The following is a 72,089-nucleotide window of genomic DNA, read 5'->3' on the forward strand; positions in this document are numbered from 1 at the left end:
CTCACCTATCCTCTGCCACATACACTACCTAAAAAATTATCTTTTTTGTCGTCCAATAATGGTCGCAAAAAAAGCCTTTAGTGACAACCATGCATCAATACAAAGAGAAAAAGCAAATATGGGCGGGATAAAGGGTTTTTTGAAAAGTTAGTTAAAAGTTAATTTTTTAATTTTTTTTTAAAAAAAATATATAAAAAAATAGAGAAGTGATATGACTCAAAATAAATTAAAAATCAATTTGACTTTTAACTATGTTCCTTATTGGTCCAAAAAGTACTTCATCAAGAGATAGCCTTCATTAAATATTTGTGACCACTACATATACCTTTAAAATAGACTTAAATGCCATCGAAAAGAATTTAAAAAGTTGTTAAAAGAGCTTTTTTGACATTGTGTTAATTCAGTCGCAAAACTTTATCACATTTTTTTTTTTGGCAACAGTGAGACTTTTTTTTTTTTTTTGAACTGAAATTGTATTACGAACTGGAGAACAAAACCCTTTTCAAGGCTAGAGGGGGACTATGCAACAGTGAAACTGCATCACAAATAATTTTATAAAACATTTGGCCATTTCTTGTCGTCAAAAAATAACTTTTGCAACAGTTGTACGCACATCCAAAATACCTCAATTAGTGACTGATGTTCACTGTAACAAATAATTGTATCATTTTTTGGCATAATGGGCACAGGTGGGTTGGGACTAAAATAATCACAAAATGACAAAATATGTTTTTAAGTTTAATAAAACAAAATGCCGTATTCAAATTATAATTATTTTATTTATTTTCTCATAAAAGTCAAAAAAATCAAAAAATCAACTCACATCTCAAAAAAATCCAAAATTTTATAAATAATAATATAAAATTAATAAAACATTGCTTATCCAAATGTTTTTTTATACAAGACATGAATTATGTGCGGCTCATTCGATCGCTAATTCACACCCAACTAGTCTAAGGATATTAGTTAATATATTTAATGATACGTACTTTTATATAGAAGAAAAAAAAAAATATATATATATATATACTTTTAATTCAAACAAATAAAAATGCCTTCAAAATACTCAATTAACAAATTATGACGTAGTATAAAAAATTATGATCAAAAGTGCATTAAAGTAGACATTTATACCATTTGATTCATGTCGCCTTCAATCCATCACAAGTCCTAATCACCGGAGATGGTGGCCTCGTGGGAAAGACAATTCTTTCTAAAGGGTGTGTTAAGTTCGACTCTATCACAAATCCTAATGAGGCTTGATAGTATGTCACTCTGCATTCTATAATGATATACTTCCTAATTACTATAAAATAATTGTTCCCAATCTTGACTGATTCAACTAGCTTATCATATTTGATTTCACACCTTGATAGATGTATGATAATTAAGTTACATCAAAGTCTATCTCATCATTCCACTGCTGAAAATTCCGCATTTAGTGGCATTTTAAAAAACGTCGCTATAGGTGTAAAAAAACGCCTCTAATTATTATTGTGACGATTAGTACCAAACACCGAAGATTCGGCCGTCACTGTAGCGTTATGGCGCTTCAAAAACGTCGTTAAATTAATATAGGCAGCATTTTTAAAAACGCCGCTAAATGTGATAAATAACAATACAATGACGTCATGCCAGTATTTAGCGATGTTTTAAAAATGTCGTGATAGCGTTTTCCTATTTTAAAAATATGATTGTTGGCAATAGTGGCATTTGAAAAAACGCCATTATAGCTTCTTCTTTTTTTTGAAATTGTGCTAATTCTGTTAGATTTAACTAAAAAATACCTGTAATAAAGCTGAAAAATAACAATAATATGGATAAAGCTTTGCTGCTATTTCAATATATTGACTAAATTTAGGCCAACATTGTAAGATTATTCTAAACCAAAATCCAGCAACAAGCACAACCAAAAAATAAAAAGAAGAAATATTTTATCATACACATGTATTACAAACCTGTCAAATAACAAATTCAACAAGACAAGTAGAAAAATATGATTTCAACAGAACTTCCACATCAATTTTCTACAATCTTGGTTAGCACAGTAATAAGCAAACAAAATTTGTAGACTACGCACCATTAACTTAGTTATGGATAGAGACTTCAAGCATCTTTTACTTTGAACATTTATAAAATCAAGTGAAGAGCTCCAGAAACAACAGCCACAACCAAAAAAAAAAAAAAAACCCTAATTTGTCCATAAAGACCGAATTTTAGAGCTCCACAAAACATCCATACAAATAACGCCCATACGCACCTATTAGGAATGATAAATCAATCATTGTTGTAAGTTAACATACTGCAACCGCCAATGCAGTTGTTAATTTCACTCTCACCTATTAATTGTCCATACGGCAATGGAACCTCGCAATAACACAATTTAACAGTCTTATGTAACAACATAAGCCAATCTTTCTGAACCAGGGTATGCATTAGTAACATAACATAGAAAAAAAATACAATCTTAAGCAAGCTCAAAACATAACAGCTTAAGTAATTATGGTAAATCTGGCCATAAATGACAATGCTACACAATAAATAATAGATGAGAAATAAAAAAGGAATGAAATCTTACTTCAAGTAATTTCTTCCATCATATCCACCAACAACATAGAGTATGCCATTAATTTCTGCTTAATTTCTTAGCTACAACAAAGAGCATATTTAGGGGAGGGGGAGGGGGGAATTGAAAACAAACAAAAAAGTATGGTTCTTTTTAGGCCTTAGTCATCATCAAAAATATGGTTCTAATTACTAAAGGGTGCAGCTCATAAGAAACAAAAAAGTATAACAAAGTTCACCATGAAAATATTATTGTCACATTCCTGTTTCCAGAAGAAAAAGCATCTTTTGGAAGTGAAATTGACGTACCTTGACATTTTTCTTCTTCAAAATCCTTTATCTTCCAACTTGCTGCAAAAAAACATAAGCATAAGCTTAATCAGGTACAAAATAAAAACAGCATAAGCACACACATAACGAACCTCGAAGGGCACATGAACAACAAATTTTTAGCACCCAATATCAATTTTAAAAGGATGAAATTGTACTGCATGATTTTTTAGATAGCAAAATATGCCCTATAAACATATCAAAGCTTCGTTTGGCAATAGTTACGGTAGCTGTAGACGTCCCCGAACACCCCGGGAGGGTGAGTCCCGTTCTGTTCATTTTGGGGTCACTACAGTTCGGACTCTCAAATTGTCACGGTTCTAAATCTGAACCAAAGAGTCCAAATCCGGCAAATCGTTTTGAGAAAACAGATTTTGAAAGAAGTGCCAAACATGAACTACTTTGCCAGATACAGAGTCGCCACCTAAATATTTTATTTTGGAGAAATTTAGGAAACCTTGACTCGTTGCCTAAGGCCACGTGTCTGTCATCACCAAAGTTGTCTCGGCTCGGGAACTTGGGTACGATTGGGGAAGGTCACTTCGTGAGCACCCCCGCTCGTCCGATCAAAGATCGACCTCTACTAACCATGATATCTATCTTTGAAAACATTATGTGTTCTTATTCCGGTTATTAGCCTAGATTTACTATGTGATGCGCACAACATACAAGTATAGACTGGATCGCCTGAATTGGAACAAAACATTTCATGTTTGTTTGTTTGAAAATGGTTTGATGGTGCTACCCGCAAGTAGGCTAAGACGTGGATTTGCCACCCTCGGGTGGGCTTAGAAAACATGATTTTGCCACTATCTAGTGGGCTTAAAACACATATTTGATGAATTGTTCCAATTCAAATAACCCAACCTTCACCCACAAGCATTCAGGCAGTTATATCACATAAGCACATAGCCTCATGGTAAGCATGCTATCATGGCAGCCACTCACACACATGCAAGGATGCTAAAGCATAAAAACTTACCGAGTACTCCAAGCCAAAACAGAAGCTAATTAGAAATCCATGCATGATCTTAACTATGCAGAAATGCCTAATGCAACACATGCAAAAATGCAACTATAGCAGGCTCGGCTATTCTAAACATGGCATATGAAATGCTACAGCTAACATGTATTCAACTTGGAATTGAAAATACAATGCAGTTAGTATGATGCGCCGAGCCCGGTGCATGCAAGACAGGTGAATGAATGCAAACATGCTATCATACTGTATGCTAAATGAAACATGCCCTAATCTAACCATCATAAGCGGGTAAATAAAAGGGAGAAAGACGTGGGGTTGGAAGACATACATCACATGCACACACACTTATTACAGTTGTGCCCTCGCGCAGAGGGTCCGAATAAATAATATACAGTCCCAAATAATTACAGTCTAAATATGTACAAAACCCTAATTAATTAATGAATTGAAGGAAAGCAATAAATTGGCATGCAAGCCAGGGACTGCCTCAAATCTGCTCCGGATGATGAATGATGCATGCTCGGGTTGCCTTGTGCGGAGAATCCCTTGCGATGCCCAGGTTTGCCTCTGTTTGCAATTGTTCTTGGGATGCGTGCCAAGCTCCGGAAGGTTGCTGATTTCTGATTTGCTGTAACAGAGAGCAACAAACGGGCATGGCAAAGTATTTTCACATATGTATGCATGACTATCTTCGGGGAGTGTAGTCCTCGATCCTCATGCCACCAATCACGCATATCGATGCATGATGGCCGAGGAGTCGAATTGCACGACTCAATATGAAATGAATGCACATATAAACACAACAATACCTAAACTCCCTCATGGATAATCCGGAGTCTCGGTGATCGGGAATTGAGACACGTTCCGTCACTCGAAGTACGAAACGTCCCTCGTTTCCCGTGCTCGGGCTAACTCCTATCCCAAACACGATGCAATATGCATGACATGCATGAATGCAACTAATATACAACCTAGCATGCACAATGCTATGAGATGGCATACACGATGCACAATGTAACGAGGCATACACAATGCGCTAACATACAACCTAGCATACACAATGCTATGAAATGAAATGGCATACACAATGCATGATGGACTTACACCAACATGAGTGGACCTTAGCCACACTCACATCAGTAGCCGTGAGATGAAAATGAGACACTCGAAATGCGTGCACACATGCACGCAAACCGAGGACCGATCCTAAGGCACAAATGCCACTCTAACAAGGCATGGCAAGGCACGAAATATGGCATACAAACATGCAAGTTTCAGCACTGAAATGTGATGCAAAATGATCCCAAAACATGGAAACATGGCACCCGATGCATGGAATGGCCCCGAAACACAAAACTAGGCATACGCATTGGCCTATAGCTATACAAAACATGCATTATTTTATCATGAAGCATGAATAAAGATGCAAGACAGTCCCAAAAGGTGCATATTTCCAGTTTATGACAAGCCTCAAAAATGAACACAAACAGGGCTAATCTATCATGCAAAAATGGCCCTAAAAGAGAGATTAAACACAAAGAGACAGAATATGGCCCCAAATGGAAAAGATCCCTTCAACAAAGTTGAATAGGGGCTCAAAAAAGGTCACTTTACAGTTTACATCAAGCCACGAAAATAATCACAAATAAGGCCAAACTATCATGCAAGAAAAGGCCTAAAAGAGGGGTAAAGAGACAAGTGGCAGCTTCTGTTCTCAAACAGAGTAAAGCCCTTCAACAATGTTTAAGAGGGGCTCAAAAAAAGATTTTTCACAGTTTATGGAAAGGTCCAAAACAGCTCACAAATAGGCCTAAAATACTATGCAAAAATTGGCCTAAAAGAGAGATAAAGAAGCAAGTGATAGCAAGAGGCCTCAAACAGAGGAGAGCCCTTCAACAATGTTGAAGAGGGGCTCAAAACAAGTTATTTTACAGTTTATAGAAAAGTCCAAAACAGCTCACAAATAGGCCTAAAATACTATGCAAAAATGAGGCCTAAAAGAGAGATAAAGAAGCAAGTGATAGAAGAAGGCCTCAAACAGAGAAAGACCCTTAATAAAACATTAAAAGGGAATCAAAATATGACTATTTACAGTTTGGGTTGGAGCCCAAAAATGCAAGCAAGTACGGCTTAGATACAAAGCAAAATAAGGCACAAAAGAGGGAAAATGGGACTCACCCTTGTAGACCAATGGACCAACAGCTCTTGGACCAAGTTTGGGAGCTCTTCACCTCTGGAAAGCAGCCTGAAGTTTCTGGAATGGAGGATGGAGGCCTTATGCTATGGGTTGATGTAGAAATGGTGTAGGAGCAAGGTGGTTTTGAGGGTTGGAATAGAGAGAGAGAGAGATTTAATGCAAAGTCTCCAAAGGATTTTTCTAACCCCTCCAAAATGCAGCTGAGGGTGCTGGTTTTATAGGAAAAGGAGTGGAGGAAAGGGGGGAAAAATGGGGGGGAAAACCAATTCAAATTCCCCCCCAAAAGGAAAGACCCTCGGGTATAGGGTCTGGAGGAAAACAAATTGCACACCTGGAACACACTAGGGGAGGGGATCATGGCCGGCCAGCTCAAAAGGGCCAAAATGGTCATCCAACCAGGTAGGTGGCCGGCCTGCTACCTTTTCTGGTTGGCCTGCTACTTTTCAGGACAAAAAATGGGTCTGCCGGAAAGAAAGGTGGTCGGTCAGTGATAGAGAAGTCCAATGGTGGCCGGCCAGGTGTCCAAATTGAATCCCCGGAAGTTATCTTTCCAATGGAGCAAACCTTGCATTAAAATTCCTCTTGTGAAAAGAGTTATGCCTGTTTTGGTGAAGCCGCGCAGATTCGGTCCAACCGGAGTGATGCCCTACTTCAATCAACCATATCTCCCTCGTCCGGAATTGGCTTTAGGAGATTCTTGAGTGAAAAATGAAGCCCCGAAAGTCTTCTTTCCAATGGTGGTGGTCTAATAGCTTGATTCCAAGTATGCAAATGAATAGGCCTAATTCGGCGAGGGTTGCTCGACTCTTTCTTAACAGTTCATGCCCATTTTCTCCCCTAACTGGGTTTCTTCCCTCTTCTCTTCTTTTCTTCAACTTCAGACCCCTAAGTAAGGTGTTTTGAAAGATTTTTCAAAGATTTCATCTCTCTTTCATTCATTTCTGCTTTGTCCTTGCTTGGTTTACCGAAAAGCACAACATTTAACAAAATGCGAGCGTTGGAACATCGTAGAAACTTTATTTCAAAAACGTTTTGAAAGAGAGGGTTTTAAGGTCTAAAATCTTTTGATCAAGATTGTTTTGGTCAAAAAAGGGGTATGAAGTTGAGTTTTGAATCTCTCCTTGCCGAAGAAACTGAACCTTTCCCCTGCACACCTTTTTCCACCATGTAAACCATCAGTCGCGTCCAAGTCTTAAGGGCGGTCAAAAATGGGGTGTCTACAGTTGCCCCTCTTTGACAGAACTCGGAAGTCAAGAAGTGACGGGAGTGAATGTCAAAGCCCAGAGACGACTCATTTTTGACAAGGCCGAAGACTTGGACAAACAGACAAAGTACAGACAAATAAATGGTTGCGCCTGCAGGTTGCCTACGTATCCCTTTGCAAGGAATCAAACCAGCGTAGTTCAGGGGCAGGATGAAAAATGATATGCAGAAAGATTTTGATAATTGGACTTATACGCTACGCGAAGTCGGTTTGAAAATTGGACTTATACGCTACGCGAAGCTGGTTTGAAAATTCAGGATTTATGCAATGCACTGTAATGACTAAAATGCAATGTGATAGCTAGGAGAAGGGAGGTACCTTACAGGGGCAATTGGCAATTACTTACCTCGGCAATGTCCTACCTCATGCTGATGTGGGAATCTTCCTCTTCTTCTTAGTTGAACTACAGGTACTACTTTTCTCCCTGACTGTGGTCGCAGCTTTCCCTATTCTCCAACAGGGTGACAGACTAGGTTGGTTCAGTATCCAGAATTGAGGCGCATACACATGCTATCTCAACCTATGGGGCTGCCATACAGATTTCAAGCCGAGGATATACCCCTGGGTATTTAAATCAGACTTTAGTCTCGGAAATCCCGAACCTTTGCGTTCTAGGCATAAGCCATTCGAACTCTAGTTTCCACCGTCTCAGTTGATCTCCTAAGAACTCACCGCTAACACAGGCAGGTGGCTATACTAGACCACCAGAAGTCGTTCGGGCACGACAAACACCAAAGGAATTGCACCTTTAGAGGATTTAAGGTCTCCTAGACCGGAAAGTGCACAAGATAGTGCGAATAAAGATGCAGGATTTAGGGTCTCCTAGACCAGACGATAAAACATATATGATACAATGGATGTAATAGATGTGATGTAATAGATAATAGATACGATGCAACAGAGAGTACAATAGATGCAAAATGGTGACATACGCCAACCACGCTGGACTCGTGAGTGGAGGAAGGACAAAGAAAACAAATCAGGAGCGCGTTCCACGCAACCTAAGATAAATTCCAAACACGCTGAAATCATGTGAGGAAGGGGAGGCTCCAACCATGCTGAAATCGTGAGAGGGGGTCCAACAACAACCCACCCAGCGCGTCTACAACACAACCTGGGATAAATTCCAAGCACGCTGAAATCGTGTGAGGAAAAGAACACTCTAACCACGTTGAAATCGTGAGAAGAGGTGCGAAAACAACCGCTCGGGCTCGCGCTTCACACGTGCCGAGATAAATTCCAAACACGCTGAAATCGTGTGAGGAAAAGAACACTCTAACCATGCTGAAATCGTGAGAAGGGGTCCAACAACAACCCACCCAGCGCGTCTACAACGCAACCTGGGATAAATTCCAAGCACGCTGAAATCGTGTGAGGAAAAGAACACTCTAACCACGCTGAAATCGTGAGAAGAGGTGCGAAAACAACCGCTCGGGCTCGCATTTCACGCGTCCCGAGATAAATTCCAAACACGTTGAAATCGTGTGAGGAAAAGAACACTTTAACCACGCTGAAATCGTGAGAAGAGGTCCAACAACAACCCGCCCAGCGCGTCTACAACGCAACCTGGGATAAATTCCAAACACGCTGAAATCGTGTGAGGAAAAGAACACTCTAACCAAGTTGAAATCGTGAGAAGAGGTCCAACAACAACCCGTCCAGCGCGTCTACAACGCAACCTGGGATAAATTCCAAACACGTTGAAATCGTGTGAGGAAAAGAACACTCTAACCACGCTGAAATCGTGAGAAAAGGTAAACAAATTCCAAACACTCTGAAATCGTGTGAGGAATGAACAAACTCTAACCATGCTGAAATCGTAAGAAGAGGTCAGGTAACTCAGGAGCACGTTCCACGTATCCTAAGTTAAGTCCTGGGGGACCACGATCCTAAACGCTGCCCAGCGTAAAAGGATACACAATAAGAGATAATACAAGATGCAAATGAATGCAATAAGTGCGATCATACAGTACATGTTACAAGCGATGTAGAGCATGACGTTTAGGGAATGCAATAAACAAACAAAGTGACACTTTAGAAAGCACCTCAAGGAGTGAGTGGCGGTAAATCGCTTTACTCTGACGGGGAATGGTATTCAAGGAGAGTACTTCTGATCGGCGTTCTGGCTTGAAACAGTGAAACAGTCAACACAGTATTCTGTTCACTTTGAACACACAACTCATATCAGCACACTACTCATTCTGAACACGCAGCTCATAACACAATGTTCGGTTTACTCGGCACACTGCTCAGTCTGAATAGACAATCTGATCTGAAAAGATGGGATGCAAAAACGGAACCTGTAGAAGTTGAAACAGACTTGAATGCTCCAAATTTTCCCTCTTTTCTTTTGCTTTGCAGTCTGGAACCCATATAGCTTCAGATAGGTCCTGGTTTTACTGTTCTCACATGACCCGGGGTAGAACCCTGTGGTTTTTTGTTTTGAAAGAACAAAATCTTGTTTTGCATAAATGTGGAGAACGACACAGCACTCCTAAGCACAAAACGATTCATTTTGAAATTGAGAAATGAATTCTTAACTGGGTATTGAGCCTACAACTGACCATAGCCAAAACGACTCAACAACGGAAAACAAAGGTAGAACAACCTAAACACAACTCAACAAAGGAAAAACAAGGTAAAACAACCTAAACACATTTATTGACACTCAAATGACTCAAAACAAGAATCGAGACAAACAAAACACACAAACACAACACTCAACTGTGTTATAAAGACAAGAGACCTCTTGGTGCACGAGGAGCCAGTTTCTCCGGGTATTATTTCCCACCCTTTTCTTATTTGTGATTCTTACATCACTCGGCCCTCAGGCTCTGTTTTTCTGAAAAAGCCCTTTCCTCACTTTTTCTCTCAGCGCACATCTCTCTATTCTTCAATCTCTCATTTTTTATCCCTCCCCTGGGTGGTTGATGGATAAACAGAAAGTTGCGGGTTCTTGCCCAACATAATCAGCTCGCGGCTATTTCCTCCGGTGACATCTGTCGATGCGCCAGATGAGGGAATGGAGTATCTTGATCCGTTCCAATTTTGTGCTTCGCACTTGGCTTGATATCTCGCTGCTTGGAGGATGAGAGAGCTTTCAGCCCTTTCACTGTCGCCTTCAGTTGTGCCTTTTCTGGCAGGTAGAGTGCCCTTCTTGGCAAGTATGGCGCCTTTTCTGGCATGTATGTTGACAATGGGGAAAAGACAGAACACCTAACTCAACTGTGCCCCTAGTTCATCATTTTGACCATTGTTTGTTTTTGGCTTTCTACTAAACTAATTTTAACCAAAATGAGAGTTAGATTAACACGCTTGTTCGATTTTCTGATTCAAAATCATGCATGTTAGGTTATGAGCACTGAAAATTTTCCTTTTTTGGGTCCAAGAAAAAGGTCCAGTTTTGGAAAAATGGAATAGTTTTCGAGAGAAGATCAGTCAACCTTAGTAAAAATTCTCAAAAACTGTTTTTTCAAACGACCACTGCTCAACAAGCATAGAACCCACTCTCGAGATGCACAACCTCAGATTCGAAGGAAAATTGCTCCTTGCTTGAGGGGAGCTGCATGGCAACGGACAGTCGCCCCTTGTGTGAACGGCACTGCAGCGCATTGAATGGCAACGGAAAGTTGCCCCTTGTTTGAACGGCACCACAGCGCATTGAATGGCAACGGAAAGTTGCCCCTTGTCTGAATGGCCCCGCAGCGCATTGTAGTCAGTCCTTAGAGTGACAAACACAACCAAATTCTCGGATACAGAGAAAGCGAAGATAATCAAAACCATTACATGGGCACAATCGATTTGGAGTGTTTTACGGCTGGACTTCAGAATGAAGTTGCCTACGTATCCCAAAGATGGGAATCAAGCCTTACGTAGTTCGGGGTTAAGGTACACTTGGGTATTAACCTCTCCTTTTGCGCTCTAACTTTTGCCAAGGCTGCCCTTCCGGGTTTTCAACCTTGCGAGCTTTGTTTTTCTTTTCATCTTTTTTCTTTTTTCTTCTTTTTCTTCTTTTCTTTTTTTGTTCTTTGCATTTTTCTTCTTCTTTTTTTTTTGTTCTTTTTCTTACTCTAACTTTTGCCTAGGTCGCCCTTTCAGGTTTTCGGCCCAGCGAGCCTCTCAAAGGTAAAAGTGTAGCTTGGTCCATGTCAAATGGTTCTGAGATCCCGAATCCGTCTGAATCCAAGAGAGTGGCTGCTGTTTGCTGATGATGTAGGAGTCCATCCAATGTGGGGGCTGAATTTGCCCCTAGTGTTGTGGATTGGGACTCAGTTGTCCTTTAGTAATACTTTCTTCTCTCTTCCCCTCTGGGATTTGGCATTCTTGCCGATCTTTGTTAGCTTGAGAAACATCCCAATTTTTTTGACTCTTCGAGCACATCTGACAGTTTTGCCCCTAGTTTGAAGGCTTTTGATCTAGCTTCGCAAGCTTCCTTTGAAAACACTTGATCTTCTTGATCTGACTTTTCTTGCCCCTAGTTCGAGGGCTGCTTCGAATCTGGCCACGCAGGCCTCACATTATGGTTGACCTTTGAACTTTTTGAGTCCGAGTTCGAGGTTTGAAAGCAAGGGGTCGAGTCTCGAGGCTGAGAGCGATCCTAGGCTGCACAATCTCAAGAGCGATTCCATACAAGTCTTCGCAGGACCGTGCAAAACATTTTTTGAATTCTTTTAAGAAAGCGAAGAGCGATTCCACATAGGTCTTCGCAGGACCATGCAAAACATTTTTTGAATTCTTTTAAGAAAGCGACTAGTCGCTTGCGCTGAAGACAATGTAGAACCAATCTGGATCAAGCCAGGATCCTTCCCAGTACTTACACTAACAAGCATGATTTCATTCATTAAGGGCTTAGCATGCCTCTCTTTCTCTCAATTGATCAAATTTTTGCAAAATCCGAGGAATTCTTTCATCTTCGTTTTCACCGCAGTGTTCAAAAAAAGTTTTGAAAAACTCAGGTCAATGCAATAATTTCAAGGCACAAGAGAGCAGGTGGAATGCACTGCCGTTTCATTCAAATCCCGGCACAACTAGCACACGGCAGAAGCAAACACAAGAGTGCGAAAATCACTGCTATTTCAATCAGAATCTGTTGGCACAACTAGCTCCAAGGCAGAAACAGACTCAAAAGAAAACGAAAAGACAAACACAAAACAAGCAAGTGATGTCTGAGGTAACACCCCCGAAATCACTTGACTCCAACAAAACAGGACTGACTCGATACACCAAGACAGACCCAAAACAAAAAGATTGACTCTATACAAAACAACAAGACTGACTCAATACCCAAGTTAGAAAGCACAAAAACTGGTGTTTGCATATTGCTCAGAACAGTGCGTGCCATTCCCACGTCTGGAGTTTAATCGAGCGCCACCCGCAGCTGGTTCATCACCTGATCACATCACATTATCCCCCAAGTTCACCGATCCAGTGCCGATAGACTTTGCTGAGCTCGGCGGGAGGATGACCCCGTTGTCAAACAGATCCTGTACTTCGTGGCGAAGACGAAAGCAGTTGTCGGTAGTATGGCCAGTTTGCTGATGGTACGCGCATTACTGGGTAGCATCATGTGTAGCCGGAAGAGGGTTCGGGAGAGGCCGAGGCTCAAGGGGTTTGAGATGGCCTTGTCCAATAAGGATTTGGAGAGCTTTGGACAAAGGCATATAGAGGGCATGGAAGACCCTCCGACCTCGGGGTTGGTACTTCAAGGTTTGTGGATTTTTGCTGGACGCACCAGCAAAGGGATTAGCAGGTGCTGGCCTGGTTTGCTGATCTCTTCCGAGTGCAGGATTATAGCTAAAAGGAACGTTTCTGATACAACGACCCTTCTCCCGGCTTGCCCCTTGATTCAAACTGCCCCCAACTTGAGTGGCGAAAATGTCGTCCACAGTTTTGCAACAACTGCGAGCACTTGCTCTTTGTTCAGTCCCTCGGCTTTCAAAGCCTCAACAGCCAACAGAAGATGTTCATGGGGATCCATGTCCGCCCCTATCTTGTTCTTTCCACTCGCCTCCACTTTGCCAAGGGATTGGCATTCCTCAAATACAGCCCGTTCCAAGACTGGGGAGCCTTTTGACATGAACTCCCTGGTATGTGATGTGGTTGATGATGGAGCCGATGTCCCGGAGGCCAAATCTATCACAGTTCTCTGAAGATCTTCGATCATTCTCTTCAGCTCAGAAGTAGTGGGCTCACGGGTTTAAGATGATTGGGGTCCAGGTGCATCCATCATGCATAAGTCCATGCTTTCTGGAATGAACACCTCAGGCTTGGGTAGATGGGCGGGGGTGATGTATATGCTGGGGTCGAAGGTGGATGGTAGTGTATGAATGAGGTTGAGATGGGGAGGTGACGAATCAGTACTAACCTGAGGTCCTTTTGGTGGAGCTAGGGTCTTTTCGTCAATAAGATCCTGAATCTTATGACGGAGGCGGATGCAACGGTTCGTATTATGACTGTGTTATTGATGATAGGCACAGTATTTAGCTGGATCATATCTTGGTGGACGAGGATTTGGAAGGGGTTGGGGTTCTAGGAGTTCTAGATGCCCTTCTTCTTGCATATTTTTCAAAGCTTGGGAGAGACTCATGTAAAGAGGATGGAATTTTCGGGCTTGGGGCCGAGTTGAAGTGGTTGGTTTTGGGTCATTGAGGGAAGTGGTGATAGAGTCTACTTCTGAGCATTTCACAGCTGCACTACCATCAGTAGTAGCATTGGAACTGCGAGCAACATTTCTCTTCAACAACTCATTATCTTCTGCAAAGATCCCTTGTCGGATGACATCCTCGATTTGAACCCCCATTCCATGAAGGTCTGGAAAGGTAAATAATGGTAGTACGATCATTTTCTGCAATATCTTGCTATGTAGATTCCGAACAATCATCCTGATCTGATCTTTGTCGGAAGGCCTTGTAGTCATCATTAAGGCCTTTGCTCTCCATCTTGCTACGAACTCTGAGAAACTCTCCTTTGGCTCTTGGCGGGTGACTTCGAGATCACGAGTTGTGACCTCGACCTGTGTGTTATAGGAGTATTGAGCAAAAAGGCCTCAGCCAGCTCTTCCCAGTTCCATTTCACAGAGTCCTCTAACTTCGCATACCAGATTGCAGCCATCCCAGACATGGTTCGGCCGAAGAGAGACAACTTCTGGGCTGTGGTCAGACCCATTGGCCTCAGGATATCGAAAAATAGGTGGAGATACACCATTGGGTCTCCAGAGCCATCGAAGCGGTCGATATGCGGCATTTTGAATCGGTCCGGTAGAGTCACGGCCGAATTGGTATACCCATCCTCAATGTCCGGAATGGACTTCACACCCTGAGATTTCTTGAATAACTTTTCAAGCTTGCTTACTTTTAGTGCCGTGGGGTCCACCTCGAACTCAAAGGGAGAATCCAGTGGGTTGATCTGTGCCTTGGATAGCTGAGGTGGGATCGGGAGCGGAGTTGGCCCTGTTGGAATGTCAGTATCTTCCTGGACATTTGCTGTCTCCTCGGGTGCTGGAACTTCTGGTGGGGGAGGGGCTTGGTGCGAAGCAGATGCTCCGTTTTGCTGTTGCAGCCTGGTGATTAGCTCAACCTGCTAGGCCATGATTGCAGCCTGCTGTTTGGCAAATTTCGTCTGGCGGGCATCGTCTTGCTGCATGAGTTTCATACTTTCTTGGAGTTGACGCATCATTTCCTCCATCCCTGCCATGTTCTGCTGTTCCGGCTGACTGACTGGTGAGGTGACTAAAAACTGATAAAAACTGAGGCCTCAGCCTGACTATTCACTGGTAGGGTGGATAAGGGCCACCGATCTGGTAACTGCTGGACTGGTGATCTGTGCCTGACTAGCCCCTTTTACCCTGCCTCTGGCGGAGGAACACTGATTTGCCCTTGAACTGAATCTCTAACCTGACAAAGTCTATCAGCACAAGTCCGATGAACCTCGGGAGATATCGGAGCCTTCTGAAGCTATGGTTCCAAGACTACCCCTAGCAAAAGAGAAAACATGCAGCATCTCAGCCTGATTTCACCAAAACAGATATGAGCAGCCGAATAACTGTGCTCTCTACTGAATTCTGCCCAAAAGTCCGCCTGTAAACTGATACCCTCAGGTAAAACTGATTCCCAGATACTGATGCCCGCAGGCCTGATGCCCAAACTACTAAACTGGTGCCCGCAGGCCTGATGCCCAAACTTGTAGACTGATACATGCATTCCTATAGAGACGCACTCTAAAAGCACATAGCAGACAAGTGAGAGCCAAAACACCCCTATGTTGGGGTAGGGTTTTCCTGTCCTATTTTGTCAGGAGCTAGGGTTTTACTACGCACGCAGCGGTTTCAAACAACCTACAATCGGGTAAGCAACCTATCCTAGTTTGGAATAGTCACTATGGATTCCGAATATGCACTAGGTCGAATGGTCAAAAAGGGTGCCGCGGTAAAACCGGGGTTTGTGTTCCCCTACTGGCAGAGCCCATAACCGGTCAGCCTTATGGTCATGCCTTGACAAGACAAGCCTCCGGAAAACCATTCAGGAATAGCAGATGGCAAACACGGTGTCCTAGGCGCACCAATGCAAATGCAATGCAAAGAAACACATAAGTGTAATCAAAACAAGATATCATGAGTTCGAGTCAAGTTCTCTAACTCCCCAGCAGAGTCGCCAGAAACTGTAGACGTCCCTGAACGCCCCGGGAGGGTGAGTCCCGTTCTGTTCATTTTGGGGTCACTACAGTTCGGACTCTCAAATTGTCACGGTTCTAAATCTGAACCAAAGAGTCCAAATCCGGCAAATCGTTTTGAGAAAACAGATTTTGAAAGAAGTGCCAAACATGGACTGCTTTGCCAGATACAGAGTCGCCACCTAAATATTTTATTTTGGAGAAATTTAGGAAACCCTGACTCGTTGCCTAAGGCCACGTGTCCGTCATCACCAAAGTTGCCTCGGCTCGGGAACTTGGGTACGATTGGGGAAGGTCACATCGTGAGCACCCCCGCTCGCCCGATCAAAGATCGGCCTCTACTAACCATGATATCTATCTTTGAAAACATTATGTGTTCTTATTCCGATTATTAGGCTAGATTTACTATGTGATGCGCACAGCATACAAGTATAGACTGGATCGCCTGAATTGGAACAAAACATTTCGTGTTTGTTTGTTTGAAAATGGTTTGATGGTGCTACCCGCAAGTAGGCTAAGACGTGGATTTGCCACCCTCGGGTGGGCTTAGAAAACATGATTTTGCCACTATCTAGTGGGCTTAAAACACACATTTGATGAATTGTTCCAATTCAAATAACCCAACCTTCACCCACAGGCATTCAGGCAGTTATATCACATAAGCACATAGCCTCATGGTAAGCATGCTATCATGGCAGTCACTCACACACATGCAAGGATGCTAAAGCATAAAAACTTACCGAGTACTCCAAGCCAAAACAGAAGCTAATTAGAAATCCATGCATGATCCTAACTATGCAGAAATGCCTAATGCAACACATGCAAAAATGCAACTATAACAGGCTCGGCTATTCTAAACATGGCATATGAAATGCTACAGCTAACATGTATTCAACTTGGAATTGAAAATACAATGCAGTTAGTATGATGCGCCGAGCCCGGTGCATGCAAGACAGGTGAATGAATGCAAACATGCTGTCATACTGTATGCTAAATGAAACATGCCCTAATCTAACCATCATAAGCGGGTAAATAAAAGGGAGAAAGACGTGGGGTTGGAAGACATACATCACACGCACACACACTTATTACAGTTGTGCCCTCGCGTAGAGGGTCCGAATAAATAATTACAGTCCAAATATGTACAAAACCCTAATTAATTAACGAATTGAATTAGGAAAGCAATAAATTGGCATGCAAGCCAGGGACTGCCTCAAATCTGCTCCGGATGATGAATGATGCATGCTCGGGTTGCCTTGTGCGGAGAATCCCTTGCGATGCCCAGGTTTGCCTTTATTTGCAATTGTTCTTGGGATGTGTGCCAGGCTCCGAAAGGTTGCTGATTTCTGATTTGCTGTAATAGAGAGCAACAAACGGGCATGGCAAAGTATTTTCACATATGTATGCATGACTACTCTTCGGGGAGTATAGTCCTCGATCCTCATGCCACCAATCACGCATATCGATGCATGATGGCCGAGGAGTCGAATTGCACGACTTAATATGAAATGAATGCACATATAAACACAACAAGACCTAAACTCCCTCATGGATAATCCGGAGTGTCGGTGACCGGGAATTGAGACACGTTCCATCACTCGAAGTACGAAACGTCCCTCGTTTCCCGTGCTTGGGCTAACTCCTATCCCAAACACGATGCAATATGCATGACATGCATGAATGCAACTAATATACAACCTAGCATGCACAATGCTATGAGATGGCATACACGATACACAATGTAACGAAGCATACACAATGCGCTAACATACAACCTAGCATACACAATGCTATGAAATGAAATGGCATACACAATGCATGATGGACTTATACTAACATGAGTGGACCTCAGCCACACTCACATCAGTAGCCGTGAGATGAAAATGAGACACTTGAAATGCGTGCACACATGCACGCAAACCGAGGACCGATCCTAAGGCACAAATGCCACTCTAACAAGGCATGGCAAGGCACGAAATATGGCATACAAACATGCAAGTTTCAGCACTGAAATGTGATGCAAAATGATCCCGAAACATGGAAACATGGCACCCGATGCATGGAATGGCCCCGAAACACAAAACTAGGCATACGCATTGGCCTATAGCTATACAAAACATGCATTATTTTATCATGAAGCATGAAGAAAGATGCAAGACAGTCCCAAAAGGTGCATATTTCCAGTTTATGACAAGCCTCAAAAATGAACACAAATAGGGCTAATCTATCATGCAAAAATGGCCCTAAAAGAGAGATTAAACACAAAGGGACAGAATATGGCCCCAAATAGAAAAGATCCCTTCAAAAAATTTGAATAGAGGCTCAAAAAAGGTCACTTTACAGTTTACATCAAGCCACGAAAATAATCACAAATAAGGCCAAACTATCATGCAAGAAAAGGCCTAAAAGAGGGGTAAAGAGACAAGTGGCAGCTGCTGTTCTCAAACAGAGGAAAGCCCTTCAACAATGTTGAAGAGGGGCTCAAAAAAAGATTTTTCACAGTTTATGAAAAGGTCCAAAACAGCTCACAAATAGGCCTAAAATACTATGCAAAAATTGGCCTAAAAGAGAGATAAAGAAGCAAGTGATAGCAGGAGGCCTCAAACAGAGGAGAGCCCTTCAACAATATTGAATAGAGGCTCAAAACAAGTTATTTTACAGTTTATAGAAAAGTCCGAAACAGCTCACAAATAGGCCTAAAATACTATGCAAAAATGAGGCCTAAAAGAGAGATAAAGAAGCAAGTGATAGCAGAAGGTCTCAAACAGAGAAAGACCCTTAATCAAACATTAAAAGGGGATCAAAATATGACTATTTACAGTTTGGGTCGGAGCCCAAAAATGCAAACAAGTACGGCTTAGATACAAAGCAAAATAAGGCACAAAAGAGGGAAAATGGGACTCACCCTTGTAGACCAATGGACCAACAGCTCTTGGACCAAGTTTGGGAGCTCTTCACCTCTAGAAAGTAGCCTCAAGTTGCTGGAATGGAGGATGGAGGCCTTATGCTATGGGTTGATGTAGAAATGGTGTAGGAGCAAGGTGGTTTTGAGGGTTGGAATGCAAAGGCTCCAAAGGATTTTTCTAACCCCTCCAAAATGCAGCTGAGGGTGCTGGTTTTATAGGGAAAGGAGTGGAGGAAAGGGGGGAAAAATGGGGGGGAAAACCAATTCAAATTTCCCCCCGAAAGGAAAGACCCTCGGGTATAGGGTCTGGAGGAAAACAAATTGCACACCTGGAACACACTAGGGGAGGGGATCATAGCCGGCCAGCTCAAAATTGCCAAAATGGTCATCCAACCAGGTAGGTGGCCGGCCTGCCACCTTTTCTGGTCGGCCTGCTACTTTTCAGGACAAAAAATGGGTCTGCCGGAAAGAAAGGTGGTCGGTCAGTGATAGGGAAGTCCAATGGTGGCCGGCCAGGTGTCCAAATTGAAGCCCCGGAAGTTATCTTTCCAATGGAGCAAACCTTGCATTAAAATTCCTCCTGTGCAAAACGTTATGCCTATTTTGGTGAAGCCGCGCAGATTCGGTCCAACCGGAGTGATGCCCTTCTTCAATCAACCATATCTCCCTCGTCCGGAATTGGCTTTAGGAGATTCTTGAGTGAAAAATGAAGCCCCGGAAGTCTTCTTTCCAACGGTGGTGGTATAATAGCTTGATTCCAAGTATAAAAATGAATAGGCTTGATTCGGCGAGGGTTGCTCGACTCTTTCTTAACAGTTCATGCCCATTTTCTCCCCCAATTGGGTTTCTTCCCTCTTCTCTTCTTTTCTTCAACTTCAGACCCCTAAGTAAGGTGTTTTGAAATATTTTTCAAAGATTTCATCTCTCTTTCATTCATTTCTGCTTTGTCCTTGCTTGGTTTATCGAAAAGCGCAACATTTAACAAAATGCGAGCGTTGGAACATCGTAGAAACTTTATTTCAAAAACGTTTTGAAAGAGAGGGTTTTAAGGTCTAAAATATTTTGATCAAGATTGTTTTGGTCAAAAAAGGGGTATGAAGTTGAGTTTTGACTCTCTCCTTGCCGAAGAAACTGAACCTTTCCTCTGCACACCTTTCTCCACCATGTAAACCATCAGTCGCGTCCAACTCCTAAGGGCGGTCAAAAATGGGGTGTCTACAGTAGCCAATTTTTTTGTGCTGGGACTTTTTTAACCTGACTTTTTTAGCCTCGTTTGGTTTTTGTTTTTGGACTTTTTTGACTTTTGTGAGAGAAAAAGTGTAATGATTATGAATTAGATATGATATTTTGCCTTATTGGCTTATGTAGCCTATTTTTGTCTTTATATGCTTTTTTAACTCCAAAATGTTTACCAAACGAGGGCTAAATTGCCATTGACCAGGCCTTTGCCCAATTGCGAAAGGCAAGACAACCTGATCTCCCAAAAGAAAAGTACAAAAATAGGCACAAATGGTATACATTTATTTTTAGCTTACTTGATGAACCAATGAATCTGCATCTGTAACATATGATCTAACTTCACAGATTTAATCATTGTGTTTTTTAAGTTCCCTTTTACATAGAAAATAGAGCCTTTAGTTCATACAATCATGCACAATATCCAATAGGTAAGAATTTTTGGTTTCACTCATATTTTTACATTTGGTCAATTCACAATCTATATTGATTAGTTTATCAACATGTAAGAACACCTCCAGCACTGCTAACCATTTTAGGTAGCAAAAGTACAATAAAAAGTGTATTCTCTATTTTAACTAGTCAATTTTTGCAATTCATCCTCCAACAATGATCTCTAGTTTAGTATTTTAGCGAGCCGCTTTCAACAACCTTTATTTATTTATTTATTTAATTTACACTGTTCAAGAATAGTGGGAAAATGAGAACAGAGAAATAGGGCATGGAGAATAAATTAGTTTTTATATTTACCTAGTATAGTTTGGCTCTCCAAATATAGAGAAGAGGCAACATGCTGGGGAGACCAACTGAAATGGCTAAAAAGATTCATTTCACTAAGTTATTAGAGATGCCTAAATAGTTGCAAGCAACCTACTAACTCATCACTTATGCAAATAATTACACAGCACCTTCTGTTGCATTGACTGAGAGGTGATCCACCTCCCAAAAAAAGCGTATGTCCATTTACGATATGAAATATTCTTGATCTCATAACCAAAAATGTGTCATGAACAAAAGAAGAACCTACAACTTATTGACAGTAAACCTATTCAAATAAACAATTCCAACCTATTATTCAAAGAGAGGGACATCAAACTTTTACCTTGTTAGTTTTTCTTCTTCTTCTCTTTTAGTTTGTTAGTTCTTCTTCTTCTTATTCTCTTTCTTTGAAAGGTGAACCTATTCAAAGAAATAAACAGTTCCAGCCTATTATTCTTCTTCTTCTCTTTCTTTGACAGTAAACTATTTTTCCACAATTCTTTTAATTCATCCACTACAAGGCGTAAGTAGACGTCAATGTTATTTCCAGGTGAAGAAGGACCATCGATAAGTAATGATCATCATATGAGGTTGCTTCATGCACAACCATGGTGGGAAATTGTATAGCATCACAGTAACTAGCCAACTGCTATAAGAGACATTCATTGCCTTGAATGGATTTAATCCATTTGCTGTTAAACCTAGTCTGACATTGCAAGACTCACTTGCCAACTTGGAATACAAATTATCAAAAAATTTCCAGACAGGAGCGGGACGTCTCATTTTGTCGTCATCAATTCGGTCCTCTGCATGCCATCTCATTAAAGAAGATGTTTTGGATGACATAAATAATCTTTGAAGCCTTGGAATCAAGGAAAGTATCTAACAATCTTCTATGGAATTCTTTGTTACTTCTTCTTAACATCATTCTCCTTCTCCTCAAACTGTTTGTATCTAGGCATATGACATACTATGCAATTATCCATACTAGCTATTTCCTTCCAATATAGTGAGCAATCTCTTAGGCATGCATGTACCATATGATAATCGAGGCCTAAGTCCCTAACGAGTTTCCTAGTTGCATAAAATGACTTTGGCAAAGTTTCACCCTTTGAGAACGCATCCTTCAAAAGCTCAAGCAACATCGTGAAAGACTTGTCACTCCATCTGCTAAGGCACTTGTTATGCAATAACCAAACAACAAATGAGAGCGTTGAAAACTTCTGACACTCAGGATACAACTCTCTTTTAGCCTCCTTCAATAAATTGAAGAATTTTTCAATTTTTTTATCTGGACCTTGTTTAATACCAGAACTTGCTGCCTCGTGAATAAAGCTTGGTAGAGGAAGTCCAAATCCCTTGTATAGCATTTCATAAGTTTCATCACCATCATTCGAATCAGTTCGCCTGATATTCACATTGTGTGGCACAGGTAATGACAAATTCTCCTCATGAAAAATCCAACTGGTGTTACTTGGAAGAAACCCATTGATCATTAAATGTTCCCAACAGGCCTGTAGACACCCTATTTTTGACCGCCCTTAAGACTTAGCCGTCTCAAGATGATCACTCGATGATGAAAGTTATGTTGTACAAACGTTCTATTTCTTCAATAAGAAGAGCTTCTAAATCCCAACCTTACACCCCATTTTGACCAAAACTATTTTAGACCTAGAAACCCTCTTTTTCAAAATGTTTTTCTAAATGTTTCTACGATATTTCGAGGCTCGCATTTCGTTTGAAATATTGCACTTTTCGGTAAATCGAGTATGGACAAAGTGGAAATAAATGGAAGAGAGGTGAGCTCTTTGAAAAAAAAATTTAAAACATCTTATTTATAGGTTTGAAGTTTGAGAAAACAGGAGGGGAGGGAAGAAAACTAGTTGGGGGAAAAGTTGAGCATCAATCCGTTAAGATAGAAATGAGCAGTCTTTACTAAAATAGGCATATCTCTTTGCACACTTAAAATTTATATGTGAGGCCACTACCATTGGAAAGTAAACTTCTGGGAATTCAATTTAGACTCAAGAATGACTTAAAATCGAGTCCGGATGAGAGAGATATGCCCGTTTGAAGTCGGGTTTGAAAACAGATTTTTGTCTAGCAAACCCACTAGTGACTTGCCGGCCATTAATGGTAGACGGCCTGCCCCCTTTTGGTGGCCTTCCGACCACTTGTGTCAAAAATTAGATTTTTGCAGATATTTGTTGTCAGCTGTTCCCACAGGTTCATGCACTGCACCAGTTGTCTATATACAGATATTTCCAACCTGAGAGGCTGTTTCTCTATAAATACAAGGCCAACCCTCTTGATTTTAGGTTAGAAAAAATTCCTTAAAGCCAAATACTTGCATAGCATTCTCTCTCTCTCTCTCTCTCTCTCTCTCTCTCTCTACACTTTCTAAACCAAAAATTAGCTCTTCTCGCTGAGGTTCTTGCACTACTACAAAAATAGTTAAAGATCACACTTTGAGAAAAAAAAATATCTCACTTTTATTGGAAGTGTGATAAAAAAAATTAGATTGATATTTTTATCACACTTAATTTGATTAAGTGTGATAATATTTATTTTTTATGTCACTTTTCAATTAAGTGTGATTATATATATATATTTTTAATCACACCTTCTAATTAAAGTGTGATTATATATACACTACTACTTTTTAATCACACTTTTTAAATAAGTGTGATTATAAATATATTTTTTAATCACACATTCTAATTAAAGTGTGATTGTTTATATATTTTTAACCACACCTTCTAATTAAAGTGTGATTATATATACACTACTACTTTTTAATCACACTTTTTAAATAAGTGTGATTATAAATATATTTTTTAATCACACATTCTAATTAAAGTGTGATTGTTTATATATTTTTTAATCACACTTTGTAATTAAAGTGTGATTATATATACACTACTACTTTTTAATAACACTTTTTAAATAAGTGTGATTATAAATATATTTTTTAATCACACATTCTAATTAAAGTGTGATTGTTTATATATTTTTAATCACACCTTCTAATTAAAGTGTGATTATATATACACTACTACTTTTTAATCACACTTTTTAAATAAGTGTGATTATAAATATATTTTTTAATCACACATTCTAATTAAAGTGTGATTGTTTATATATTTTTTAATCACACTTTGTAATTAAAGTGTGATTATATATACACTACTACTTTTTAATCACCCTTTTTAAATAAATGTGATTATAAATATATTTTTAATCACACATTGTAATTAAAGTGTGATTATATATATATATATATTTTTAATCACACTTTAATTAGAAAGTGTGATTATATATACACTACTACTTTTTAATCACACTTTTTAAATAAGTGTGATTATAAATATATTTTTTAATCACACATTCTAATTAAAGTGTGATTGTTTATATATTTTTTAATCACACTTTGTAATTAAAGTGTGATTATATATACACTACTACTTTTTAATTACCCTTTTTAAATAAGTGTGATTATAAATATATTTTTTAATCACACATTGTAATTAAAGTGTGATTATATATATATTTTTGGGTAAATTATATTTACCTCCCCCGAGGTTTCTGACAAATATAGGGACCTCCCCTGTAGTTTGAATAATTACAGTAATCTTCCCTACTTTATCTGACAATATCAAGATTCCCCCTGCTGTCAAAAATCACTAAACGGTGTTACTTTTTCCTTCAAAAATTACTTTATTGCCCTTTCCTTTAAAAATATTAAAAACTGTTTTTAGATTGGAAGATAGGTTTAGAGTGTTTGGAACAGTATTTTTGGATTTATTTTTTTAAAATATTAAAAAATGTTGTAAAACAATTATTTTTTTATTTTAAATATATAATTTTTATTTAAATATTTTATTTTATTTTGTAAATATTTTAATATTTTAAACTCAAAACACAATTTCACACTCAAATTGTAACCAAACACATAACTCAAAACTCAATTCAAAAATTATTTTCAAATCTCATAACCAAACACATAACTCAACACTCCACACTACTTTCAAAACTCTACATTCAAATCGTAACCAAACGCATAACAAAAAAATAAAATATTTAAAAATATATTTATAAAATAAAATAAAATATTTAAAATAAAAACTATATATTTAAAATAAAAATAAAAATTTTAAATTTTTTTAATATTTTTTTTAAAAAATACAACACATAGATGTATGAAATATAATGCACATTAAAATAAATAAATAAATATTTAAAATATAAAATAGTTACCGTAAAAAAATAAATTCAAAAAATTTCAAAATTTATAACTAAACAATTTTTTTCTTTTCAAAACTCATAACTCAAAATATGATTGCACATTCAAATCATGATTCTAAAAATAATTTTAAAAAATAAAATAAACTTTTTTTGAAATTTTTTTTCTTTTAAAATAGAGTTTTTGAAAAAGTTTGGTTTTGGGTTTTGGAAAGAGTTTTGAGTTTTAAAAAAAGTTTTGAATTGAATTTTAAGTTTGTGTTTGGTTATGAGTTTTGAAAATAATTTTTAAATTGAGTTTTGAGTAAAAATATGTTCCAAAACATGTTTGGTTCTCTTTTAGAATCACAATTCCAATTAGAAATTTTCAAAAAAAATTTCAAGGCTCATAGAGTGTTAACCAATTACACAATTCTAATTAGAAAATTTCAAAAATCTTTTCAAAACTCATAGAATCACAATTCAATTAGAAATAATTTCTTGAATTTATTTTTTTAGGGTAAATATTTTATATTTTAAATATTTATTTATTTATTTTAATGTGCATTATATTTCATACATCTATGTGTTGTATTTTTTAAAATATTTTAAATATATTTTTTAAATTTTTAAATTTTTATTTTTATTTTAAATATTTTATTTTATTTTGTAAATATATTTTTAAATATTTTAATTTTTTGTTATGTGTTTGGTTACGATTTGAATGTAGAGTTTTGAAAGTAGCGTGGAGTGTCGAGTTATGTGTTTGGTTATGAGGTTTGAAAATAATTTTTGAATTGAGTTTTGAGTTTTGTGTTTGGTTACGATTTGAGTATGAAATTGTGTTTTGAGTTTAAAATATTAAAATTAAAAAATTAAAATATTTACAAAATAAAATAAAATATTTAAATAAAAATTATATATTTAAAATAAAAAAAAATTTAAAACATTTTTTAATATTTAAAAAAAATAAATCCAAAAATATTGTTCTAAACACTCCAAACCTATCATCCAATTGAAAAACATTTTTTAATATTTTCAAGGGAAGAACAATAAGGTAATTTCTTAGGGAAAAAGTAACACCGTTTAGTGATTTTTGACAGCAGGGGGGAATCTTGATATTGTCAGGTAAAGCAGGGGAGGTTACTGTAATTATTCAAACCACAGAAGAGGTCTCTGTATTTGTCAGAAACTTCAAGAGAGGTAAATATAATTTACCCTATATTTTTTAATCACACTTTAATTAGAAAGTGTGATTATATATACACTACTACTTTTTAATCACACTTTTTAAATAAGTGTGATTATAAATATATTTTTTAATCACACATTCTAATTAAAGTGTGATTGTTTATATATTTTTTAATCACATATTCTAATTAAAGTGTGATTATTTATATATTTTTTAATCACACATTCTAATTAAAAGTGTGATTATATATACATTACTACTTTTTAATCACACTCCCTAAATAGGTGTGATTGTATAAAATATTCCAATTTGATTTTTATATAAAATATACAATTCCTAAATTTGCGCCTCTATTCTTCACCCATGAATGACAGAGGACGACTCTTTCCATTGCCAACAAGGTTGAATTTCACAAACACACAGGTCTCTTCTCCTTACTACAACAAAACTGGGTTTTCACGGATTCACATTAACGACATAAAGTAAATGCAAGCCGTGGTAAATAAAAATATCTCACTTTTAATGGAAGTGTGATTAAAAAAAAGGGCAAATTACACTAACGGTCCCTATAGTTTGGGACTCGTGTCACTTTAATCCTTGACTTTTCAATTTAGACACATTTGACCCTGAATTTTGAATCTTGTTCAAAATAAGGATAATTGAAGATACCATTGTTTAATTTCAAGGGCAAAATCATCAATTTAATAAAATATAAACTAATTTGATAAAAATAAATGTCAAAAAAATATTTTTAATTATTTTTAATTTTTTTTCGCACCAATTATAAAATTATGTAAAATTAATAAAAATTACATGATTAATTTTTAAAAATTAATTTCACATGATCATTATCCAAACAAATAAAAAAAAATTAATTTGGTAAAAAAAAATAAATGTTTAAAAGATTTATCAATTTTACATAATTTTATTTTTAGTTGGTAGAAATAATTTTTAAAAATTCAAAAATATTTGTTTGACATTTATTTTTCTCAAATTAGTTTATATTTTATCAAATTGATGATTTTACCCTTGAAAAATTTAATGATATTTTCAATTGTCCTTATTTGTAACAAAATTCAAAATTCATGATCAAATGTGTCACAATTGAAAAGTTAGAAACCAAACTATAGGGACTATTAGTGTGATTCACCCTAAAAAAAATTAGAATGATATTTTAATCACACTTGATTTGATTGAGTGTGATAATATTTATTTTTTATGTCACTTTTCAATTAAGTGTAATTATATATATATTTTTTTAATCACACCTTTTAATTAACACGTGATTATATTTATTTTTATATCACTTTTTAATTAAATGTCATTATATATAATATTAATTTTTAATCATACTTTTTAAATAAGTATTATATATATATATATTAATCACAGTTTTTAAATCAGTGTGATTATATATGTATTTTAATCACACTCTCTAAATAGGTGTGATCGTATCGATTTCATTTTATTTTAATCACACTTTCTAAATAAGTGTGATTATATATGTATTTTAATTATAAGTGATTGAATAAAATATTTCTATTTCATTTTTATACAAAATCTGATTACAAAGTTGGCGCCTATTCTGTACCATCATTGAGAGCAAATGACTCTTGACTTTCCCAACATCAGAATCACTTCTCCTGTTGAAACAGAGCCCTTCAGTTTCTTCATCTCAGCTCCGAACAACGGTTGCCTTTCTCAACAAAATTGAATCTCTTCTCCTTGCTGAAACGAAGCCGTTCATTTTTTCATCATAGCTCCGAACCACCATTGAAGTTACTCACTCAAACCACCATTGAAGTTTGTCTTTCCAATAAAAAATCTCTTGAAATTCCTGGTAAGTCCTCTGGTTTTTATGCCTCTTTTGTGTGTATTTCTGTTGGTATAGTAGATTCACAAATTTTGCAGAGTTTTCTTCTCTGTCTGTGTATTTTGCAGAGTTTTCTTCTCTATCTCTGTCTGTGTGTTTATCCTCTTCACGAAGAGGTTTTCCATGCTTTTGATTGCACGAGGCGGGGTCACTGTTGTGTGACTCCCGCTGCTGTTCCTGCTGTGGCACATATAGTGCTCTCTTATCTTTATTTATTTTATTTTTTTTCAAATCCTTCTCTCATGGTGTTGTTTGCTGGAGCAAGATTGCAATAATATAATATATTTATTTATTAATCTATTAAAATAAACACAAAAGAATGTTTATATATATGGGTACACATATTAAAACTTATTAATTTAACTAAAATTATTATTATACAAATTTGTTTTGCTAAATGCAAAATCAATGAGATTTTTTTTAAAGAAAAAGAGAAAAAAAAAAAAAAGAAGAAGAAGAAGAAGGCAAACACAACTTTGTTACACAACTGAACTGAAGAAAAAAAATAAAATCCCTCCCACACTTTGCAGTTTTTAATCATACAACAAATGGTCCCTAAAATTATTTTAAAATATATTGTGACATTTATAATGTAAAATAATAATTTTACTTATATCATACTATAAAAATATAACTTAAATTAATAAGTTTTATTTTAAATTAATTTATTTATGTGTACCCATATATATAAATATTCTTTTGTGTTTATTTTAATAGATTAATAAATAAAAATATTATATTATTGCAAATATCTTGCTCCAACAAATAACACCATGAGCATGTGATAAGGATTTGAAAAATAACAAATAAATAAAGATAAAATGGGACCGTATGGACCACAGCAGGAAAGGAAACAGCAGTGGTCACACAGCAGTGACCCTGCATTCTTGATGTATAGGCTATCAATAATTAATATTACTTGATTTGGAGGATATTGATAGCAAAATAAGAGGAATGCCATATTTTTCATTTTAAAGCAGCATAGACAAGAGGAATGTCAAATCACAGGCAGCATTTTGGATTAGAATTTGATATAAATTTAGATCTATACTTATTATGTAATTTGAATTCTTGCTTTCAAGTTTGAATGCATTCTTTTGGTATATTGAGTTTATGACTATTTCATTAAAAGTGCTTTACATGCTTTGGTCAATGTATTTTCTTATTATACTTGGCATTATCCTAGAAGTCACCTGAGAGATTATCAGACACCGGGACATGGTGATTTCCTAAAAATTAAGATACGAACATGACAGAGATATGACAATTTTATATATATAATTTTTGCTGTTTTTATGAATATTGCACCCACAAATAACCAAAAAAATGAAACATTAACAAAAATTCAACATGAAAAAACAACTCAAATTATAAACTTTAATGAATTTAAAGGGTATTGGAAAATATTTTTTATTAATTATAAACTATTACATCATAGTTGTTTGCCTTTATCAACATTAGAAATTGTGGGTCTGCTTCTAGCATAAGTAGAAAACTTTCCTATAATCATTACAAGTTATAAAAATAACAATTTCAACAATCAAACATTGATTTAGATAAGGGAAAAAATGCCACTGGTATTGTTTACGGAGAATACTACAAAGTGATGATTAAAATAGACAAGATGTTTACATAGTTGTGATTATAAATTTATAATGACACTTTTTACAACATATAGAAGATAATATCTAGGAGTGTGTCCAAAGGTAGGACACACATGTTCATTACCTATCCCCGACATGTCAAGGAGGAAAAAAGATAATTAAAAAATGAGGCATGCCACGTGGTGTGTTTGGTATTCATCCCGGTGTGTCAGAGGTGAGTCAATGTTCGACATGTGTTGGACACAGAAACAACTAAGTTGAAGTGTCCATGCTTTATAGATGTGCCTTAGATTTTTTTAATAGATGTGGAATCAATTAAACTAATTTATTTGCTACCTGTCTTTTTGAATAGATGTGGAATCAATTAAACTAATTTAGATTGGCTTCTCCAGATCAAAAAATTACAGAACCATAATAGAAATCATGATTTCACCTGAAGTGTCCATACTCCTTTAGGACCTTGGAAATCAGGTATCCCACAAGATGTTGATATTCCTGCACTTGTAAATACTACTAGGTGCTTACTCTGCAAGTACAGAAGAAGAAATTCAAAACGGTTAAATAATAATTAATCTAGAAGAGATGTTTTTGAAGATGTAAGAGACAATGTGATTAATTAGTTTTAGATTTTAGAAGTCCTTAACCTTCGGTATCATCAGCGCAAGCTTTTTAATCTGCCATTCAACAGTAAAACAAATGATATCAGAGAGCTGAAACAAGATCACAGAACCTCTAACAAAAAATTGGTATATAGTTATTGAACAATACAGTACTTATATATTATTAGGATCAAAACATGGTTATAAAAGGAGCATTAGAAGAGCATTATGAAGTTGGTGAAACTTAACAAAACCCACCCAATTTAAATAGAGAAAACAAGCTGACCTTGACAAGATTTAAAGGAACAACAATAAAACACTCTAATTAATTTGAATTTTTTATTGAATTGAATCTAGTTCTTAGCTCTTTTTATTTTATTTTATATTATATATATTTATTTTCCCCCTCTTGTTTCTGTTAATCTATGTGAATATTCGATGCCATTTGATTTCAATAGAAAGTACATCATTCACTCTCTGTATAACTGTGTTTATTTCATGTATATTCAGTATCATCCTTCTAACTATTCAGCACATCTTTATCAAAGATTTGAAAGGGCTTTGAAAGAGAGCATTTCTTCAAATGTAAGAATCCAAAAATTTCAACATTTTGCACTGTAGTTTTGCCCTACTAGCAGATTCAACTTTAAAATAATAATAATAATAATAATAATAATAATAATAATAATAATAATAATAATAATAATAATAATAATAATTGGACTGTCTATAAGATGTTGGCATTTTTACTTGTAGTTCATAGTTAATGTTGCCCCTATTATTTGCTATACTAGTTTGTCCTGTTGCTCATGCATATTTTGCCCAATAACGAAGATCAAGATCAACCCCAAAGAACATAGATTTCCATGTCTGCATGTATATTCATTCATTATGGTTTTTTCGAAGAAATCAAATGAAGTATTGTAACATACTCCACAAATCTAATACTGTTAAAGGTCTATAATAACCCAATGTCTAATACATTGTGCATTATAGAAACTCAACCACAATTCTATCAGAAATGATAACCACCAAGTAGGGAAAAAAAATCCTTTTGTTCTCCACGTTATGAGCATTTTTTTTTTTAGTGGTTAGAATGAGAATCAGGTAGAGATATTAAGCAAAGTGACTCACTTACCAATTTTTTATTTTATATTCTAATTTCTTTGTTGGTATAGGTATTCAAAAATACATTTAAAATGGACAAATCTTGGATGTTCAAGGATAGAAGATCAAAAGACTATGAGAATGGAGTTGAACAATTTCTTAATTCTGCTATGATCCATGCAAGTGATCTTCAATCCATACGTTGTCCTTGCAGAGTCTGTGGAAACTTGAGAAGCCAACCTATTCGAGAGATTAGAAATCATCTCTTTTTCAATGGTGTTGACCAAAGTTATACCACATGGATATGGCATGGAGAAGCAGTCACTCGTGGGACATCACCATGTTTAAATGAGCAAGATTTTTCCCAACAACAATTTGACCCATCTCCCACAGACAATGTAGCTGAAACAATAGAAATGGTTCAAGATGCATACGATCATTGCACGGCTGATCCTGAAGTGTTTAAGAAATTACTTGAAGATGCTGAAAAACCATTGTATCCGGGTTGCACAAAGTTTACCAAGTTATCTGCATTAGTTAAACTGTATAACTTCAAAACTACGAATAGTCTATCTCACACTGGGTTTTCAGACCTACTGACGTTGTTGGGTGATATGCTGCCATTGAACAATGAAATACCATCATCCATGTATGAGGCTGGGAAGACGTTTGCTGCATTGGGAATGGGATATGAGAAAATACATGCATGTCCATATGATTGCATACTCTATAGAAAGGAGTACAAAGATGCAACTTCATGTCCTACATGTGGTACATCTAGATGGAAGTTGAAGAAGAATTCCACTGAAATAAGAAAGGATGTGCCTACAAAAGTTTTATGGTATTTTCCACCTATCCCAAGGTTTCGAAGAATGTTCCAATCAGCAAAAATAGCGAAGGATTTGACATGGCATGCTCACGAAAGAGATTATGATGGCACAATGTGTCACCCAGCGGATTCTCCATCATGGAAGTTAGTAGACCACAAGTGGCCAGATTTCGCTGCAGAGCCAAGAAACCTTCGATTAGCTATTTCTGCAGATGGAATAAATCCACACAGTTCCCTTAGCAGTAGGTATAGTTGTTGGCCAGTTATAATGATTACCTACAATCTTCCACCGTGGTTATGTATGAAGAGGAAATTTATGATGTTATCATTGTTAATATCCGGTCCACAACAACCTGGCAATGACATTGATGTTTACTTGGCACCACTAATTGATGATTTGAAAATGTTGTGGGAGGTAGGTGTTGAAGCTTATGATGCTTATAAAGAAGAACACTTCAGGCTGAAGGCTATATTGTTGTGGACAATTAACGACTTTCCAGCATTAGGTAATTTGAGCGGTTGTACTGTAAAGGGATATTATGCATGTCCAATTTGCAGTGAAGGAACATGTTCTCATAGATTAAAATATGGTAAGAAGAACACATATGTTGGCCACAGAAAATTTCTTCCACGCTATCATCCATATCGAAGGCAAAAAAAGGCTTTTAATGGTGAGCAAGAGTTTGGATTAGCCCCAATACCATTAACTGGGGAGGAGATATTAAATAAGGTTGAAGGGCTTGTAACCATATGGGGAAAGAAAAATAAAAAAGCATTACATGTTGGTGGTACAAAATGTTGGAAGAAGAAATCATTATTCTTTGATCTTGAATATTGGAAGTACTTACATGTTCGACATAATTTGGATGTTATGCATATTGAGAAGAATGTGTGTGAGAGCCTCATTGGTACGTTACTTAATATTCCAGGAAAAACAAAGGATGGAATTAATTCTCGCCTTGATCTTGTAGAAATGGGTTTGCGTGAAGAATTGGCACCACAAATTGGGGAGAAGCGAACATACTTGCCTCCAGCATGTTACACATTATCAAAGGAGGAGAAAAGAAGAGTATGTACAACATTATTGGAATTGAAGGTTCCAGAAGGATACTCTTCAAATTTGGGAATTCGTGTATCAATGCAAGATTTGAAACTTTATGGTCTAAAATCACATGATTGTCATGTATTGATGCAACAGTTACTACCTGTGGCAATACGATCTGTGTTACCTAAGCATGTGAGACATGCCATTATTAGGTTATGTTTCTTTTTCAATGCTATTTGTAGCAAAGTGGTGGATGTGGGAAAATTAGATGAGATTCAAAAAGAGCTTGTGGTCACATTGTGTTTGCTTGAAAAGTACTTGCCACCTTCGTTCTTTGATATCATGGTGCATTTGACAGTGCATCTTGTTAGAGAAGTTCGACTTTGTGGACCAGTTCACTTTAGATGGATGTACCAATTTGAGAGGTTCATGAAGATCTTAAAGGGTTATGTTCGTAATCGTAATTGTCCTGAAGGTTGCATTGCTGAAAGTTACATTGTAGAAGAAGCTGTTGAGTTTTGTGCAGAGTACTTATCTGGAGTGGATGCAATCGGGATTCCTTCTAATAGGAACATGACAGTTGATGATGATATAGAAATTGGAAGGCCTTTATCAAGTGGTTATGTTGTTACTGTTGATCGTAATGAATGGGAGCAAGCACATCGTTATGTGTTAGAAAATACAAGTGACATTCAACCATACATTGAGTAAGAATATTTCATGTACATTTTTGTATAATTGTATTCTCACAAGTTAGAAATTTATCTCATAATATATTGCTTTATTGATGATTTGATAGGGAGCATATGGCTTGGTTGAAGCTAAAATATCATCGTCAATCACAAAGTCAAAAATGGCTACAAATTGAGCATAATAAAACATTTATGTATTGGCTTCGTGAAAAGGTATTGGGGTAATTCAACATTTATCTTTTTCTAATAGCAAATATTATTAAGAAAAAGTTACCTAACTATTCAACCATATACAGGTCTCAAAGGAATTAAGTGGCCAAAATAATATCTCAAATAATCTGAAGTGGATAGCACAAGGACCTCGATTGGATGTTATAAAATTCCCTGGCTATATCATCAATGGTTGCCGTTATCACACAAAAGATCGGGATAACTCGCGAGTTAGCCAAAACAGTGGAGTTAGTTTAGTGGCGACAACAATGCATGTGACAGGTTACAAGGATAAGAACCCAGTGTTTACTGATATGAGTTACTATGGAGTTATTATTGAGATATGGCAACTTGACTACAATATGTTCAAGATTCCAGTATTTAAGTGTGATTGGGTTGACAACACAAAGGGAATTAGAGTGGATGAGTTGGGTTTCACATTAGTTGAGTTAGGGAGGATAGGCCATAAAGACGATCCCTTCATTTTGGCTTCCCAAGCTAAGCAAGTTTTTTATGTACAAGATCAACTTGATTCGAGATGGTCAGTTGTGCTAGAACCTCCTCAAAAACAATATTCTTGTGAAAAGGATGATGAGTTCAATGATTTTTGTATAGAGCATCATGGTTTTACAAAAGTTTTGCCAGAAGTTGAATCATTAGATGTGGTTGATGATTCTATGTCATCTTACATGCGAGGAGATTGTGAGGGAACTTGGCTCGATAATCCATGATGAAAAAAAAAATGTCTTTGTAAGAATGTATGTCTAAGTATTGTATTTTCATGTTAAAATGTTTGACTTATATTCATTTTCTTCATGTCTTTATATTTAATTGTCTAACTATTTGACATTTTTTTCTTAAATTTTTATTTTATTTTATTCACAGGATGGAAACTTCTCATGTCTTGCCTACTGATGGAGAGGATGCATGGTTACCAGCAACAGAACCAACATCTAATAAAAGAAAAGGCAGAGGTTCGACAACATTACCGGATGTCATAAAGGATAGGAGTTTTGGTGTACGAAAAGCCATTGACTATAACGAGAATGGTCAATTGATTGGAAACAATTCAATCAAATGTTCAAGTTATCATGGGGTGTTCGCTCGCACAATGATTCCGATATGCTATAAAGACTGGTTTGAGGTGCCAGCTGAACTGAAAGAAAAATTATGGAGTTGTGTGGAGGTAAGTAAGACACTTAAACATGTATTTAAGTGCAATCAAAATTAGAATTTTATAACGTTATATTTTTTGTGTCACGCCCTCAAAATTAACACATTATATAACATTGACATGCATTATTTAAAGAAGACAATTTATGAATTCATTCATCAGAGTAATACTAAATAAAGCATTACATGTAATATCGAATAAAACGCCCTACAGGCTTACACCTTTCCAAGCCAACACTTGGATACAAAAATATGAGTTCTAACTCAATACAAGGAAAGCCCTGGGCTTGAATGTTTACATGTAATAATAATCAAAGACAATTAACTAAAGGTAGTCTTCTCTAATCCAGAAGCCAAACCCTCCCAAACTAAGTCCTTGGAGGTAGTTTATCACCTGAACCTGAAAATGATTTTCCCATAAAGGGTGAGCCACAGCCCAGTAGAAATATACTAAACCACATATAAACAATGAATAAAGCAATAGCATTCAACAGATGGTTAACCAAAATAATCAATTACTACATTTTACAGACTCATGACATTATTGCCAAAGATACGTTTTACTTTCCAGTTTTATCAACATGGCTCAGAACCTGGCCAAACTTATAACAGTGAAATCACATATATCATATTCACATCCTTCCAATATTAACAACAAATGAGACTCAAGCTCAAATCAAACACTTCATACTTCCAGATTGATACACATTTTAGTGCTGTATCAATAAAACACTTCTATATAAATAAGCACACATAAAAGTGATGCTAATGGAGTCCATCCCCTATCTCCTCCCAAACAAAATCCGGTTTAGAGGTCCATCCCCTATCTTCCCCTAAACCGTGGAGTACATCCCCTATCTCCTCCCACACACAAAACAATGTATGCAAATGCAATGCTCAATCAATACACGTATTTTCTGTATCAATGCCATAGTCAAAATTAATGACTTAACCAATGTGATTAGTTTCAGTTATTCCTAATCCACATGCAATGTCTACAACAATCACGACTATCCTCCACCGATAGCCCAAAACAGTTATTTCTAAACTGAAAATAACTATGTCAACAATTCAATAGACAAATGATACCAATTATCCAATTACGCTATTTAATCAATGAATTCCATGAATTTAACCCTCTTTTCCCAATTCCATGAATTACTTATACAAATTAATTCAATAATACAACTAGGGTTTTTCCTAAAATTTACCAAAGTATCCCCAACATGTTAAAATACCAAAACTTAGAACAAAACCTATAAAATGGAGTAGGAAATCCCTACCTCAAAGAAAACAACCCAAAAGGTGAAGAAAGAGATGAGTGCCCAAATACCAAAGTGCTCCAAATCGCCAAATGCTCAGATTAAATGGTAGCCCTTGCCTCACTCTATCTTTTTAATGAAGGATCTAGGGTAGACACACACCCTAAGTGGATCAAATCTAAGAAAGAAGGTGAGTAAGGAGAGAGAGAAGTCGGACCTAGGGTTTGGAATCAAAAGAAAATGAAAAAGACTGATCAAATCCCGCTGCTGTGTATATAAACTGGACAGGCTCGCTCGAGCGAAGACTTGGTCGCTCGAGCGACCAGACACAGAGAAACTACGCTCGAGCCAAGGAAGCCTTGCTCGAGCCAACAACCCAAAAGCTCGCTCGAGCGAAAGAAAGCTCGATCGAGCGAAGAACTCAAACCCTCAGGTCAGAACCCAGACACACGCTCGAGCGAAGGAACTATAGCTCGAGCGAAGGATGAACTAACTCGCTCGAGCGAAGAAAAGCTCGCTCGAGCCAAGAATGCACAGCTACAGGTCCAAATCAAACACTACCTCTCGCTCGAGCGAACAACTCCTCGCTCGAGCGAAGAACCAAAAACCTGGACAGCAACACTTGGTTTCTAAACCCAACCAACCTGACAAACCTGCCTAACACATCCTATAATTCCAAAAGAGAAAATAAGGAACAACAACAACAACCATTATACAATGACAGAATCTACGGAACCTAAGTCCGGATACAATAATCAAATGGAAAAAGACCGGGGTCGCTATAACCTCCCCCCCTTCAAAGAATTTCGTCCCCGAAATTAAGCATAAGTTTTTTTTTTATAACAGATTTTTTTTTACAATTCATTAGTAAACATCTTGACCCAAAACTGGTCATTTCATCTCTTTATCAAGAGGCATCTCATACCAAATATATAACACAAAATATATTTCAATCTGTATCATTATTATGCATTATTCCGTTCAATGCTAACAATCCCATATCATATTTAATTACATGATATACATAACACACTAAGCAATGTAATCAACATATGCAATACTATACTAAACTTCTATAATGAAGCAAGTTTCAAGATACACCCCTTTTCCAAAACATACTCAACGTTTTACAACCTAAGACATATGCAAAGCTCTTAAGTTCAACAATATTACAAAATCTAAATATAAGATTACAACTGAATAAACATGTCCGGGTATTTTTCGCGGACTTCCAATTCACGCTCCCAAGTGGCTTCCTCCACTCCATGATGTTTCCACAAAACTTTTACCAAAGGGATGGTCTTGCCTCGCAAAACTTGATCCCGCCTATCCAATACCCGAACCGGTCTCTCCTCATATGAGACATCCACATCAACCACTAAATCGGTCCAATCCAACACATGTGATGGATCCGGCTCATACTTCCGAAGCATACTCACATGAAACACGTCATGTACTCCAGACAACTGCGGCGGCAAAGCTAAACGATGAGCAACCTCGCCAATCCTCTGAAGGATCTCAAACGGACCAATGAATCGAGGGGACAACTTCCCACTCTTCCCAAACCTCATCAAACCCCGTCTAGGTGATATCTTCAGAAAGACATGATCACCCACCTCAAACACCAAAGGTCTCCTCCTACGGTCGGCATACGATTTCTGACGACTCTGTGCTGTAACAAGCCTCTTACGGATAAGCTCAACTTTCTCCGTAGTTTCCCTCACCAACTCTGGACCCAACAGAGGTGCATCACCCACCTCGGCCCAACACACAGGAGATCTACACGGTCGGCCATACAAGGCCTCAAATGGTGCCATACCGATACTAGACTGGAAACTGTTGTTGTAGGCAAACTCCACCAACGGCAAGTGCCTCTCCCACGACCCACTAAAGTCTAGAACACAACCCCGAAGCATATCCTCAAGTATCTGAATAGTACGTTCGGACTGTCCGTCAGTCTGAGAATGATAAGCCGTGCTAAAGGTCAACTTAGTGCCTAAGGCACTCTGCAAACTCTGCCACAACCTGGCAGTAAAACGAGGATCTCTATCTGAGACGATCGTCACTGGGACCCCGTGCAATCTCACTATGTCCCGAATATACAAGTCGGCAAGATGATCTACCGAATCTCTCACGCGCATAGAAATAAAGTGCGCCGACTTAGTCAACCGGTCTACAACCACCCAAATAGCATCACTACCCCGCTGAGTCCTCGGAAGACCTACAACGAAGTCCATAGTGACATGCTCCCACTTCCACTCGGCAATAGGCAAGGGTTGCAACAAACCCGCTGGCCTCTGATGTTCGGCCTTCACTTGCTGACAAGTAAGACACTTAGATACGAAAGCTGCCACATCTCTCTTCATACCCCGCCACCAGAACTGACGACCCAAATCCCGATACATCTTAGTGCCTCCCGGATGCACCGCAAGGCGTGAATGATGAAACTCTCGGAGTACCTCCTCTCGGCAAGACTCCGGCACAAACGGACGGTCTCGGTATCTCACACTCAGGTCGGAATACACCGTCAAACCTTTCTCAACCTTTCCACTGGAAATCTTCTCACGGAGAGATTCTACCTCAAGGTCACCTCTCTGAGCCTCTAACACTCGAGTCACAAGGGTAGGCTGTGCAACAACAGAAAACAAGGCCGCAGCCTCAACGGATTCGCCCATAAGTAAATCAAACTCTCCAAGTGCACCCAACATCTCCCACTCTCGGATGGCTATGCTAGCTATGTCACCAACAGGTTTCCTGCTAAGGGCATCGGCCACCACATTGGCCTTTCCCGGATGATAATGCAACTCAAAGTCATAATCCTCTATGAACTCCATCCACCTTCTCTGCCTCAAATTTAAGTCTTTCTGTGTAAATAAATACTTCAAACTCTTATGATCCGAGAACACCTCGAATTTCTCACCATAAAGATAATGCCTCCAAATCTTCAAGGCAAATATCACAGCTGCTAACTCTAGATCATGTGTAGGGTAATTCTGCTCGTGAATTTTCAACTGACGAGAGCCATAGGCAACTACTTTCCCTTCTTGCATTAATACACAACCCAGACCCTCTCGTGAGGCGTCACAATAGACCGTATAACCCAACCCTCTCTCTGGAATAATCAATACTGGAGCGGTAGTCAGTCTAACTTTCAACTCCTGAAACGACTTTTCACAAGTCTCACTCCATACAAATTTGACTCCCTTCCGAGTCAGTTTAGTCAACGGTGATGCTAACCTGGAGAAATCTTTCACAAACCGACGGTAATACCCAGCTAACCCCAGAAAACTGCGGATTTCAAATACACTCTTAGGCTGTGCCCAATCCTGCACTGCCTCTACCTTGGATGTATCAACAGACACTCCTTCACCGGATACCACATGGCCTAAGAATTTGACTTCTTTCAGCCAGAACTCACACTTCCCAAACTTGGCATACAGCCTATGGGCTCTAAGTAACTCAAGCACCACCCTCAAATGTGCCTCGTGCTCCTCCTCAGAAGGCGAATAGATAAGGATGTCGTCCACAAAAACGACTACAAACCGATCCAAGAATTCCCGGAAGATCCGGTTCATCAAATCCATAAAAACCGCCGGTGCATTGGTGAGCCCGAATGGCATCACCAAAAACTCATAATGGCCATACCGCGTACGGAATGCCGTCTACGGAATATCCTCTTCCCTGACCCTCAACTGGTGGTAACCCGATCTCAAGTCTATCTTAGAGAAACAACGGGAACCCTTCAACTGGTCAAACAAATCATCGATACGAGGCATAGGGTACTTATTCTTAACCGTAGCCCGATTCAATTTCCGATAATCTATACAAAGTCTCAAAGCACCACCTTTCTTTTTAACAAAGAGGGCCGGTGCTCCCCACGGTGAAACACTAGGACGTATAAAGCCCTTATCTAGCAACTCCTGGAGTTGGATCTTCAACTCAACTAACTCGGCTGGGGCAAAACGATAAGGTGCCATGGAAATCGGCGCCGTGCCGGGCACTAGGTCAATAGAGAACTCAATCTCCCGATGCGGTGGCAAACCAACAAGATCCTCGGGAAAGACATCCGAGTACTCACAAACCACCCTTGGCAACACAATCTGAGTCTCATTAACCTCACTAATCAAAAGGTTAGCTAGTAGCCCACTAAGCTCACTCCTTCCTCGCCGAACATACCCCGGTGGTAACACATCACCAACCCGGTCCCCCAGAAAATGAAAATACTCTCCGCTCACGGTACAACAAGTGACCCTCTGGCGGTAGCAATCAATAATTGCCCGGTATGACGATAACCAGTCCATACCCAAAATAACATCGAAACCCCTCATAGGCATAACTACAAAGGAAAATGGGATTCTATGATAATCAACCTCTATATCACAACCCCTAACACCTTGTTTCAAAATCAATTCACCCCCAAGAGGTGACACTACACAAATAGGAGATGCTAGCTGTGCTAACTCCAACTCCAAAACAGATGCAAATGCAGCAGACACAAAGGAATGAGATGCACCCGTATCAATCAAAACATTAGCAACTGAGTTGCAAAACAAGAAGGTACCTCTCACAACTGATGCTGCTGGCACAAGATCCTGCGCGGTAACAGCATACACGCGCCCAGACGACCTCTGATCAACCTGCTCAACCCTAGGAGCATAAGATTGCTGCACCGACTGAGACGATGAAGCCCCCTGATTGGCCTTTGAGGCCTGACCCGACTGAGCTGGCTGCTGACCCAGAATCGGCCTCAAACCAGATGCACCAGATGTGCCACCCAACTGCGGGCAATACCTCTTCATATGCCCTGGCTGACCACACTGATAACACGAGAGTGGCTGACCTCTACCCTGACTCTGGCTCTGAGATCGAGCCGAAGAAGATGCTGCTCTCTGAACTCCTCCCCTCTGAGGACAAACTGGAGACTTGTGGCCCAGCTGGCCACACTTGAAACAGGTAATGTCTCCCTGGCTGCCTTTCCTCGAACTAACACTCGGTACAGGAAAAGTCGATCGAGAAAAGCTACCCTGAGACTGCTGGGGATTAAAACCCTTCTGTCTCCTACCATCATTCTGACCATCCTGACTCCTCTTGGAGCCCTTCTGCCCTTCCTCCTCCTCCTGCATCATGATTTCCATGTGGGCTGCAGCATCAACCATACGCCCATACTCCCGAATCATAGTTCCCCCAACTCTCAGCTTGAGGCCACGCCTCAACTTCTTCTCAAACTCAATACAACGGCGTTCCTCAGACGCCACCAACTCAGGTGCAAACCTGGACAAACTAGTAAATGCAGCCTCAAATTCGGCCACTGAAGAACTCGCCTGCTTAAGCTGACAAAACTGGTCTCGCAGCTTCTCCCTGACTGCTGGAGATAAGAACTTCTCCTGGAAAGCATTCACAAAAGCCTCCCATGTACCTCCTATAAGCCCCTTAGTAAACTTCCACCACTGACCTGCATCCCCCTTCAACTGGAAAGATGCCAAGGTCACTTTCAATCCCTCGTCTTCGATGCCAAGCATCTCAAACGTCTTCGTTGTCTGTTCGAGCCATTCATCTGCCTTAAGTGGCTCTTTAGGATCACCCACAAATTCATCCGGATTGGACCGGAAGAACTCCCTCTTCAGAAAGGAAGGTCCTGCATCCGCAATACCAGCCTGAGCTTGATTCTCAGCTCTAAGAATGCCTACTGACTCCCTGAATGCCCCTGCTATCTCTCGGGCTAGAGCGCCCATAGCCTGCTGGCCTACTGGCTCGGCCACATTGGCCTGGCCAATTCCCTCCTGAACTGCCGGAATCTCTTCTGGCACAGGCACCTCCTGCCTACCCGGCCTACCACGCCTACCGCGTCCTCGTCCTCGTCCTGACATCCTAATAAAGGAAACAAAGACATTAGCACATTAATAAATGTGCCGAAGCTAAACACTCGCGTCCTAATGCAATGGACAACAATAATTCATTCCACGTAAGCACATAATCACGTAAGCACCTACGAATTTCATTCTCGGATAATGATAGTCCCAAAGGGTTACTATAGTTCCGGTTGGAAGCAGCAGTGATCAAGTGCCTTTCCAACAAGACTACTAGAAACTCAAGGGTCCAATCAACATCCTAGAAACTACATTCCATACCCACATAATCACATAAACATGTTATCACATAAGCATATAACATTACACTAAGTCTCTATCAAACGAGACGAACCCAATGTGATACTAATCACTTCCCACGTACCCAAAGTATTCAAACCCGGTACGCTCTGATACCAAGTTGTCACGCCCTCAAAATTAACCCATTATATAACATTGACATGCATTATTTAAAGAAGACAATTTATGAATTCATTCATCAGAGTAATACTAAATAAAGCATTACATGTAATATCGAATAAAACGCCCTACAGGCTTACATCTTTCCAAGCCAACACTTGGATACAAAAATATGAGTTCTAACTCAATACAAGGAAAGCCCTGGGCTTGAATGTTTACATGTAATAATAATCAAAGACAATTAACTAAAGGTAGTCTTCTCCAATCCAGAAGCCAAACCCTCCCAAACTAAGTCCTTGGAGGTAGTTTATCACCTGAACCTGAAAATGATGTTCCCATAAAGGGTGAGCCACAGCCCAGTAGAAATATACTAAACCACATATAAACAATGAATAAAGCAATAGCATTCAACAGATGGTTAACCAAAATAATCAATTACTACATTTTACAGACTCATGACATTATTGCCAAAGATACGTTTTACTTTCCAGTTTTATCAACATGGCTCAGAACCTAGCCAAACTTATAACAGTGAAATCACATATATCATATTCACATCCTTCCAATATTAACAACAAATGAGACTCAAGCTCAAATCAAACACTTCATACTTCCAGATTGATACACATTTTAGTGCTGTATCAATAAAACACTTCTATATAAATAAGCACACATAAAAGTGATGCTAATGGAGTCCATCCCCTATCTCCTCCCAAACAAAATCCGGTTTAGAGGTCCATCCCCTATCTTCCCCTAAACCGTAGAGTACATCCCCTATCTCCTCCCACACACAAAACAATGTATGCAAATGCAATGCTCAATCAATACACGTATTTTCTGTATCAATGCCATAGTCAAAATTAATGACTTAACCAATGTGATTAGTTTCAGTTATTCCTAATCCACATGCAATGTCTACAACAATCACGACTATCCTCCACCGATAGCCCAAAACAGTTATTTCTAAACTGAAAATAACTATGTCAACAATTCAATAGACAAATGATACCAATTATCCAATTACGCTATTTAATCAATGAATTCCATGAATTTAACCCTCTTTTCCCAATTCCATGAATTACTTATACAAATTAATTCAATAATACAACTAGGGTTTTTCCCAAAATTTACCAAAGTATCCCCAACATGTTAAAATACCAAAACTTAGAACAAAACCTATAAAATGGAGTAGGAAATCCCTACCTCAAAGAAAACAACCCAAAAGGTGAAGAAAGAGATGAGTGCCCAAATACCAAAGTGCTCCAAATCGCCAAATGCTCAGATTAAATGGTAGCCCTTGCCTCACTCTATCTTTTTAATGAAGGATCTAGGGTAGACACACACCCTAAGTGGATCAAATCTAAGAAAGAAGGTGAGTAGGGAGAGAGAGAAGTCGGACCTAGGGTTTGGAATCAAAAGAAAATGAAAAAGACTGATCAAATCCCGCTGCTGTGTATATAAACTGGACAGGCTCGCTCGAGCGAAGACTTAGTCGCTTGAGCGACCAGACACAGAGAAACTACGCTCAAGCCAAGGAAGCCTTGCTCGAGCCAACAACCCAAAAGCTCGCTCGAGCGAAAGAAAGCTCGATCGAGCGAAGAACTCAAACCCTCAGGTCAGAACCCAGACACACGCTCGAGCGAAGGAACTATAGCTCGAGCGAAGGATGAACTAACTCGCTCGAGCGAAGAAAAGCTCGCTCGAGCCAAGAATGCACAGCTACAGGTCCAAATCAAACACTACCTCTCGCTCGAGCGAACAACTCCTTGCTCGAGCGAAGAACCAAAAACCTGGACAGCAACACTTGGTTTCTAAACCTAACCAACCTGACAAACCTGCCTAACACATCCTATAATTCCAAAAGAGAAAATAAGGAACAACAACAACAACCATTATACAATGACAGAATCTACGGAACCTAAGTCCAGATACAATAATCAAATGGAAAAAGACCGGGGTCGCTATATTTTGACTACTCAGTTAACATACAAAGTGGATGAAAGAAGTAAGAAAAATGTGTTATCTTCAATTTGTTCAAAATGGAGGACATTCAAGAAAGAACTTACCAAGTACATACGTGAAAACAAGTCCAATCCTGAGATCATATCAAACCCCCCAGCAATTTATGGATTCATTGAACAAAGACATTGGGACTCATTTCTTGTAAGGCGACTATCAGAAGAGTTTGAGGTAAAAATAATCAAACTTTAGTTATTTAAAATGTCAGTATTAAATGCTAGACCCATCAAACTTCGTATAGTTCTGTAATAACAGTGTCATGCCCCTTGTAATCTTGTAAATTTTATGTTTTACTTTATGACTTATTCACCTAAAAAAAAATATTAAATGCTATACATTTGGATTAATTTTGTGTGTTACATTTTCAAAGATTTTGAGCCAGGTTCAAAAATGGAGACGAAGTCAAAATAAGTATAACCATAGAATTAGTCGAAAGGGCTATGCTCGCTTTCAAGAAGACTATGTAAGTGGTTATAAATTTTATTATTTAATAACAATTTTGATATCATTATTTTTAAAAATTGATGTATGTTTAATTGACAGAAACGTATGACCGGATCTACTGAAGATTTGGACAGAAGCGTTTTATGGAAAAAGGCTCGTCAAAATAAAAATGGAGAATATGATGACAAGACAATTATGGAACAAGCTGCGAGAATTGTAAGATATTTGTGTGTACTAATTGCATTTATTTTATATTATCTTAACTGTTCATCTTTCTTATATAGTAATGTAATATTGTAGGATGAGTTGACCAAACAAAAAAGTGATGGGAGTTTAAAGATTGAAGGATGCAATGACATTCTTACTATGGCATTGGGTACTCCTGAATCTTCTAGTCGAGTAAGGGGTGTAGGAAATTCTGTCACACCTAGCATCTACTTTCACTTGCCTAGACGTGGGAATCAGTCACATTGGGAGAAGAAGTGTAATGATCTTGAGGCAGTGGTGGTACAATTGCGAGCTAGGCTTAGTGCAGTGGAACAACAAATACCATATACACCAGAATCTGAACATGTTAGTTCAAACATCTTGAGAAGTGGCTATGAAGGAAATTTTCAGCCTAATTTTCTCTTAACAGAAAACAGAGTGAGAACTAAGGATGACATTCCACCCCAAGCTCTTACCCAAAAGATTATAAAGGTGTGTAGCATTTAGAACACCTAAAGTTGTTATGTTTTCTAATATTGTTAGTAATTTTATTAGTGCTTTTGTTGTTATCTGTGTGTTTGTTATAGAGCAAATGTTCAAACACATTGAAAAGTGGTGGTAGAGGCAATTTTCAGCATGATTCTTTATTAGCAGAAAATATGGTGAGAACTAAGGACGACATTCCACCTCAAGATCCTAAACAAAATAAGAGAAAGGTGTGTAGTTTTTATCTATTGATGTTATAATTTCTAATATCGTTAGTGATATTATTAGAAGTTACATTTTTAAGTTTGTGTTATAGGGCAAACCATGTAAACTCGCGATAGGTTCCATTGAAAATATTGTTGCTCATGGTACGGTGTATGAGAGAATTGAACACAATGAAGCCATTCATACAGTGCCATTAGGAGAATCCAATGTACGTGTGTCTGTTGAAGTTGTTATTCAAAAGGATGCCCCTCTTCCTATACCTATCCCAGATGAGATGCTTATTGTTGGAGAAGCAGTGGGATTTTTTGTTGCTTGGCCCAAAAATCTTGTATTGGTCGGTGATGAGGTAAAATATTCAAACTTAGAAACTTCATTGCAATTTCTTTAAGTTAAAGTTGACTTATATTTGTTTATTTTGAAAATTTTAAACTTAGGGAGCTTCAATTAATGTTGAATGTGGAAAATATCAAGAGTCCATTCAATCTTTTGTTTCATTAGTTGAGCATATCAAGTATGATGAAGCCATAGACATTCCACTAGAGAAAGATATATTTGGGGAGGAGATCAATGTCCAACTTCAAAAAGTAGACATGGAGTACATATGTCATGTAAAAGAATTATCTGTTACGTGTATCATGTTGTACATAAGGTAAGGAAAATTTGCTACATCAATAGTTATTTCTGCAGATTTTATGAATTACGAATTTAATTAAAATTTGTTTATTTTATTAGTCATCTCCATCAAGTGTTGAAGGCTTCCAATTGGAGGAAACAATTTGTATTTGTTAACCCTTGTGTCGTTAGCGGAAAAACTATGGCTGGGGAGAAATCAAAATCAGTGTTGCTTGCAAGAAGATTAGAGGAGGCTATGCTAGAACAGTTGGTTTTAATTCCTTATAATATTGGGTAATTATCTAAAACTATTTATTTCATGTGTTCAAATGATAATAAACTTATTAAGCTTATACTTGTGACTTGTTCAATTGTAGGTACCATTGGATATTGTTAGTCATTGATCTAACATTGATGATTGTGTACTTACTTGATCCGATTAATTCTAAAATAAACACAAGCTTTGAAATTGTAATAAACACGTAAGTTTGGCTAGTTCGTACATTTTTAAGCAATTTGAGTTACTCTAAAAATATTTTGACATTTGGAATTTCTTTTGTAAAGTGCTTTGAAAATTTATGAAACTACCCAAAAGAGGAGGAGGACCAATCCAGTTTGGAAAGTAGTTCAGGTAATTAATATCATTTTCTCTAATTTTATCATACTTATATTATGCTAATGATTGTTCAGCTTGATCATAACACTTTATATATAGTTTCTAATAATAATGAAAATGCTTTTATGTAGTCCCCGCAACAACCTACAAACGTGGAATGCGGGTTTTATGTAATGCGGTATATGAAAGATCTCATGAGAGATCAAAGCATCCTAAGAAAACAAAATGTGAGATAAATTCTAAACTTTTATTATTATTATATTCATGATACTTGTACGTCTTCTTCATTATCTAATTGTTTGTAAATAACCTCTTGCAGTTCAATGGAAAAAAGACTTACACGGAAACCGAACTTGATGAAGTGCGAGTTGAATGGATTAATTTCGTACTAAAGAATATGAGTTGAAATCCAATGTAAGTATGATATAACTTCCGTTGTTTAAATTACTAATCAACAATTTCTCTAGTTGGTAAAGAATATATAATCACTTCAAGATTTCATTTTAGATTTGTTGATTCTATGTATATTTGGTTTTATGACTTTAAAATATCTGCTCATACATTGAAGATTTTCATTTTGAATTTATTGATTCTATATATATGTCATATTTATATATGGTAATCCAAACATTTTATATTAGTAACAATCAAAGTTGTTATTCCTTTGCCATTGATGCAGGAGATGAAGAGTCAGTGTGATGAGAAAATGTTCGATTTCGTCTTTTGTAAGTCTCTACAAAAATATTAAGTTTATTCATATGCTTTTAGCGGTTTCTGAATTAATTTGTGTTTTTATTTTTCAGGTCAGAAATTTCTTGGAGAAATGCAAAATATGGTCAAAGAATTCAACAACTTAGTTTTTTCAAGTTTTTTATTTTTATTTTTTAATATATGTAAGCACAGTTAAAAACTTTTTACTAATTCCTTTGTATATACTTTTTGAACATTTAACTTTCATTTATGAAATATATGATGTTATTCCATTCAATATATGGTTGTGATTCAAAATATAGTATATAGTGTGTATTACATTCTTCAAATGCATATAACATGTGATCTTATCTGATTATTAATCACGTGTTTTATTAGATATTAATCACACTTAAAATATGTGATCTAAATATTTATTATCGCAGGTTTTATTAGTTATTAATCACACTTAAAAAATGTGATCTAAATATTTTTAATCACACTTAAAAGGTGTGATCTGAATGTTATTAATCACACTTAAAATGTGTGATCTAAATATTTTTAATCACACTTAAAAGGTGTGATCTAAATGTTTTTAATCACACTAAAAAGGTGTGATCTAAATATTATCAATCACACTTAAAAGGTGTGATCTAAATGTAATTAATCACACTTAAAAGGTGTGATCTAAATATTTTTAATCACACTTAAAATGTGTGATCTAATGTTATCAATCACACTTAAAAGGTGTGATCTAATGTTATCAATCACACTTAAAAGGTGTGATCTAAAGGTTTTTAATCACACTTAAAAGGTGTGATCTAAATGTTATCAATCACACTTAAAAGGTGTGATCTAATGTTATCAATCACACTTAAAAGGTGTGATCTAAAGGTTTTTAATCACACTTAAAAGGTGTAATCTAAATGTTATCAATCACACTTAAAAGATGTGATCTAAACGTTTTTAATCACACTTAAAAGGTGTGATTAAAAATGACCCCTTTTAATCACACTCCCAAAGATCACACTTTAATAAAACTAAAAAGGTGTGATTAAATAACAAACATCACACAAAAAAAGTGTGATCTTTATCTGTTTTTGTAGTAGTGTTGAGCTTAAATCTCAGCCCTTGAGAGTGAGATTTTGTTGGTTTGTGAACCAAGAAGTTACTTCTCTTCGAGAGGTATAATTTTGGGCATCTCTGCACTACTTCTTCCTTCTCTTTTCTTGCTGTCTTTGAACTATTTTTTGACTATTTTTATGGGCTAAAACTTGTGGTTTAAAACTATCAAAGGTGGAGGGGTTAACCACACTTCATTGAACCTTGTTCTCTAAGCTTTTTCCCTTGTGTTTCCCACTTCTTTCTCAAAATTTTTCCAACTTTTTACTACTAATTTTCAAAGGTTTTCAGAGGCTGGAAATATTGTTTTGAGGTCCCAAAAATTGAGGGGTTAGCGACCCCCTCCTTATGCTTGTTTACTAGCTCAATTTCTCCATTGTTTTAGATAACTTTTTCAAGCTTTTCTCTTAGAATTCCAGCACTATTTTTAGCTATTTTAGGCCTGTTTTAGGTTGTTTATTTCATTTATGCTTTGTATAGCATGCTTGTAGTGTAATGGTCCTCATAGGTTTGGTGGTTTAGGCCTTAGCCACCAACCTATTTGAGTTGATAGCATTTATTTCATGTTTTTCATAATTGTGTTCATGGCATAATCATCTCTGCACTCCTCTCATTTCTTGGCTTCTTCTTTGCTTTGAGAGTCGTTTCAAACCGATTGTTTGTTTAAGCTTGAGATAGAGATTGTTGTGCATAATGGTTTAATCTCTTTGGAGGTTCATTACCAATGGCATGACATCTCTTTCATGCCCAAAACAACCCTTTGTTTGACACTTCTTTCCATTAGTGAACTTAATGCTCATTATTGGACTCAATTGATTAATGAATGGAAAGGTAATGAAATTGAGTAATAAAATTAGAGATAAGATGGAGCAAGATAATAAAATGGTTTGGGTTCAATCGGACGTTAATTGAACCCATTGAGTCTTAAGTCGTTTCATACTTGTTAGTAATGAAAACGGTTCAAGAGTCAATGTCAACCGCTTCCCTTGATCAATATCATGATAGGGAGGAGGTTCGTGAGTCTTTAATTGTGCATTTATTGAAATTGTATCCTTTAATTCATAAGTCATCACGCAATGAATTTGCGTCGATTGATGGCTTGCAAATTGAGCCTACCACTCATTTGATCTGTCTAATGATAAGGAAAGGCATGGTGGACAAACATCCCCTAAGAATGCTCTGTTTGTGCTCTGTTGTAGCAAGAGAAACCCAACATTAGTGGCCAGCAGGCCACCTTTACCATACAGCAGGCCACCATTAGTGGACGGTCGGCCACCACTTCTGGCCTGCTGGCCACCTTTTTCAGCCAGGCAGTACCACTTTCTTCACAAAGCAGAGTAGAGCAGAGGCTGAGGTGCAAAATAGTAGGAGAGAAATTCATGTGCCTGCATAAGCCATCTCATTGCTCCTTGGGACCCGTTAAACTTGTTTTTTAATGGTAGTATGTTGTACCTAAAGTAGTGAACTTGTAATTAATTAGTTAAAGTAGCTAGTTAATTTTGTGTTGTAATTAATTTTGTGTGGTAGCTATTTAATTAGCTAGAATAGTTAGTTAAATTCGGCGTTGTAATAATTAGTTAAGTAGTTTAGCTAATTCATTCATTCGGACCCTCCTGCGCGATTGCAAATATGTAATAATGTGTGTATGTCTTCCAACCCCACATCTTTCTACCTTTTATTTATTTTCTTATGATGGGTAGTTTAGAGCATCATATTTCATTTAGCATTTCCCATGATTTCCATCCATGTCTTGCATGCATTAGGCTCGGCTCATCATTCTAACTCACATTGTTATTTATTTCTTTCTTGAAAACGTGCTTAATTGCATGCTATCAAATTGATTCACATACCATGTTAGTTGTCGAACCTATTAAATTGCATTATTGCATGTGTTGCATTAGTTAGAAACATGCATGTTTTCTAATTCTTTTGTTTCTTTTGACTTGCCTTGGAGTACTAGATGAACATTTATTGCTTTAGCATATTGCGTGCGTGTGATTGTTACATATCAAGCATAAATACCATGAGGTCAAGTGTTTAAGTACTATATCTATTTGAATGTCTGTGGATAAAGACTAATTGCTTAAGTTGAGATAACTTGATGAATGTACATATGGGAGCACTTTTGTAGCGAACTTGATTTTTCGTAAGCCTTTATTTATTTATTATTATTATTATTATTATTATCATCTTATTTTATTTTTGACTTTATTAATTGTGTGGTTACATGAGAATTTAATGTGGTATTTAATTTATTCAATGTGGTATTTAATTATATATAATTAATCTGAATATTTATATATATTTTATATATGTATATAAAAGTTGTTTATATATATACATATATATATATATATATATATATCTGTGTTGATCATATATAGTATAGTTATATATATTGTATTTATATAACATAATATATAAAAAACAAAAGGGTGTTATATTATGAGGGGATATCAATTAGGTTATAACCATGGAGGCTGTGAGTAAGATAATAAAATAAAATATAAAAAAAAAAAAGAAAAGCAAAGAAAAGAGAGGGCCCTGTGCGTGTGTGTAACTGGGAGAGAGAGAGAGAGAGAGAGAGTGCAAGCCGAAAGAGAGAGACGGCGGAAGAAGGTGGAGAAAAATGGAAGAAAAGTTTAGGGTTTTATTTTGGTGGCTTCATTAATTGTTTAAGTGATTCTTTGATCTTTAAAAAAATAAAATAAATAAAAAAATAAAAATAAAAAATTGTGAGTGCAAAATCTACTTCTCTTGATTTATGTTTAATTCATTGTTTTTATTTGATGTTGATTTGATTTTGTATTTGCATGTAGATGATTGATTGATTGATTTTAATTGTTTTGATTAGTTATGTATGCAAGGCTTAGGGTTGTTTTAGATGATTGATTGATTTTAATTATTTTGATTAGTTCTGTATGCAAGCTTTAGGGTTTTGTATGTATTTATTTTATGGTTGTAATCACACTCATGGTTATATGAAATTAAAATAAACTTAGAACCTATAGATAAATTATGAATACTCCACCATGACTTCATGGATTGTTATTTTATTTGAGTGATGGTGAGAAAAAGTGTATAAAAAAAAGTGAGGATTATGAGATTTATTTGAATACCTTAGGCTTGTCATTGTTATGTTTGTTCTCATAAGTGAGATATTTTGTATATGTATATTGTTGCCTCGTTCTTAGGAGTAGACGAGTACTTTGATTTACGCGCATACGTATATACTAACCATCCGAGAAGTGTGGGTCAAACTCGAGACGATATCCTCGTGCAAGTTTGGCTTTGGAGCAGTGTTAGATATACGGGAGGCACATGGGATACATGTGTAGGCCGGAAGTGAAAGGCCGAAGTGGTGGAGTTAAGGTACAAAGAATTAAATATGAACTTATATGTATATTTTGAATTGTATTGATTTGTACATCTTGAAACAAATAATAATCAACCTCAATAAATTATGAAATTTGGGCAGAGGCATGTATATGTAATTCTAGACAACTTTTGTATTTTAACTTTGTACTAAAAAGATCGATTAGAATTTATAATCGAATGATCTTAGTTATAATAGTTTTTTTTATTCATTTTAGCAATGCAAATTTTAGAGGTTGTTTTAACCTATGAAACGAGCTCATTTTTATTGGTTTCACATAAACTGAAGTAAAACATTATTATGAACAGTTTTCGTGTTTTGAAGTTTTCCGAAAAAAATCATCTTAGGGCAGTTTCTTTTTGTTTTCAGCTTCAGATTTTTTCGTTGAATTCCGTCTAGGTTCTTCTATCAAGTTTTTCTCTCAACCTGTTCAGTTTCTACTAAATTCATTTTCATTGTGTTTTAGGAAATTTGATTCTGTACAACTTTTATTTTTTGAGTTTTGGTTAATTCAAATTATTTAAGTATGAAACGATTCATTTTTATATTTTTTCAACAAGTTACTTATGATTAAATTATACTAACTTTATTTTTTGCAGAATGGTGGGTCTTACTAACTTTTTATGCAGGGCTGACCCACCATATATTTTATTTTTATTTTGTTTGTTTTATACTCAATTTATATTTCGTTGTGTACAGGCAAGAAACTAAAAGCCACTATATCTCAAAAAACTACCCATTCGTCTCGGTGTGAATGGAACTACTTGTCTTGTCTCGTAACAAAAATTAAATGTATTTTTATTTATGTCTGGTGGACACGTGGGTGTCAAATATTTGTACTCATACAAATATACTTGTATACTGACCCATTTTGTCTCTTAGCATCTCGGGTGCGTTCTATTTGAGCGTAACCGAGCTTCCTTTGCAGGATTAGTTGGGACTCTGGTGGTGAGGAGAAATAACTATAGTCGTTGGACATGTCATTTGGACTTCTTTTGTTTTCTTGAGCTTAGGGTTGATATTAGTTTATGTATTTGTTATTTTTTTTATGACCTTTGTATTTTGATAATTTGGCATAGTTTGTAACTTTACATTATTTAAGTTATTTTGATTATTTATTATTACTTTAATGTTGGAGGTATTGGTTAGTTATAAAATTATGGTAGATGGTTTAGTTGGCGTTTTGTTAGTTTTTTTTTTTTTTTTTATCCCTTGAAATCTTTTGAGGATGAAAATTTACTTAAACCCTTTGGAGACGTGAACGTTTAGATTTTGTTTCACCCCTAGGATTTCGATGATGGAATATTGATTGGGGTTTGGTCCTAATTTAATATTTAATTGTCCAAATTTTGGGGCGTGACAACTTTTTCAAGTGGTACATGTTCAAAACAATTTTCAAAACAAATATGAGATCAAAATGTTTCAATTTTTACAAATTAGTCTATACTTGTGTGCATCACCTAGTAAAGTTAGTCTAATAATCGAAACAAGAACATATAATGTAAATAAGAATCAAATCATGATTAGTAGAGGCCGATCATTGATCGGGCAAGTGGGGTACTCAATTCTTGACCTTCCCCTCTTGTACCTAAGTTCTCGAGCCGAGATACTTTGGTAATGATGGATAAGTGGCTTTTAGCACGATTTTCGAGTTTCCTAAATTTTCTAAAAATATTTAGGTGACGACTCTGTATTTGGAAAAGCAATCCATTTTTGACATTTTGATTCAAGATTGATTTTCCAAAAGATTTGTCGGATTTGGACTCATTTGTGTTTATCTATTTTACATTGCACTTGTGAAATCAAATTCAAAACCATCGGAGTCTGAACTGTAGGGCTATCGTATCTAAAAGGAGCACGAAAAGCAAGCTACAAGGCCTTTCTCCACTAATTGGACATTATGACACCGTTTACATGGGCATGTGACTTCATTCAACAACGGCTTATTTTCGCATGCAAATTTAATAAATTTTTTAACCCCTTGTATGTATTCTGGGTGCAACCTATGCTGATTTATCCAAATTTTATCCATCTGACTCCATCTTACGCTAGAAATGTCACTGCCAAATCAACAAAGTTCAAAATTATCATTTCATTTTAATTAATCTTAACCTCAATTAAGTACCTTATAATGCATGCAACATGACATCATTCACCTCTACTGGTCTCTAATATGTTGGTTCATCATACTTTCTCATTCAAGAATGTACAGTCTATATTGTAAAAAGCAACTCATACTGCTCTGTTCATCTCTAACGAAATTTCGGGAGCATCTCCCCATGGTTCTCCAAGTACACGACATAGACTAAGTGTATTGCTACACCTTGTCTAGTATGCACTCGGAGAACATGAGAAACTGCTACACAAAATCTCTATGAGATGGACTGTAAGTGGTAGAACTACTAATTACAATATAGACTTGTGCTCCTGAACTGTCCAAATTGGACAATCCAAGAAAAGTTTCATCAAAGATAACTAAGTATCTCTAATGAAGATTCTTGGGCAAGTCTAAGGCTATTTATGCATGCATGCCCCATTAATGATTACATCTCGGTATTGCAATCTAAATCGGTACTATCAAGCACACTAGAAGCATAAATAGTATTAAGCATATTAATGAAGAAACCAAAAGCTTTTACTATGCTCTTGATAGATTATGATAGATTCAAGAAATACATTGCTCTCTTAAATCAATCAATAAAGACCAAACTATTATGCCTTCAAATGAAAGCAAACACAAAGAAAGTCAAATTTAAAACATAAAAATAAATGTATATATATATATATATATATTATTTTAAAAATTAATACTTTTTTCATGAACTAGCAATAGCGTTAAAGAAGTTTGTTATAGCGACCCCGGTCTTTTCCCATTTGATTATTATATCCGGACTTAGGTTCCGTTTGTTCTGTCATTGTGTAATTATTGTTGTCGTCCTTTATTTTCTCATTTGGAGTTATAGGATGTGTTGGGCAGGTTTGTTTCAGGTTGGTAGGGTTCGTAAACCTAGTGTTGCTGTCCAGTTTTTGGGTTGGTCGCTCGAGCCAGGGATTGGTCGCTCGAGCGAGGGTTGTATTTTGTGTCTTCTGGCTCGATCCAGCTTTTCTTCGCTCGAGCGAGCAATTGCGTCTAGTATAGACCTGAGAGCAGTGTTTCTTCGCTCGAGCGAGATTTTCTTCGCTCGAGCGAGCGAGGTGTTTGTTTTTGAGTTTCTCGCTCGAGCGAGCATTATGTCGCTCGAGCGTGCTTCTGGGTTGCAGACGTAAAGCATTGCATTCTTGGCTCGAGCGAGCTTTTCTTCGCTAGAGCGAGGTTTTCGTGTGTCTGGTCGCTCGAGCGACCAAGTCTTCGCTCGAGCGAGCCTGTCCAGTTTAAATACGCAGCAGCGGTTTTTAAAACTTTTTTTTTACATTCTTTTGATCCCAAAACCCTAGTTCCGAGTTCTCTCTTCCTCTACTCACCTTCTCTCTTAGGTTTGATCTACTTAGAGTGAGTTTCTACCTTAGATCCTTTATTAAAAAGATAGAGTGAGTCGAGAGCTTCCATTTAATCTGAACATTTGGTGATTTGGAGCATTTTGGAATTTGGGTATTCATCTCTGTCTTCTTCATTCGGGTTATTTTCTTCGAGGTAGGGATTTCCTACTCCATCTTATAAGTTTTGTTCTAAGTTTTAGTATTGTGATATGTTGGGGGTACTTTGGTAATTTTGGGAAAAACCCTAGCTGTATTAATAAATTAATTTGTATAATTAATTCATGGAATTGGGGAAATATGGTTAAATTCATGGAATTGGGGAATTCATTGATTAGATGGCGTAGTTGGATAATTTAAATCACTCGCCTATTGAATTGTTGGTATATTTATTTCCAAGTCTAGAAATAACTGTTTTGGGCTATCGGTGGAGGATAGTCGTGATTGTTGTAGACACTGCATGTGGATTAGGGATAACTGAAACTAATCATTGACTAAGTCATCAATTTTGACTGTTGAATTAATACAGACATTATGTGTATTGATTGTGTGTTGTATATGTTATGTGTTTACATACATTGTTTTGTGTGGGAGGAGATAGGGGATGTACTCCACGGTTTAGGGGAAGATAGGGGATGGACCTCTAAACCGGATTTTGTTTGGGAGGAGATAGGGGATGGACTCCATTAGCATCACTTTTATGTGTGCTTATTTATATTGAAGTGTTTTTATTGATACAGCACTAAAATGTGTATCAACTGGAAGTATGAAGTGTTTTGATTTGAGCCTGAGTCTCATTTGTTTGTTGACATTGGAAGAATGTGAATATTATATATGTATATTTCACTGTTGTAAGTTTGGCCAGGTTCTGAGCCATACTGATAATGTTGGAAAGTAAAATGTGTCTTAGACATTAGGGTCATGAGACTGTATAATGATGTAATTGATTATCTTGGTTAACCATCTATTGAATGCTATTGCTTTATTCAATGCTTATATTTGGTTTAGAATATTTCTACTGGGCTGTGGCTCACCCTATATGGGAACATCATTTTCAGGTTCAAGTGATAAGCTACCTCCAAGAACTTAGCTAGGAAGGACTTGGATTTTGAAGACTATTTTCAGTTATTTGTTTTTCATTGTTAGTACATGTAAACACTCAAGCCTATGGCTTTATTTGTATTTGAGTTAGAACTCATACTATTTGTGTCCAAGTGTTGGCTTGGAAAGATGTAAGCCTGTAGGGCATTTAATTTGATGTTACATGTAATGTTTTTTATTTGGTAATACTCTGATGAATGAATTAATAAAGTGTTTTCTTTAAATAATGCATGTCAATGATATATATATAATGGGTTAATTTTGAGGGCGTGACATTTGTCATGGCAATGCATAGAGGCCTAAGGCTCTAATTTATAATACTTTCTTTTTGATATTTTGTTACTGCATTTTCTTGTTTCCTTTCATGGTAATTTTTTTTTCTCCACAATGTTAAAAAACCTACTTAGCAGATAGTTATCTATTCTGCTGGTTGCATCCTATTTCACTCACTTTGCAGGTTTAATTTTGTAAATTTTATTTAGGGACTGAACTATTGAGTTTACTTATTTTCTAATTTGTGTTTACATTATGTTGAATTTTGTTTTTAGTTTCTATTATCTCACTCCAAAATATTTACTTCTTTGAATTTTCAATTAAGAAAAAAATAATCATATATAGTTCTAGACTTCTAGTAAGAACTCCCCTGACAAAAATCCTAACTCTGCCCTGGTTTCAAATTCTAGTCCATCAAATTTGTGCAAAATCAACTAAACATTTGTCATAACAATTTCTTTTTGTGCACTGCAACAGTTATATGTTAAAATGGTGTAAGACTTTAGCTCAATTAGATTACCAATACCTCTAAGGCTGGGATTAGCAAACCTATTAGGGGTGTTTGTTTTGAAGGATTAGATCATGGGATTGGACTATTAGTCTGGATGGACTAATAGTCCGTTGTTTGATATTAAATTTTTGCTCCGGACTATTGATCTTATATTTGTTGGCTTATTGTATCCGGAGGGGGAGGGGGAGGGGGGGTTGGGACAGAATTTGTGGAATGAGTTATCCCATGGGATTAGCCGATAAATTACATTTTTGACCCTCAGTAGTTCATCTTTTGCCCATTTTGCTTTCACAGCAGCTTCATCTTTTGCCCAAGGGAACTTCTTGCATCTGTGTTCTATTTTTATTTTTATTTAATACTTTCTTCCCATGTGACAGACAAAGCAAATTTACGTTACTCTCATCTCAAAGATCTGGAAAATTATTTAGTAGTGCTGGAAAATTATTTGGTAGTTATAAAATTTAAAAATCTCAATTACAAATTAAAATAAATTTATGTAATATTTATTAATATTCTATTTATTTAATTTTTTAAAAGTTCTAATAAAAAAATTAAATAAAATTTATAATTCAGATTTAATATTCTTATTATTTAGTAAATAATTCAAAAGGGCAAAATAGTCTTTTGAGTATTTATCATTCTCCATAATATCTCAAACAAACATTGGATTCAATAGAATAGTCCAATTCAGACCTCTAATCCCATGACTAAACAAACATAGGATAGAAATCCAATCTAATCAAGTAGTCCAAGGACAATGTATCCCAGGACTAACAGTCCGATGGATTACAATCCCCCCTTATCTAGTCCGTGCAAATAAACACACCCTTAGGGAGTTGGGATTGTTAATCCAACTCTCTTGGATTGAAAATAAAAGACAAATTTTAATATTATTTTGTTTTAAATAATTTATTGGTGAAAGAAATATTTAAATTTTTAATAAACACTAAAAAAAAATATGATTTTTTTATATTTAATGAATTTTTAAATGATTTTTAAGCAAAATTTATATTTTTTAGAACTAGAAAATAATAATTATAATATTAAAAAATACTAAAAGTTAAAAAATATTAATATTATCTATAGCATTACAAATCTGGTGGTGTATAAACAAACACTCTTTATCTTACATCTCCAACCTAATACCAATATATTAATAATCTCCTCACTCAAGGATATTTTGAGAAATATGTTAAAAGTGAGATTTTTAATTTTTTTTTGACTTTTACTGAAAAAATATGTAAAAAAAAGAGAAATAATATAATCCAAAAAAAATCAAAAAATCAAAAAAAAAAAAAAACTTTTACCTAACTTGACAAAATAGGTCTCAATCATTTTATTCTTAATCTCCTCCTTCTAATAAGCCAAACAGAACGTGACCATATAGAAACAATTTTAAATACTATCCCCAAGAAACTATATGATGAGGTCAACCACCACGGCTGAACTATAGATCAAAATCTACACAAGACTTATCTTTCTGCCTTTGTTTCTTGTTTTGTCTTTTGGGTCTCAAGTGGGTATGTATGTTTGACCCCGCGTCGTTTTCCATCGTCAAGACCTTGATGTTTGATGTTGAACTTCTCACACCAATTTTTTTGATCTTTTAGCAGTGCCACAAATTTTTTTTCAAAAAATAAATTGATCCATATACTTATATATAGTAGCTTAACAAGCTTGACGTGTTTATAATTAAGGAATATACAGGGCCGACCTTGAATATAGGCCCACCAAACTATGGCTTAGGAACTCTCAAAATAGATTCAAAAAAAGAGATCATTTCTATCATAATTTAGTGTAATATATTAAATATGTTTTAAGTTTAAAAAAAATTAAATAAAGGCCTAAACTACCTTAAATTAAATTGACTCATTAAAAAATTGAGAGATCCATTCAAAAAAATTAGCATTGTTATCCATTGAAAATAGACCCAAAAAAAGGATCCTATCCTATTATAGTTTGGGATTTTTATTGGCCGGTCCTATTTTTTATAGTTATTCCCATCTTAATCTTGAAAATTGGCTTTATGCACCAATAAGTCCTAGAGTTCTATTTTTTGAACCGTTTTACCCCTTGTTTTGTTTTTTCCTGTTTTTGTCGCAATTTGTCACTGTAAACTTACTAGTGTATGAACTTTTCATTTCTAATAATTGAGCATGCATGGAATTGATGAATAATGATTATTTTCGTCATTACGAAAGTTGTTCATGTATTGTTGTAGGAGCATGGAATTCATCAATGATAAATTCATCACTATACAAATTTTGTGTCGATAATTGAGCATGCATGGATATTCATGGACTTGACGTACATATATATATACAAGGCAATCTCTGCGTTTACAGCCTAAATGCGCTGAATTATAGATCATCCAGGAGAGATATTACCATGTGTATCTAGAAAATATATTAGAATATACATGAAATTTGCAAGCAATATCTAGAAAATATATCAAAATAGATAATTTATCATGGGCATGCTTGCACAAAGTGTCAATACCAACTCATCATCGTCACAAATCAACACAAGATTCAAAGACATATTCAGTGTTAAATTTATCACTGACTGTTTGTTAAAAAATTACAAAAATAAAATTTCATCATCATTGTCACAAATCAACACAAGATTCAAAGATATATTCAACATTAAATTTATCACTGATAAATTTCTCACTAACTGTTTGTTAAAAAATTATAAAAAGAAAATTTCATCATCATCACAAATCAACACAAAGATTTAAAGACGTATTCAGTACTGTTTGTTTGTTAAAAAATTATAAAAAAGGTCACAAATCAACACAAAGATTTGAAGACATATTCGAAGACACATTCATTGATAAATTGCTCACTGATTGTTTGTTAAAAAATTATAAAAAGAAAATCTTATCATCATCGTAACAAATCAACACAAGATTCAAAGACATATATCAGTGATAAATTTATCACTGATATATTAAACCATTGTTTGCAACAGATTTGATTTGAGAGAAATAAAGAGAGAGGGAGGGAAAGAGAGAAATGCGAGATTTGGAGAATCAATGCTGCTTGTAGTCATTTGAAATTGATTTCACAGTAGAAACAACTAGATTGATATAGATCTAGGACAAAGTAAATTTCTTCGGATGTTGTTCCAAATCACCAGAGATCTCTTTGTTTGTAGGAAATCGGCTAAGAAATCGCATTTCACATCGCATGGTTTCTTCACACGTTTGTGAAAGAGAGATTGTGGAATTGTTTTACACATGTGGTGGTCAAGAATATGGGTAAACTGGGAATACAAAAAAAAATAATTATAAGGTCAGGAGTTTGTGGGTATTAACTTTGGTCCAAGGGACCAGCGGGTAACTCCCCCTTATAATTTAGTATAATATATTAAGTATGTTTTAAGTTCAAAAAAAATTAAAGAAGACTCAAACTAATTTAAAATAAATTGACCAATTAAAAAAGTAAAAAGCCCATTTAAAATAATTAGCATTGTTATCCATTGAAAATGATTTTGCAAAAAAACTAAATTATGCAAGTATGATTGATTTATTTGCTTCTAAAAATGCAAGAAGTGCGAGGATCAAATGATACTTATTAGTTGTTGTAATGTAATGCTAACTGTGTGTTTGGTAACATTTACGTTTTCAGTTTATATTTACAAAAATTTTATAAACTGGTTTTTGTTTATTTTTTGTTTATTTTTAGAAAAACATAAACTACAAACGCGTTTGGTAATTGACAAAATGTTTAAAAAAAAAATTAAAATATAAAAAAGAGTGAGAAATGGCGAGTGGTGGCAAGTGGCGGCGGAAGACGGTGGTGGAAAGTGGTGACGGTGGGTGGGTGGGTGGGTGGAGGTGGTGGTGGTGGTGGCGGCGGCGGGTGGTGGTGGCGGGTAGGTGACGGGTGGTGGTGGTGAGTGGATGGGTAACGGTAGCGGGTGGTGGGTGGTAGCAAGTGGGTGGCGGTGGCAGGTGGGTGGCGGATGACAGGTGGCAGTAGGTGGTGGCTGGTGGTGATGGTGGGTGGGTGGGTGGGTGACGGCGGCGGGTGGTGGGTGGTAACGAATGGGTGGTGATGGTGGCGGGTGGTGGGTGGTGGCGCGTGGTGATGGTGGGTGGGTGGGTGACGGTGGCGGGTGGTGGTGGTGGTGGGGGCGGGTGGTGGTGGCAAGTGGGTGGCGGATGGCGGGTGGTGGTGGGTGGGTGGGTGGGTGAGTGGGTGACGGTGGTTGGTGATAGGTGGTAACGAGTGGGTGGTGGTGGCGGGTGGCGAGTGGTGGTGGCAAGTGAGTGGCAGGTGGGTGGTGGGTGATGGTGGTGCTGGTGGGTGGTGGGTGGTGGTGGCGGGTGAGCGACAGGTGGGTGGTGGTGGTGGCAGGTGAGTGGTGAGTGGTGGTGGCAAGTAGGTGGTGGTGGCGGGCGGTGGATAGTAGTGGTGAGTGGTGGGTGGTGGCGGTTAGATGGCAGGTAGGTGGTGGGTGGTGGGTAGTGGTGGTGGTGGTGGTGGTGGGGATAGGTGGTGGGTGGTGGTGGCGGCGAAGGCGGAAGACGGTGGTGGAAAATGGTGGCGAGTGGTGGCTAGTGCTGGGTGGTAAAAAAAAAAAAAACTGAAAACTCAAAATGGAAACACATTTTTTGTGTTTTCATTTTTTGGCCAAATTTATAAACTGAGACCACTGATTTATAAATCAAAAATTTTACCAAACAAGTTTTTATTTGAGTTTTTTAAATTTTTGTAAATATAAACAGAAAACTGAAAACCTAAGTGTTACCAAACGGCACCTAAGTATTTTTCTGATTTTGACACAAATTTTTGTCCTTTACCTTCAAAAAAAAATTTCATTCAATGAAATAAAAATGTGAAAATGCCCAAAAATTTATTAGTTGATTATCGATTTTGGACCTTGAAAATCTGAGGGCCGGACTTGGAGATACAACTTACAAGTATCCATGCAACACAAGATCCAATTATATAAAAAAATAGTCTAATTATTATGTAAATTAACATTTCAAAAGATACCAATTAAAAATGTGAAACTAACTATAATTTTTCTAAATTTTAGAAAAGGTTAATGTATTTTACCTTTAATATATATATATACTAGCATATGTGTAAATAATATTGGTACACATATTTTACAAAAATCAATTAACATAAATTATTAAAATTGGTATCACATCCTTTACAAAAAAATCAATTCAAAATGGTAATAATTTCGTTGCTATAGAAATCAATTATAATAAATCAATTCATGATGACAATAATTTCACTGCAATATAAAACTCAGCACATAAGACTTCCACCACCATCTACAGCAACACCACCGCCGGCCGTGACTTTAGCAGGTATCGTACAATGGCAGCTCGTTTAAGTTAAAATATAATTTATCAGATTCATTGCTAAAAGTTTAAGTTAAAATATTAATTTGTATTTAAAATTTTTATTGAACTTTTTATAGAATTTCACCATCTAAAAACAGTATAGAATTTAAAATAGTTACTAATACAGTATTGAACAAAGGTGTGTTAACACATTTTTAAAATTTTAAAATGTCGTTGAATTGAGTCATATAAAAACTTTAGTGTATTTATCAAAAAAAATTTTGAGTCGTATGTATTTAAATATTTTTTTGATTAAAATAATATTAAAAGACAAAATAAGTTAAAATAATATCAAATTCATAATTATTTTAATTTACTAAACTAACCAAAAATAAGTTACATCATATCTAATTATAAAAAAATTGAACAATCTTGCTAAACATAATTATTTTAATCTACTAAACTAACCAAAAATTAAAATGACTTATTAAATTAAGCAACCTCCCATACACCTCCTATAATTCTGCATGGCTTTATTATTTTTTTTAGAAACCACACTCCTATTGCTAATTACACTCATCTTTCCAATTATTTATTGTGTCTCAAATTGGTCTTTTTTTTTGGCTCACTCTCTCGTTTTAATTAGAGACTATACGTATTTTTAAAATAAATAAAAAATATATATATCTATTAAAAAAAAACTCTATAACTATTTATGTAAATTATAAATAAAAAAAACACTCTTTTTTATTTAAACACTCTTTAATAAATAATACTTAATGGATCCACTTAAAAAGTATAGGATCCTTCTTGGTGAGTGTTTTGTTACACGTGTGATTCAAACTACGTATAAAACCTTCTTCATGGCATTATGTTTCCGCGTCCGGATCCTCTAGGGTGAAAAGCCTACAGTCATCTCCTAGAGTGAACAATCCAACGGCTGACATTAAACCTCACCAAAACGACGTCGTTTTGGTGAGTACTTTGAAGAAAAAAAAATCAATCCAGGGCTTTCCTCTCCTTTTCTCTCTCTACCTTTTCTTTTCCATTTTCTTGCTCAAGAAAACCATTCAAAATCAAGAAATCTCACAAATTCATCTCTGAAAATCAATCCATGGCTCAAAGTTTCTCGAATTTTAGTATCAAGACCTCGGCTAGTGGTCCACCAGGTGTGGAACCCTCCCAAGAAACAGAGCTCAGCCAACTTGAAACTTGGGCTTCATGGTGATCTGAATCTCTAATGCCTAAACCCATTTGGATCTGACCACCCATTTCGCCAGTGAGGGCGTCGCTGTCGCCCGCCGCCGCCGTGGCCATCGACAGAGTAAGAGAAGAAGGCGAGAGGTTCCCACGTGAAGAAACAGAGGACTCGTTGTTGTTGTTGTTAGTACTGTTGGGATCTTCATTTGACCAAGCATCAATGAAACCCCTAGGAGTCTCCAGATCAGGGTTGAGAAACAAATTGCACTCATCGGCATAGGGAATCAGATTCAGAGACTCATCGATGCAATCTTGATTGAAAATCATCTGGGGAAAAGATAAGACAGAGCATTCAAAGTTTCTTTGAAAATCACAGCAATGACTACCCAAAGACGATGATCTACCATGAATGAATAATGAGCTCTGAGAATCAATCCATGGCTCAACCCAGAAAGGTTTAGTACCCACACGACTCAACTTGGTTTTGTTGATACTAAAATTCGATTTTAGTACCCCAGAAAGATTTCATGGCTCAACCTTTCTGGGTTTGTTGATTTTAGTAACCATGGATTGACTCAACCTTTCTGGGTTTGTTGATTTTAGTAACCATGGATTGACTCAACCTTTCTGGGTTTTGTTTCAATCCATCGTTTGATTTGTGAGATTTCTTGAGTTTGAGCCATGGATTGATTTTCAGATATGAGTTTGTGAGATTTCTTCTATTACTTGAGCCATGGATTGATTTTCAGAATGGGTTGATTTTCAAAAAGGTAGAGAGAGAAAAGGAGATGAGAGCCATGAATTGATTTTTTTTTCTTCAAAGTACTCACCAAAACGACGTCATTTTGGTGAGGTTTAATGTCAGCCGTTGGATTGTTCACTCTAGGAGATGACCGTAGGCTTTTCACCCTAGAGGATCCGGACGCTATGTTTTCGTCTCCCGTAGGCACAGGTTTCTTTACAAAACCGTCTGATTCTCTCTCTCTCTCTCTCTCTCCAAAACTTTCTCTCTCTAAACTCAAACCTCATTCCATCTCTCCACAATCAAACCATTCCCAAAAACCATCTCTCTCATACAACTCCTGTAACCTTCGGAAAAAAAGGCCTCTCTCTCTCTCTCTATGTATATAGAAATACATACACAAATATGATTCAAGTGTGGTGTGTTCAAAAAAAAAAAAAAAATCAATTTGATGGTTAGAAACACAAAACCACATGTTGCCCATCAATTTCCCAACAATACGAGAATGAGAATCGCCGATTTTAGCTTGGATCTGATCCTCGAAGTGTATCAAGGTTACTCCAGCGAGAAAACCGGTGGTTATGCCTCCATCGATACCGTGAGAGAGCCACTTCTGCTCAAGCTTTGAGAAGATCTCCAACGTCACTTGATTAGGTGAATTTTGAAACAAGACTCTCTTTGAAAAAGCAACAGGTCACGTTTTTTTGCTGAGAAGCATTAATGGAGTACGAACGCTTGAATCTCTCTCTCTCTCTCTCTCTCTCTAAAACAGTCACACAGCACAGTGGATGTGATTTCTCTCTCTCCAAGTCAGCATGACAGTGTGTAGGAAAAGAATAGAGAGTTAAAAAGGCAGGGAGGAGAGTGGGGTGCTCTCCAAAAATGTTGGCAGTAGCCTGATGTCGATCCATCCATGGCAACAGCGATTATGAGCTGTGGCAGTGGTGATGCGCAGTAGCGGTGGAGATGATTGGAGGAAGTAGCGTTGTGCGGTGGCGATGACTGGAGGAGGTGATGAGTAGCACCATGGCTGGGTTGCGAGAGAGTCGTCGGAAAGAGATGTATCACCGTCGGAGAGAGATGTACCGGTGTTGCGGTGGGAAGTAAGACACACACAGAGAGAGAGAGAGAGAGGGGAGGGAGGGTGGGTGTTTTGAAATTTGAAAATTGGGAGTGGGACTAAAAGACAAAGAGAGAAGAGTTTATAGAGAGTTTGATGAGCGTGGATGTTTTGAAATTTGAAAATTGGGAGTGAGACTGAAAGAAAGAAAAAAAAAAAAGAGATGATGATGGGTGGTTGCAAAATTGAGCATAGGAAATTTTGAAATCAGCATGGGTGATTGTTAGACTTTCTGAAATTTTGAAATCAGGATGGGTGGTTGCAAAAAGTGGAGATGAGGATGGGTGTGTTTTGAAATTTAAAATGTGGAAAGGTGAGGTGCGACAGATGAGGATGGATGGTTGCAAAGTTTGTGGCTCTTGGGTGAGAAGTTTAGGTAGAGTGAGAGAGAAGGTTTTCATCTTAGCTGTCCATCTAAATACAGAAATGAATCATGACCATTAAAATGCCCTAGTAGGACAATTGTCTCTGGGATAAATTCAAAAACCCTCTTTCCTTATTATATAAATACTAGTGTATGTCCATGCCTGAAGGCACGGTGCAATTAATAATGAGATTAAAATATAAATCAAAATAAATTATTAAAACATAATGGTAAGATTTTCTTTGTTCGATCTTCTTTTTCAATGGTGGTGGACAATCACAGAGCGGAGGTGACGATGTGTTCCTTATTTCAACACCCATTTCAAAAACTTTTTCAAAATCATAAAAAATCAACACTCATTTTTCATTAAGGAATTAAATCCATTTCATAAATCAAACTAAAAATAAAAATACATTTCTAAAATCAAAACCCATTTTATGAAGATCAATTATTATTTCAGACCCAAATCAAATCAAACCAAATCAAAAAACAACAAAAACAAAATCATAGGTTCCAAATGAGTATAGATCATGGATTTGGATATGAATTTTAAATAAATAAATAAAAAATGGTAAGGGAAATGTTAATGAAATATAAGCTAAATTTTTTATCCATTTATCTCACATTTCCCTTTTACAATGCAAGGGAAGGGAAGCCTCCATCTATTTATAGTGAGCTTACTTCTTTACAATCACTACTACAAAAATAGATAAAGATCACACTTTTTTTGTGTGATGTATGTTATTTAATCACACCTTTTAAGTTTTATTAAAGTGCGATTTTTGGGAGTGTGATTAAAAGGGGTCATTTTTAATCACACATTTTAAGTGTGATTAATAACATTTAGATCACACCTTCTAAGTGTAATTAAAAATATTTAGATCACAGATTTTAAGTGTGATTAAAAATATTTAGATCACACCTTTTAAGTGTGATTAATAACATTTAGATGTGAAAAAAAAAATATTATACTCACTAGCTTCTCATTTGCGCTTGTGGAGATTTGAACGATCAACTCTCTCACACTATAAATCATATAAAACACACTCTTTCCACTACACCTCTAAAACACCATATAATTATATATGCAACATATATTATTTATATAGTACATAGACCCGTATTAATATAAAAGTATATATATAAAGATAATTATTTTTTATTGAACATAATTTATGTAAAAATAAATTATTTACTAGGAAAAAAAAAAGAGACCACTTTTGGCGACTAAACATAATTTTAGTCGCCAATTCTATACTTTTTGTAACGCCCTCAAAATAATAACATTAAACCCATCAAACAAAACATTCATTGACATATGAAATATCCACAATCTTCTATTCACCAGAGTTTCATTACAAAAGTATTACATGTTAACAACAAAAGCAAAATGCCCTACGGGCTTACAGCTTTCCAAGTTAACACTTGGTTACAACAAAAGAGTACTAACTCATCTACACCTTAAGCCCTCGGCTTGAATATACATGTAATACATCAAAAAGGAACTTAAACAACAAAAATCTGTCCGCCTCTAGCCTCCTAAGCTATGACCTTGGAGGTGGCATGCTACCTGTACCTGAAAATGATATTCCCATATAGGGTGAGCCACAGCCCAGTAGAAATACACTAAACCAAATATGAACAATGACTAAGAGATTAGCAGTTGATAGATGGCCAATACAGATATTTTCCCTTATCACATTCTACGGTTTCATGACATACAAGTCCATATTACAGTCCATTTTCCAATTCCTTTCAATTCTCAATTTACAACCATGGCTCAGAACCTGGCCAAACAACTCATATGAGACAGTAACTCATATCAAACACTTCCCATTTCATAATAGATAAGCATACTAGCTATATCACACAACAACAGATAAGCATACAAGCTATATCATTACTTTCACAGATATGCATATGAGCACTATCACACTTCGAATGACAAGCATATGAGCTCTGTCAACACAGTACTAGATAAGCATATGAGCTCTATCTACGGAGTCCATCCGCTATCTCCTCCCAACAACATCCGGTTTAGAGGTCCATCCCCTATCTTCCCCTAAACCGTGGAGTACATCCCCTATCTCCTCCAACACAACACAATGTATATAAACAATAATTATACACATCATCACGCAACACATAAATTTAACGTGTTCTTTCAATCAATCATAATCAATGACTCATTCCAGTGATTAGTTTCCGTTTGCCTAATCATCATGCATTTTCTACAACAATCACGACTATCCTCCACCGATAGGCCAAAGCAGTTATTTCTATACAGTAAATAAATGCAACAAATGGATATCAAATCGACATTTTCAACTAGGTGAGTGGCATGAGATCCAACTACACCCTTTAATCCCATGTATTCCCAATCTCAACATTTCTATTTCATAACCTCATTTCTCACGATTAATTAACCTAATTAATCAAACAATGTAATTAGGGCATTCTCCATAATTAACATTACAACCCTTAAGGTCCCATTTTCATCAATGATTCAACATTTATTCCATTTCTCTATGCCAAACATGCATCTAGGTTTATTATAAATAAAACTCCAACTTTTGTAAAATCACACAAAAGCCCCAAACTTTCACAAAACTACCAAACCAACCCCAACATCTCAAAATACTAAAATCTAAAGACAAAATCCATAGAGAGGAGTAGGATATCCCTACCTCAAATCCGGAGCCCCAAGGGAGAAGATGACAAAACCCAACGTGCTCCAAATCCCGAAATTTTCAGATTAAAATGTAGCCCTCGACGATCAACAACCTTTTTGTAAAGGCCAAAGATGAGCAAATCACTCCTACTAGATCAAAACATAGAGAGAAGGTAGAGTTCTAGAGTGAGAGGCTCAACAATGGTGTTTTTGGAAAAGTGGGAGAGAGAAGAGAAAGTTAAAAAGTGATTTGAAAAGTCAAAACACGGAGCTTTAACCCAGTCGCCCCGCTCGAGCGTCCAACGCCCCGCTCGAGCGTCACTCACAGACTCCCGCTCGAGCAGCCAATCCCCCGCTCGAGCTCCGGATACACACTCCCAGAACTTTTGCAGACAGGTCTCCCGCTCGAGCTTCCAACTCCCCGCTCGAGCGTCACTCACACAAACTGTAACGCCCTCAAAATAGTAACATTAAACCCATCAGATAAGACATGCATTTACATATAAACCAACCATATTCCTTTATTTCATTGAGTTTCATTACATAAGTATTACATGTTAACATCAAAACAAAATGCCCTACGGGCTTACAGCTTTCCAAGTTAACACTTGGTTTCAACAAAGGGTGCTAACTCATTTACACATTAAGCCCTTGGCTTGAAGTTACATGTAATACATCAAAAGTAAAACAACTACACTATGTCCGCCTCTAGCCTCCCAAGCTATGTCCTTGGAGGTGGCATGCTTCCTGTACCTGAAAATGATATTCCCATATAGGGTGAGCCACAGCCCAGTAGAAATGCACTAAACCAACCATGGACAATGACTAAAACATTAGCAATTGATAGTTGGTCAACACTGATACAATCACATAAATAACATATTTATGTCAACGACTTACAAGTCCCAATTACTTTTCATTTTCCCTTTAACAACAGATAAGCATACTAGCTCTATCATCATTTCCACAGATATGTATAAAAACTATATCTCACATTCAGATAAGCATAAAAACTATATCCACATTCTCAACAGATATGTATAACAACAATATCCTCAGATAAGCATATAAGCTGTATCCACATTCTACAACAGATATGTATATCAACAATATCCACAGATAGGCATACAAGCTGTATCCACACTCTACAACAGATATGTATATCAACAATATCCACAGATAAGCATACAAGCTGTATCCACACTTCACAAAGATAAGCATATGAGCTCTATCTTCACTTCTCTAGACAAGCATATGAGCTGTGTCTACGGAGTTCATCCCCTATCTCCTCCCAATACCTATCCGGTTTAGAGGTACATCCCCTATCTTCCCCTAAACCGCGGAGTACATCCCCTATCTCCTCCTCTACACATAACGTATATAAACACATTGGTTCTATATACAATCACACAATACACACAATTAATGTATTCTATCAACCGTCAAGTTCCATGACACATTCCATTGATTAGTTTCCGTTTACCTAATCATCATGCATTGTCTACAACAATCTCGACTATCCTCCACCGATAGCCCAAAGCAGTTATTTCTAAAACAGAAAATAAATGCACAAATGGATATTCAATCAACATTTCATTTCTTCATTCTTCTCAATTAATTATCTCAATTAATTAAACAATGTAATTAGGCCATTTTCCATAATTACCATTTCAACCCTTAGGTCCCATTTTCATCAATGATTCAACAATCATTCCATTTTTCTATGCCAAACATGCATCTAGGTTTATTATGAATTAAACCCCAACTTTTGTAAAATTACACAAAAGCCCCAAATTTTCACGAAAATTACCAAACCAATACCAACATCTCAAAATACCAAAATTTAAAGACAAAACCCATAGAGAGGAGTAGGATATCCCTACCTTGAAGTTTCAGCCAAAAAGAGATGAAGACTCCAAGATCAACTTGCTCCAAATCCAAACTTTTTCAGATTAAATCGAAGCTCTTAACACCCTCTACCTTTTTAACAAAGGCCCTAGGCTAGATTCACACCCTAGGGAGATCAAACCTTAGAGAGAGTGCAAGTTTAGAGAGAGAGAGGCTCGGATTAAGGGTTTTGGATCAAAAAGAGAGTGAAAAAGTGATGTTTTAGACGCTGCTGTCCGCTGATATAAAACACTCTCGCTCGAGCGAAGGATTGGTCGCTCGAGCGACCAGACACAGAAAACTCTCGCTCGAGCCAAGAAGTTCTCGATCGAGCGAAGAAAAACCCAGACCGCTCGAGCGAAGAAAGCTCGCTCGAGCCAAGAAAGACAGCTCTCAGGTCCAGAACCAGGTGCAACCGCTCGCTCGAGCGACCAACTCCTCGCTCGAGCGAAGGTCCAAAATTCTGGGCAACAACACTAGGCTCCCAAACACAACCAACCTGTAACAAACCTGCCCAACACATCCCATAACTCAAATACAAAGTACAAAGGATGCAAACACGATAATAAACAACAACCAACATCCACGGACACATGTCCGGATCACTGTACAACAAGGGTAAACCCGGGATCGCTATAACCTCCCCCCCTTAAAGAATTTCGC

General features: G+C 36.8%; 2 protein-coding genes across 2 annotated transcripts; both read left to right on the forward strand.

The window, feature by feature from the left end:
* Positions 1-27,919: 27,919 nt before the first annotated feature.
* LOC145806023 (uncharacterized) lies at positions 27,920-35,026 on the forward strand. The gene is made up of 4 exons (XM_082901630.1): positions 27,920-28,158; positions 31,573-34,082; positions 34,175-34,280; positions 34,364-35,026. The coding sequence occupies exons 2-4, from the start codon at positions 31,594-31,596 to the stop codon at positions 35,006-35,008; spliced, it is 3,240 nt and encodes a 1,079-aa protein (XP_082757756.1). The 5' UTR covers positions 27,920-28,158; positions 31,573-31,593; the 3' UTR covers positions 35,009-35,026.
* A 137-nt stretch (positions 35,027-35,163) lies between these two features.
* On the forward strand, positions 35,164-48,595 carry LOC114290692 (uncharacterized). The gene is made up of 14 exons (XM_082900308.1): positions 35,164-35,463; positions 44,959-45,168; positions 45,368-45,460; positions 45,541-45,657; positions 45,742-46,140; positions 46,236-46,364; positions 46,451-46,705; positions 46,794-47,008; positions 47,092-47,265; positions 47,349-47,453; positions 47,536-47,602; positions 47,719-47,814; positions 47,907-48,001; positions 48,267-48,595. The coding sequence occupies exons 1-13, from the start codon at positions 35,164-35,166 to the stop codon at positions 47,991-47,993; spliced, it is 2,247 nt and encodes a 748-aa protein (XP_082756434.1). The 3' UTR covers positions 47,994-48,001; positions 48,267-48,595.
* The last annotated feature ends 23,494 nt before the right edge of the window (positions 48,596-72,089 follow it).

Source organism: Camellia sinensis, chromosome 13 (assembly GCF_055761805.1).
Source record: "Camellia sinensis isolate YWXY chromosome 13, ASM5576180v1, whole genome shotgun sequence".
NCBI classification, from domain to species: domain Eukaryota; kingdom Viridiplantae; phylum Streptophyta; class Magnoliopsida; order Ericales; family Theaceae; genus Camellia; species Camellia sinensis.

Excerpts from the sequence above, each read along its gene's own strand:
- LOC145806023 (XM_082901630.1), top strand. The coding sequence starts at position 31,594 with ATGGACAAATCTTGGATGTTCAAGGATAGAAGATCAAAAGACTATGAG. Across the intron at positions 34,083-34,174 it reads GACATTCAACCATACATTGA|GGAGCATATGGCTTGGTTGA; the intron begins GTAAGAATATTT and ends ATGATTTGATAG. Across the intron at positions 34,281-34,363 it reads TGTATTGGCTTCGTGAAAAG|GTCTCAAAGGAATTAAGTGG; the intron begins GTATTGGGGTAA and ends AACCATATACAG.
- LOC114290692 (XM_082900308.1), top strand. The coding sequence starts at position 35,164 with ATGGAAACTTCTCATGTCTTGCCTACTGATGGAGAGGATGCATGGTTA. Across the intron at positions 47,266-47,348 it reads TTAATTCCTTATAATATTGG|GTACCATTGGATATTGTTAG; the intron begins GTAATTATCTAA and ends GTTCAATTGTAG. Across the intron at positions 47,454-47,535 it reads TTTGAAATTGTAATAAACAC|TGCTTTGAAAATTTATGAAA; the intron begins GTAAGTTTGGCT and ends TCTTTTGTAAAG.